This window comes from Seriola lalandi, unplaced genomic scaffold (genome assembly GCF_002814215.2).
Source record: "Seriola lalandi dorsalis isolate HSWRI2012SDOR001 ecotype SW California unplaced genomic scaffold, Sedor1 jcf7180002054352, whole genome shotgun sequence".
NCBI classification, from domain to species: Eukaryota; Metazoa; Chordata; class Actinopteri; order Carangiformes; family Carangidae; genus Seriola; species Seriola lalandi.
Window position 1 is genome coordinate 996,678 of NW_019524905.1, and position 72,089 is coordinate 1,068,766.

The 72,089-nt window shown below is 40.2% G+C and overlaps 3 protein-coding genes and 1 long non-coding RNA gene across 4 annotated transcripts in view; 1 reads left to right on the forward strand and 3 right to left on the reverse strand.

Annotated features, from left to right (window-relative positions):
* Positions 1-20,676: 20,676 nt before the first annotated feature.
* Positions 20,677-27,726, reverse strand: supt7l (SPT7 like, STAGA complex subunit gamma). Its single transcript, XM_023407946.2, has 5 exons — positions 27,620-27,726; positions 26,430-26,928; positions 25,906-26,230; positions 23,869-24,106; positions 20,677-22,888 (listed from the first exon to the last, which is right to left on the reverse strand). The coding sequence occupies exons 2-5, from the start codon at positions 26,864-26,866 to the stop codon at positions 22,593-22,595; spliced, it is 1,296 nt and encodes a 431-aa protein (XP_023263714.1). The 5' UTR covers positions 26,867-26,928; positions 27,620-27,726; the 3' UTR covers positions 20,677-22,592.
* A 187-nt stretch (positions 27,727-27,913) lies between these two features.
* On the forward strand, positions 27,914-36,554 carry slc4a1ap (solute carrier family 4 member 1 adaptor protein). The gene is made up of 14 exons (XM_023407972.2): positions 27,914-28,773; positions 30,104-30,326; positions 30,521-30,649; positions 30,741-30,801; positions 30,890-31,029; positions 31,138-31,298; positions 31,977-32,046; positions 32,135-32,324; positions 32,533-32,629; positions 33,311-33,569; positions 33,992-34,087; positions 34,660-34,739; positions 34,835-34,904; positions 35,530-36,554. Exons 1-14 carry the CDS (start codon positions 27,943-27,945, stop codon positions 35,577-35,579), a joined length of 2,457 nt encoding a protein of 818 aa, XP_023263740.1. The 5' UTR covers positions 27,914-27,942; the 3' UTR covers positions 35,580-36,554.
* A 1,441-nt stretch (positions 36,555-37,995) lies between these two features.
* On the reverse strand, positions 37,996-56,058 carry LOC111656292 (uncharacterized). The gene is made up of 5 exons (XM_023407957.2): positions 55,523-56,058; positions 48,397-48,478; positions 47,687-48,201; positions 43,292-43,345; positions 37,996-39,291 (listed from the first exon to the last, which is right to left on the reverse strand). The coding sequence occupies exons 1-5, from the start codon at positions 55,589-55,591 to the stop codon at positions 39,166-39,168; spliced, it is 846 nt and encodes a 281-aa protein (XP_023263725.1). The 5' UTR covers positions 55,592-56,058; the 3' UTR covers positions 37,996-39,165.
* Positions 56,059-64,115: 8,057 nt separating this feature from the next.
* Positions 64,116-72,089, reverse strand: part of LOC111656297 (uncharacterized) — a 15,396-nt gene continuing 7,422 nt past the window's right edge. The window contains exons 2-3 of the long non-coding RNA XR_002760854.2: positions 67,873-67,969; positions 64,116-65,643 (exon numbers count right to left, since the gene is read on the reverse strand). This is a non-coding gene — a long non-coding RNA (uncharacterized LOC111656297). The remainder of the gene's footprint in view (positions 65,644-67,872; positions 67,970-72,089) is intronic.

A 72,089-nucleotide genomic window follows, 5' to 3' on the forward strand; every position in this document is an offset into this window, starting at 1 on the left:
GCACTAAGACTGATGTTTTAAATGCATGTCACACTCCTGGAAGAAAAAAAAAAGCCACAGAGGAGGTTCAGGCCAGGTCAGTGTCTTTAGCTGCAGAGCACGCACCTCTCTTAGCAGCTCAGAAAAGCAAAATATCAGCGCAGCTGATTGCGAAATGATGCAGTGATGCAGCTTTAAAGAGGAGAAATTATTCTGCTAAATGCATTTTATATCTGTGGCTCTCATTCATCATCTTTTCTACATTTGTCAAGCAGAATGTAGCCTACAGTGGTGGCTTCAGGATCGGCCTTCCCTCCTTCTTTGGACTTGGGATGTCAGAAATCTGCTTATCACCATTTGGGAGCTATTGATACAGTTTAAAATAAAGCAAAGCTAAAGGCGTGAACATTTTTCAGGGTCCACGATTTTAAAGTAAAGTGACTAAATTGAAATGAACTCAACAGACTGAAAATAAATGACTGCATTTTCTGGCAGGTATAAATATGGAGATCTGTGCCACTTGAGATTGTATTTCAAATTCACACATTTTTATCCAAGATTCAATTCAAACACACTGGAGTGTGTACTGGCTCCATTACTAGTTTATATTTCCTAGTTGAAGGTATAGCATGATCATTTGTGCCAACTGAATATTGCTGTATTGAGATTAAAGCTGCAATAATCAATATATTTATATCTGCAGAAGGATCAAATTGATATTTATTATGTAAAAGAGCTCATTTTAGTGAACACAAGGGAATATTTAGCAGGTAAAAGCCAGATTTCCCTCAGGAGTTTGTTAGCCACCCAAAAGGGAGCAGAGAGGAGAGCGATTATTGGACTTACGCTCACCAGGCAGACAGAATTACAGTTGAAAAGAATACTAAACAGGTAATTGTAACAGCTTTACATGGTATGTCAGTATTGTGCATACAGCTTTTCTGGTTGCTGTCAAGTGGCCACAACAAAACAAATAATGCAGTTTTAAAATGATGAACGGGCTTCACTTATGTAGCACTGTTCTAGTCTTAGAGACCACTCAAAGTGCTTTACCCTACATGCCACATTCAGCCGTTCACACACACACATCAATACATAAAATGGAACAGCCATCAGGGGCATATTGCGATTCAGTATCTTGCCCAACGACACTTCGACACGCAGACTTGCGGAGCAGCGGATAAAACCATCGCCTTTCTGAGCAGTGGACGATCCGCTCTTCTTCCTGAGCCACAGCCAACTCAAAAATAGAACCAAAAAAATAAGTTGAGTTGTACTGTACGCAAGAAAAGGAATAGAAATCCCAGAGGCCCTGATTTCCTCTGGGGATTCAGGGAACATGTCCACATCTCTTTTCAAAATCCTTTTTTTTTTCAGCCCTCTCACACAGTGGCAATCCAAAGAAGCCAATCATACAACAACCTATCCATCCCCCCACCCACTTTCCAGATCATTTTCTTACTGAAGTCTTTCTGAACAGTGCCCTCCTCCTGATGTCCTGCCACCATAGATGTTGATACACTTAAACCTGCAGTTATTACCATGCACTCAAGGCAATGAGCTTTACAAGCAGCAGCGAGTTCACTGTAAAAAAATAAATAAATAAAAAGGGGGAAGTTGAGGAAATTTTCCAGGCAACTAAGTTAAGTAAAACTTTGATTGCACTATTGAACTTTTAAAGTTTGTCACACGCCTCCAGTTTATTCCATGAGTTTCTAGTATTTCCCCTTTCCCCTGTGCCTCCTGTGCTCATCTGTGTGTCTCTGTCTCTGTCTCTCTCTCTCTCCCATGCTCCCTGGTTTCTGCTGATCAACCTGCACACCTGCAATCTACTCATCAACTCAGCAGTATATCTATCCCGGTTCTTCATCCACTCATTACCACATTGTTGTTTGTGGCAGATCATGGTGTCTGGCCACTTTGCGTCTGTGTCTTCAAAGCTTTGACTATCATGTTGTTGTGATCACTAAAATAAAGCTAGTCTCTCTGTACGACAGGATCATTGCATGGCTGCATGTTTTCTCTCTGCCTGCCGATCAGTCAGGGAGCCAGGCTCACAGCCAGGCTCACAGCCCTGCCGGGGTCAGCCCTATGTTCCCACATTTCTTAGAACTTTTTTTTCCACAGAAATTTTTGAAAATTAGGGTTAGGGTTAGGGCTGTGGGAATATAGGGCTAGGGCTGTGGGAATATAGGGCTGTGGGAACATAGACACGCTCCCGCCCTGCCTTCATCCTTACTCTGCCCTGCTTCAGCAGCCACCAGCTTCCCTCAGCCCCTCCGCCTTCGTCTGCCGTAATCCTCAACTCCATCCACCTTCACTCTCTGGAAGCAGACAATCAACCTTTTGTCATTCATTCGAATTCTGACTTCATGTCCTGCATTTAGGTTTCCTCGCTGATCGGAACAAAGTTTTTAGTTTATCCAGCTTAGAATTTTTATTTCTGTTAGAGGAACATGTTCTTTTACATATCTCATGTCAGAATTTTCACTATTGTCAATTTACCCTAAATGAGTGTGACTCCAGTCTGTATGATGGACCCATGTGGAATTATCTGTTTATAAATGAAAATGGATTTTTAAAATGATTTATTGTGTTAAGCCTCATCCTTATCCCTTATGACGGCTGTTTATATACAGTCTCACCCATATGACTCAAGTGCCTTACACAAGAGGGGTTCAGGAAGTGTTTGAAGTAAAGACCTCCTGTCACAGCCTGCAATGCCTCTGTCTCACTCTCCACTCTGCCACACCTCCTAATCAGCCTCACTGTCCTCACCTGGTGACCCCAGCTGCACTCTATCTCCAATCAGGCCAGAATCTATATGCATCACCGGTTCACTCGCTCTTTGCCAGATTGTTCTAGTTTTATGCAAGACTTTCCAGCGGTCATCTCCGGACTGACTTTCCTGTATCGATTCTGCTCGTCTCTGACCATCCTGCCTCGTCTCTGCCCCGGTAAACACTTCGGCCTTCTGTCCCTGACCACGAGTTCTGCCTGTGCGCTTCCTGGTCCCCATCTGCCTGCACCCTCGACTACGTCTCCAGCCTGCTCCCTAATGGTACCGTTGCCTTCCTACCAACTCGTCCCTGTGTGTGTGTGTGTGTGTGTGTGTGTGTGTGTGTGTGTGTGTGTGTGTGTGTGTGTGTGTGTGTGTGTGTGTGTGTGAGCCTCCCCAACCCGCTCCACTCACCTGCTCCACAACATGGCATCTCCAGTCACCAATACCCACCTGTGTGCAATATCTCTGCTGGTTCTTTAATAAAAGTCATAACCAACTATTCACCTGTTTGGTTTTGCCGCAATTGGGTCTGACCACACCCTGTTACAACTCCTGTGTTTTCATCATGGTTCGCTTTGTTTCACTGTAGATCAGAGAGTAGATCATCTGACACTTTGAAGACACATAATTGCCTATATAAAGACTGTTATGGATTTATGTGTGTGTGTGTGTGTATATATATATATATATATATATATATATATATATATGCAATGATGGCTGAAGCTCTTGGCAAGTGACCATCACCACCACCCACTCCCAGCAAGATGCCATGCTCAGTGGCAGAGAAAATTTAGAAATAGCACATTTAATTATTACTTTTAGAGCTTATAATCACGAGTTGTTGACGAAATGTTTGATGGACTGTTTGTTTACATTGATTTAAGTTAATTAGAAACATTTTTAGCTTATTTGCTTGTCCAAGCACTCACTTACATGATGGAGGCTTTCTCTGTGTGTGTGTGTGTGTGTGTGTATGTGTGTGTGTGTATAACCCACTACGCCAGTATTTTGTATGCTGTGGATATCTACAGTGTTTTCCTCGTGCCCTTGACTTTCCTGTGTTCAGGATACCCAGTGTCCTCTTCCCATCGTTTTGCCTTGTCCGCCCACGCCACTTTACCCCGCCAGCCAGCTTCCTCATCCATCCGCCTGCCTGTCCTCTGCATCAGCCGGCCTCTCATCTCCACCATTTCCTTTACCCTTACAATAAATCCACCGTTCCCTTGATTCAGCTGTATGATCATTGTGGAGGCTGCAGTTTGTGGTGCTGTTGTGGAACTGTCATTATCCAAACTGATTTGAATGAGGTGGGCAGAATCATAGAAACACATGTCAGTTCAAAAGCACCACAGACTACATCGTCCCAACACGTTTGTTTCTTTGCAGATGAAAGGCCTTTTAATATTATTGGATAATACAAAAACTGGCTCTAATATGACGACAAAGAAGAAGTTACATACAAATTAAGTTTACAACTCAGTTATCTAGTTTCTGGTCTTCTCAAGCAGTGCAAGTCAATGTTGTTTCCAGAAGCCTCAGCACTGAACTCTGTGTGCACGCCGGTGTTGGCTGCTTCAGTTTAGTTGCTCAGACATTCAATGTCAGGCTGTCTGAGCCAAAAGAGGATGGAAAAGCATTTGCTGAGCGATTCTCCCACAGTAGATCCAAGAGGCGAGTTAAGATTCACATTTCCAAATGCCAAGACGTGATTATTTTTATTGCAAATGTCAGGAGGAAAAAAAAGTAGGCTGCAATTTTGTACAGTTTGATGCATTAGGGTTTCAAAATAGTTTCCGCACCTTGATAAATATTTAATTTCCGTATAAATATGAATGTGTATGCTAAGGAGTGATCTCTTCATGCTTGAATCACAGTACATCCATTAACTGGCCTGTTTCAGAGCAGAGAATGGGCACTTGATTTTAATTGAGTCCATAATGGTCATTTATATAAACTTCTCACATTCAATTTAGAACAAAAAAATGTAGCAAAGGAAATCTACAGATGTTTAATTACTTGTGATTTTCTCTATGAGAAGATACAGTATGTGACTTATCCCTGATTAGAGATGAAAAGTAGTTAATTAAGAACTAAGCCAACTTCTGAAATAACAGACTTGTTTACTTTTTTCTTTTCACCCTTGACTGCATTATCATAAAACTTGATTTTCCCTGTGTTGCAACTGTTTCTACACAATCACTACATTCATTCAGGGTTTTAATACCCAGCGCAGACTGAATATTGATGAGCCAAATGATTATTCTCCTATTTGTAGTGCGAATTTTGGCTCACTGCTACATTTCATAATTAATGTTGCTTGTCACTATGGATCTGCCAGGAAATAATAACCGCAAACACCCTGTAGAGGAAGTGCTTTGATTTTTATATTCTGCCTAAACAAGAGCTCACATTTAGAAGAGCATTGCACCAATTTTACCCATAAATGTCAGTTTACTTGTCACATGGAGAACATGTCAGCATGTGAACACAGTTGTATGTATTGTCCTCTGGTGCTCTAGAGGACAATTGTCATATCTGAAAAAATCAACTCAAATAATCAAGGTTAAACTAATCAAGTTCATCCAGGCTTGACAAAACCTGAATTGTTGTATTGATGTTGGTTCTTGTTTGAAACGAGTTTTAACAAACATATGATGCTAACATTAGCTAACTACAACTCAAAAAAGAGCTGTCACCCAGCCACCCTGGCTTCCTATAGCTACTTAGGAGCTGCAGGGAAGCGGATTTGTGCTTCCAATTCACTGAGTCTCGCCTCATAAATAAACTGCATTCATTACATGTACCCTTATCGCTAAAGGCGGCAGAGGAATAACTAAACATAGGGCACAAGGAGGACTTTTAATTTGAAATAGTTCATTGAAGTGTTAAGTATGTGTTAACACGCAATGCACTAACTTTAACGGGAGCAGATCAAAACAAGGCTTCGTACTAAAATAGAGCTGTGACCAATTATATACGTCACACAGAGGAAATTAGAAATAAAGACCTGTTATCTTCAGAAGTTGATGTAAATAAAGGCCAAAGCGTCTCTAAATCTAGCGACACATGCGCTGCAGGCTGCAAACGCCTGCCAATGGGAAACTCCTACTCAGTCCCATGATATTCAGCTAACCAATGGTGGATATATGATCACTCCACTATAATCGGTCAGTCAGTCAGTCAGTCAGTCAGTCAGTCAGTCAGTCAGTCACGGATATTCAAAAGCGACACTTTTCAATTCAGCCACCAAAATTGAGAGTTGCCACCTAGAAATGATCAGATGCTTTTGTCTACTTCTGTTTAAACAGCACTCATTAAAAAATTACTAAGAATTTCAAGTGGTAAAACTGTCCTCATTTGCAATGTAGACTGCATATGTTTACGGAGCAATATTATGCTTTTATGTTTACTGGTAATATACTAATATTCTCAGGGGTCTTGTATCACATGCTTGCCTTCCCAGCAGCTCTGTCGCATTTGAAGTGCTCCTGCCTCCTGTTTGAAGCAAACTGTAAGCAGCAGTTTGCTCAGGTAACTATCCCCTGGGTATTTACTGTGATACTCTTCTCTTCCACCCTATGTGTGTGTGTTTTTCTGTCTCTTCCATAGACCATCGAGCATTGGAGATGATTCTGCACCAGGATCAACATTTATTTTGGCGCCCACGTCTCTTCTTTCTCATTTGTGCATTCAAAGCATATCCCTTCCTCTTAAAAAGAGCACACAGAGGAGGAAGTGAGGGAAAGCAATGGTGCCCTGTAGGAGGGAGGGGGGTTGACTGATAACCCATCCCCGCTACACAGTTGGTTGTCAGTGTAAAAATGGCCTCAGACTCACATCCATTCAATCTAAAGTATAGCGAGCAGACAGGAGCCTGCTCCAGCCCTTAATGCCGTGCAGTTGCACATGTCTGGTTTCAGCGGAAGCCAAGTGACAGATGTCGACAGAGAGCGTGATGCATGTTTCCCATCGCCTCCACCGGGTGATATTGAACCTATATTATATTCCCCATTCTCTGCTTTGATGTAAATATGATGTTGATTATCCAGCATTATCCATAATGCAAAGGGTACCTACCTACCGCTCTGTGAAATGCTCTCTTTTGAAGGCTGAGACAAATAAAAGCTGTGTTTTACGTACAAGCGTCACTTGACTCACATGACCATCAATAAATCAAGACCCGTGCAACTGAAAATACACCTACAACAACTGAATCTTTTTTAACTAAGCGCCTAAAACTTCCATTTGTCATTACAGATGACACACATCCTATTGTCTCTATGGGCACCCACGTCTCCCAGTGCAGCAGAGTTACTGACATTCAGTTATACTGGCAGCCAGCGCCAATGACGTCACCGCTGTGCATGGCTCATTTATTGATGTTGAATCCCTCCTGATAGGCTCGGTGCTTGTCTACTGATAAGCAGGTTTGAAAGACAGCTTTGTGACAGGAGCGAGACGGGGGTGGGGAGTGAAACTGCATGAGAGGGGACAATAATGAAGTGGGGGGGTGCATAAGGCTCATTATAAGTACATGCAGAAATTGTCTGCATAGGCTTATGATGTATATGACAGCTCAGATCCAAGGAAAGCATGCAAGTGTCTCAGTTACAGCAGCTTATACACGGTACACACACAGAGAAAGCTCAGGAAATGCAATATATAGGCGTTCACGTGGAGTGTATGCCTGTATGTAGAACTGTGATCTCTGTTCATGTGTTGCTATGGATTCAAACGTGTGCAGCTGTACCAGCGTCTATTCCCGTCTGCTCACCATTTGCTTGTAAATACATGAAATGTACTTTAGCGTCAGCCTCTGCTGATGTTTCCCTCCACTTAGATGCCTGTTTGACAGCCATAGCAGTTCTCAAAGGAAGGAACAGTATAGATACCATCAGGTCGTGACACCCACTCTGGATTACCCATGGTGACTAGTGCCTTGTCTGCCTGTCACTTCCCGGGCCCTGCCAGATCAGACTTTCCGGCATTGCCGGCATCTAGAATGAGGTATCTTGATTCTGGGGAGAAATGGTGTAGGGGGGTTGCCATAGCAACAGCTCATTCCCCGTCTGTCTGTGCAATCTGATCTTGTTTATCGAGTTCTTCTTCTCGTCAGAGCAGCTGCATGGAAACAGGCCCTGATGCCTCGCAGCCAAAAGAACAGCGTCAGATCTGAAGAGAAATTGATCACTGAAAGAATAAAAATGCTTAAGGATCCCTGAGAAAGTCCTGGCAGAATGTTAATCAGCCATTCATTTGTCTGTGTGACCCCAGTCTATTGTGGGGCCACACAATAGACAGGGCTATTCACAACCCCCCCACTTCACTTTTTAAACATTTTTTACGCTGCAGCCTTTTGGTGTTATCGTTTGAATTCATTTTTCCTCTCATCACTCACCACTCAGTGCCCACAGTCACATGTGAAAACAGTATTTTAGAAATATTTGCAAATTTATTAAAACATTAAAACTGAAATATCACATTGACATAAGTAGCCTATTCAGAGCCTTTACTCAGTGCTTAAACAAAGTACCTTCACCTGACCAAAAATTTGAGGACACTTGAACATTACACCCACATGTGGTTGTTGAACATGTGCGTTCATAATCTCATGCTACAACAGCCTCCCCTCTTCTTAGAAGGCTTCTCACAAGATTTTGGAACCTAGCTGCACGATTGATGTCAGGCATGGGTGAGAATGTGGTTTGGTGCTGGTGTTTCATTTGAACCCGAAGGTGTTGCATGGATTTTAAGTCTGGGACAAGTGCAGGCCAGTCAAGTTCTGTCAAATTGGGTAAATCATTCCTCTGTACACAGAGTCATTGTCAGGTTGAAACAGCAAAGGGCCTTCCCCTAACTGTTGTTGGAAGCACACAAGCCTTAGAGCAACTGTAAGCAATATTTTTACAGTAACAATAAGGTCATCCACCTGGGACCCGAGGGGGACCAGGTCCCAGGTGGGGTCTCAGTTCCTCTCCAATCTGTGTGTCAATATCTCCAATACTGGAGTGGATCCAAATGGACCCAAGCGTATATGATGATCACATGGTGCATCCCAATCTATGTGTTTTCAGACGAGAGGAAGAGTGAGGACTGTGAACTTTGTCATGATGAGGAAACTGGAGTTGAAGTTATTTTCGAAAAATCAGTAGCCTGCAAGATCTATGCTGTTAAATGACAGTTTTGTGGAATTTGATTTACAAAAATATGTTAGAACATTGTTTTTTGTCCATCTATGGCCCAGCTGACTCATTCTTAAGACATTATTGTCATATTTCTGTCCTTTTTCACCATGGCTGCTGTTAGTTGATTGAATTAATTTTATAGCGCATTGTGCTGCTGGTGAGAACATCTTCTCTCTGTTAGGGTCTGGTTGGGTTGACTTTTAGATCAGGTCTAACTAACCTCTATTTGCTGCGGGTCCTGCCTTTATCTGAAGGGGACCTGAGTACAACAAGACCCAAACTCAGGTAGGTTTTATGCAGGTCCATTTCAGAGCAGTTCCAAAATTCTGGACTTTTGAAGACCACCACTGTAAATGTATCAAATGACAATGTGACAATGATGATGATTTCAAGCACACTTAACCCTACCAGCACGTCTAAAACTCAGTAACTGCCGCATTGAAGCTCACTGTTTGGTCTAATTGCCTCCCGGCTCCAGCTAAACACTGCACACTGATATGAGTGTGGTAACTGCCCTCTTCTCTAACTCTCAGCAAGAAAGCAATTAGTGTAAATTACTTTTAAATTCCCCCTAACTAGATCAAGGGGGCTTAAATTATGAAAAACAACCCAAGGGCAGAAGTACATACAAACTTTTGGCCATATACTGGACTTTATTTTGTAGCACCCCTAACAAATGCATGCTGATAGGCTCCAACCCAAAGCTCCAGAAAATGGAGGGATGGATAGATATATTGCATCATTTTCACCATCAGCAGCCTGGACTGTTGCCAAAAGGCCGGTTGGATCTATGGTTTCATGCTGCTGACGCCAAATTCTGACCCTACCATCTGCATGCTTCATCAGAAATCAACATTCATCAGAGCAGGCTCCATTTTTCCAGTCTTCAACTGTCCAGTTTTGTTGAGCCTGTGATCATGGCAGCCTCAGGTGTCTGTTCATGGCTGTCAGGAAATGGTCTTCTGCTGTTGTAGTCCATCCACCTCAAGGTTGTGCATTCTGAGATGTTTTTTTCTGCTGACCACAGCTGAACGTTTCTGTCCGCGGAGCTGCCGCTCACTGGACGTTTTTTGTTTCCTCTTTAGAGATTGTTGTGTGTGAAAATCTCCAGAGATCAGCAGAAATACTCAAACCAGCTGGTCTGACACCAACAATCATGCCACAGTCAAAGTCACTGAGATCATATTTTTTCCCCCATTCTGAGGTTTGATGTGAACATTAACTGAACCTTTTTTTCCAAAGTATATACAAAGAGCTCAGCACAAGATTGGTCTACACAATCAGCATTAATAATAATGACAGAAATATATACTGAAGAATAAAAATAGTAATGAAAAAATATTGATACATTGGAAGCTGAGAAAAGCCATACTCGCAAATATTTTCTTATCCCGTTATCTCAAGATAACAGAGCTTTGCTTTTGTGAAGTAACAAGATGATTATTCCATTATCTCGAGATAATGAGGATTTGTTATGCTGAGATAACGGAATAATCATCCTGTTAACTTGAGAAAACAAAGCTCCATTATCCGTTATCTCAAGATAAGGAGATAATTATTCAGTTATCTCAAGATAATGGAACTTTATTATGTTGAGATAATGGAATAATTATCCTGTTATCTCAAGAAAACAAAGCTCTGTTTTCTATTATCTCGAGATAATGAGATTATTATTCAGTTTTCTTGAGATAACGGGATAATTGTTCTGTGATCTCGACAATACAAAGCTCGGTTATCTTGAGATAACATCGCTAACGGGATTAAAAAATATTTGCGATTACGGCCTTTCTCGGCTTCCATATCATCAAACACTTTCGCCCCTCCCTTACATAAAGATAAAAGTCACGATTTTATTATGAAAGATCAGATGACAAAAGGACATCACGATTCAGTATTAAAAAGAAGGTACAACAAGTGGGGTCTCTAATTAGTCGAGGATAATACTTGAAAGTGTTGAGGCCATTGTACAGATCTTCGTAAACTGTGAAGTGAAGCAGACAGGTCAAGTGTAAAACACTTGATGATTATCTTATGCCAGTCTGCTCCAGTGGGAGGTTTGTCATTTATCCATGACATAAAGATATTCATCCTTGAAGCATATGTGAGGATATCAAACAGTTTGCCAGAGCCAGCACCAAGGAGCAAAGAGCGAGGGTTCAAATGTAACGCCATAATAAAATTATTGTCATGTTTTGCAGACTATCCATCCAGTATGCTTGTATTTTAGGACAGGACCAGACACGGTGACTGTAGGTTCCTACTGAGATTTTGGATTTTAGGCCCAAAGGTGGAAGCTGGTATCTGATTTTATCCTTTGCACTGCCACCACATGATTGGATGATTGGATAATTACACAAATAAGCAGGTGTACCGGTCTTCCTAATAAAGTGGAGATTGTCTATACCCATGTCATCAATAACTCATTACTTTCTAAGTTTGTTTATCCTTCTTGAAAAAAAGTTTCTCAATTGAACAGTAATTGCCATGTCGTTGCCTCACAGGATTGATCTAAAAATCTCTATTCTACTCCAATACACTACAAATATTTCAGTAGGTCTTTCACGGTATTCAGTCCCGCACTGTCAGCAGGTCTCTCATTTGAGAGTTCACCTGAACACAAACAAAAAATTAGTTTGTGCAAATGCTGGGACTCTTCTCTCGCAGAAGAGCTGAATTCATTATAGGAAAGATAGAGTTTTAATAGAAAATCATAATACAAGTGTCGAGGGCATTGGGAGTAAGCTGAGGTTAATTTCATTCTCTCTTCCTTCTCTGGCAGCAAAACGCTATCTCCGCTTGCACATTTAAAAGGAGGAGTAATTGAATCATTTGTATAGCAAAGGCATTTGAAGGCCATGTATTTTAAAACCAAAGAGCATACAGTAGGAACTTCTCCGCAACACATGGCTTCAATAAGCCACATTTTGAGTGGATGACAGGACTTAATTGAGCTCACATAAGTATGATTAGATTTTTCCAAAAGGTAGTGCAGGTTTGCATGAGCAAGATATTTGACCTTAATCATGATAAAAGTAGGTTCAGGTCGCAGAATCAAAGTATCAGGTCTCTTATTGATCTCAACTGGTCCTAAATGAGATAACACAAAGTTTATTCAGAGGTTAAATACGTACTTGGACAATGAAACAGCACAACTAAGATAATATCAGAGGATAAAAGAAAATCTCTCTGTGCCTTTTTTTTGCAGTCAGGACTAAAATATATCAAAATGGCACTGCAGTGAAGTTCAGAGCTGGTCGCTGCTGATCATCTTTTAGAGCTCCTGATAACTGAACAGAGATAATAAATGTCAATGTCACTCTCCCTATAGTTTTGTAGCCTTGTCTATTATTTGATGAACTTGCCTAACTTATTTTTCATTAATTTGATTACTTTTTAAAATTTGATCACCTTTTCTGTAATGAGTAGTTTTAGGGATTCGCATCAAACTTTACAGGGGTTTGATGGCTGGTTGAGTTTGGTCTCCCTGAGTTCACTGGAGAGAAACGTGTCGGCATACAGGCTGGAAGTGGTGTGACGTGGTTATCTTCTACTAAAAGAAGACCTTTGTAAAGTGCAGTTTTTACATGTTGTGTCTTGTTAGCTTGCCTGCTAACATCAGCCATTAGTAAACCTGCATTAAGAAATCAGTTCAGAGTTGCAGGACCTCCCTGCACCTTTGTTGTGAAGGCAGGACTCACAAAGTGCTGCTGTGTGAAGTCACTGGTGCCAGTGTTAACCTAGTTGTAGGTCAGTAAATACTTCTGAAACATGCAGCGTGTAGCATTTTCTTGTTTTCTATTTCTGCATGTCTTAAATACATACATATTTATACATTTATATTTATATAGATAAATGAAAATGGGTGGGTGTGGAGGCTTTAAAAGCAGCTTTGATGGAGTTGGGATGAGTTATATGTAAGGAGTAATGTACTTACATGTGCTCTTGAGTAAACTGACATAATTACTTTTTCAGTGGGTAAAATGTAATGGTGACGGATGGTTGGTGTTTCTGTCAGACAGCTCTTGGTGAGTAAAAGGAAAGAATTTTGATGCTGAATTTGCAATGTTTCTTCCAGACTGGTAAGTAAACAACTGTTAATGCTAATGTTACCTATGTAGCAATAGCAAAACTTACAAATAGCTCCTTTAAACAGTGTATGTTCTTTACCCTGGGTTTCTCAGAAGGTCAAGGACCTGCAGCAGCGTGTTTCCTGAAAGCACTCCTCATAGACAATGAACAATCAGTGAAGTGAAACAAGAGAAACTGCCAAAGTGTGATTTGAAAGGAGACAAAGGACAGCAAGGTTAACCAAATATTAATGAGATCTCAGGAAAAGATCAAGTTCAGGATGTGAAAACAAAGATGGCACACTATCAATGGCACACATGAAATAATGTGAAAGAGAAGAGTCTGCTTTAATTTAACTACAAAATACAAGAGATGGCTATGAAGTGTAACCATGTACTTCACTGCACCTGATAAAGGGCAGTCAAACAGCGCCGAGCACTCAGCATGAGCTTGTTCGATTCCTCCATCTCTGGTGTTAGCAGTGAATGCAAACATCTCAGAAAGTATGAAAAGTCAAACAAAGGGAAAATAACACATGTTCCAAAAAACCTGTGAGGTTGGACTCGAATTTATAGCTTTCAATATGGAAGGTAATTTAATGACTAAGTTTGAGTGGGAGACAAATAATCAGTAGCAGGAGTATGAGGAGGAAGAGTGTTGCTTTGCAGGTACATTGTTAAATTGGCACATTAAACATACTACATTTTCAAAAGAAGGTATTGTAGAAACTTTTCTCCACAGTATGTTACTCAGGCTGGATTTTTGCCCTTTTGATTAAAACTAAACCTGATTCTTTACCTCAAACGGCGCTCTAAGGGGATTTTACAGAAAGGTTAGGTCACCGTTTCATTCCCCTTTCACCATCACCTCAAGCAGGTAAACAAATCTCCTCTCCGCCAGCCATTCCTCTGCACATCTAAATTCATCACTTTTGGAGGGAATACCAACAAATAAACATCATGATTGAAAGGTGTCACGTAAATAAAATAAATAAATAAATAAACAAAACCGGCGCCTCCATTTCCGAGCCGCAGCATCTTGCTGTCAGCCGTCGCTGCTTCCACTCGGTTTTGCATGATCTCAAAAGTGTTTTGACAGTTTCGCAGAAAGTGCCAACGGATAGCGCAACGGGGATGGGATGGTGTCATATACTCAGTATCAACAAGCTGACACTGAGGACTCATCAAAGTGTCACAGCTTCACAACTGTGGTGTGACAAACTGATGCGGGCTCATGACAGTGTGTCTGACTTAACATAGCCACTTTCCAAGAACAGGCCTCGAGGCGGAAGAAGGTGAAACGACACAGTGACCCTTTTTTTTCGGGGGCTGCTCCTGTACCGCTGTGGTTTGTGGATACGAGGCCCATGAAAAAAATATCATTGCTGCGTTCCAGCATGTCAAAGTGAGGCCGTGGCATTTCATTAGCAATGATGAATGACATTTGATTGCACTCACAGTGCACATGTGTTAATGTGCTAATGACTAATGTCATGTTTAGAGCTGTAGTTTTCAGGTGCATGATGATCATTTTTTGAGACCAGTTTCAGTCCATGGATGTATTATAACCATTAGCAACCGATTGCTGCGGTCACACTCCTTTGCGTGAGTCATAACTCAAGTCAAGTCAAGTAAAATCTAAACACACTGACACAATACACATATCTTTACACTCAGTGTGACTTTACAAGAATATCATTAATTATTAAAGGTCCCATATTTTATATATATATATATATATATATATATATATATTTATATATTTTATATTTTAAGGTTTTGTACCAAAAACCATCTCAGTATAGTTTTACATTTCCTAGTAACAACAGGTTGGTCGAAGAGAGGAGGTTCTGAGCCTCTCTTCTGATTGGCTGACTGTTTTCTGAGTGGTTGAATAGAAATATAGAAGATTTCAGGTAAACACTAAGAGAAACCAAATCCTGCAAGGTTGGATGGTGGGTCCAGGTGGGCGGGGCTTGGGGCATGGCTGAGAGCGGTGACTACTTTGTTGTGACATCACAGAGTTACAGAAGTCCTGACGGCTGGTTTTAAGGCTCAGTTTCTGAATACAGGCTGTGTGCATTTCTCTGTGGACTGAGGCTTTGATACTTTCACAGTATTAATATAGAACTTAGACCTGATCTATAATCAAACAACACATGGAAATCTCACTTGATACAATATGGGACCTTTAAATTATTCATTGTCCACAATGCATAAATTTCTATAAATATGCCTAGAAATCATAGAAAAGATATGGTCCTTATAACGCCACTGCTAATAGCTAATTCAGCACACTTTTAATGTTGCCACTGAACAAATACAAGCTTAAAAAGGAATGTTGTAGCCCACAGGGTTCCAAAACTGAGATTATCGCCAAAATAGAAGTAATACAAAGAATTGTGTTAATTTTTATTTATTGGCTTATTTATTTACTATTCAAAGAGTCAGTAAAACCCCTAGTCTAGAGAATCTAAAGCCAAAAAAGAAGACTTTTTGTATAAGGATCAGTGCAAAAGCACACAAAAGTATTTTATCCCTGTTACCCGTGCAAAAGCAATTTCAGGCATGTTTAAATTTGAGCCAGTTTAATGAATATGAACACTAAGAGCTTGTACTGTACAGTAGGTGGTGCGGGAAGGGATTGAAGGCTTCTTTATGATATCGGTACCATCATCTAAAGTGCTTTCAGTGCCTGATGTGAATACATTACCCACAGTCATTGTGGTGGAATGGAATGAGAAAACGGTGGTGCTATTTTGGTACGTTTGCTGCCAGCTATATGCCGGCACAATACCGTAATTGGTTACTGTAGCCCTTGTGCTGTAATGGATGTGAGAAAACACCTAATCCAACTACTGGCTGCCATGACTGACAAGCAATTAGGGATAGAGAAGTGATTTTTAGGTAAAATGAAATGCATATTAAGATCAAAAAGTGGCATCACAGTGGGGAATATCCTGAAAAGTGACAGGCTTGCAGAAATTTTTCATGTGTATGAGGAACAAAGCCATCTGATCGCGCCCCTGTCACTTGGTATAACATATAACAGATTTGTTTTTTTTTTAGGTACATCCCAATCCAGACATTCAGGGACAATGCAGCAGTAACAACAAGCTAATTATTGCCATGTGTTGAGGAAATGTATTCGTTTGGTATCATCTCGACTGCACTACTCTGCAGTCTGAAGCTGTAAACCTGGGAGTGCCCGAGTCTCTGTGGTAACTGGGAGAATGCTAAACCCTGCATGTAAAGAGGAAGAGGAGGAGGAGGAGGAGGAGGAGGAGGAGGAGGAGGAGGAGGAGGCCACAGTCCAGCTGCAGTTTGAATGTGGCGCAAGACAGCCCTCCAATGGAGGAACGATGAACGGACGCAGAAGAGATCACAATTCTATAGCACAGAAATGTGTTGTTTCAAAAGACCAATACTGTTTCCAGTAAAATGGATTTGCTGTAGAGTGGCTCCATTTTCAGAGTCGACTTTATTCTATAAAGATGAAAGCTATCATATGAAAGCACATTACAGAGGGCTACACGGAAATGGATTATTTAGCCCTGGGCATCCCACACTGACGACTGCCTCCTCAGTGAGCTCTACCAGTCAAATGCTTTGGGGCATATACAGTGTAGTCAAGGTTATGGGCTGTGCCAGTTCTTGTGAAGGAGATGGGAGACGTGTTCACGTCCTGCCTGGGAGGCTGAACTTGGGGCAAACATGGCTTGCGGTTAGATGGTTCTGCATATCAAAATATTATGGTTTGCTTCCTCTCTAAATGCGACAATGAGAAGCTCAGTTAAGGCAGGTCGATATATTTGGTCTTTATGGGTAGGCTCTCGACCTTTAGCCTGTTTAACCCCAAGAGCAGCAGTTCTCACATCTTATGACCCACATCACGTGTTATAGTGTGTTTTTTCATTATGTGTATCATGTGAATACTATACTAAATTTGTTGAGGATTTCATATAAATAAACATCATTTTGTGTAGCAGAAATATGTTTCCTCTGCTTTGCTTCTCGCCTATCATCTTACGGCTCCTCAGATTTGTCCTGTCTGCCCCCAGGTCCAGGCTGTGTGGATTTATTGTTGTGTCACACACAGGTGGAAGAAATACTAAGATCCTTCATTGAAGTAAACGCACCAATGCAAGGATTTAAAATACTTCATTACAAGTGAAGAGTCCTGCAATCAAACTCCTTACAAGTACAGCAGCAAAAGTATTTGAAGTATAAATAGTAAAAGTGCTTATTGTACAGCGACTGATATGTTATTATGCATCACATTATTAGACTGTCAGTGATGAATCAAGCATTTTACTGTTGTAGCTGGTCAAGGTGAAGCTAGATTTCGCTTATGTTATAACTCAAAGGAGAGGTGAAAAGCTGGCCATCACAGAGAGCGTGGAGACATGCTAACTGTTTCAATAATAGTAATGGTGTACATCTTCACACAGCCTCTACTGGAAGGCATTCATAGAGTTGCACTCGGTTGTTCACACGGAAAGTGAGTGAAAAAGTTACAGGAAGAAGTGAAAAAACGAAGCTGCACAGACAAATTCAAACCCCTTCACCTCCACACCTGACCAGTCGTGCTTGAAGTAGGTGTGAACGTTGGATTTTCTCTTTCACAAAGTTACAGAAATAGTCGGAGTCAGCCTTAAAATCCCAGCTGTTGTAAAGACGTGTGAGGGGAGGGGGTTTTTCTGAAGCCGTTTGACCATCCGACATGGAGGATACTGCCGCTACACATGCATGTATTCATATTCAGTTTTGAGCTTCTCTCTAATCTTGGGGAAATATTGGAGAGTTTAACCTCATTGGAGCCTTGAACAGTTATTTAAATGAAACCATCTGAGAAGTTTAGAGGGGAACTGCTAATAACTGAGACATCTGAAATGTGACGAGGGTTCTCAAGTAGAGCTCAGCTTTTTTTTTTTTTTTTTTGTGTGTGGACTCAGATGTCAAACAGGTTGGAAACCACAGAGTTTCTTATTGTAAAGTATTGATGTATTGTATTTTATCTTATAAGCTTGTCATATTTTTTATGATTAAACCTCTTCAATGCTTTCTTAAGTATACAAACATATATTAAACACATAGAAGATCCACAAATATTAAATATAATGTAGTAAAAAATAAAGAATCAAAAATAAAACCATGTACATATATATATCAGCTATATCAGTTATCTTGGTGCTCATCTCTAACTATTACACCCAGATATGTTGCCCCATATCTTCCTGAATACATCCAGACTATTATTAACTCAGTGGATAACCTGTTCAGAAGATCTTATCCAGCTCGTCTCTCCATTCATTAAAACTGGCATGCTCTTTTGACTTCCAGTGCCTTACCTCAATTCTGCTTCCTGCTATCAAGCCTAGTTTCACCCAGGAACACATTTCTGTTCTGAGTTCTGAGGGCAGATTAACTTTTCGTTGGCAGAATAACCATTATGCATAATGGTTGGATTTGCACTGAAATCTGTCTCTAGTATGTTATTAATAAAATAATTTGAAGTAACCAGAAGTTATGCACCATTATAAACTTTTTTTGTGTATAATCTTAATCTGAAAAAATGTACTGCAGTAAAAAGTACAGAAGTATTAAGGGGCACTAAATGGAAACACTTAACCAATATACACATGTAATATATGTACATGTATTGAATTTCCATATATGACATATATGTACATATAAAATAAAAACATTACATACTTTATATGTAAAAATTATATATGAAAACTATTAGAAATTGCAATAATTTCATATAGTGACACATATGTCTAGGCCATACAAAATATGTATGTTTATGTATGTATGCTTATATTGTAGTACATAAATAAATAGGCCTATCCATCCCAAAGCCTGTCAATATACAGTATGTTGATATTATATATAAGGTCCAAAAACTCTGTGACACTTAGATAGGAATGTTAAAATTAATAAGAAAAAAACATATATAATTTTTATATGAATGTTGTTTAAATAAACTTGCACATAGTGTATAAATTAAATATATATGGTTAACATATATGCTCACAACATTTTATACCATATAAAGAATCATCATTTAGATATTTTTGATACATATACAAATTTGACTATGCATGGGTATTTCATATACGTTATAAACGTATATATCTTCATATATCCAGAGGATGTATATATGTGATAATAACATCTCTTGATCATCTTGATATAGGGACATACACTGTATGTCATATGTAACATTTCTGTAGGGGAAAGTACAAGTAACTCAAAGTTGCACCACAGTAAAGTATGAAGCATGAATTACTGTACTCAGTTACTTTCCTCAACTGGTGTAACGTTTCATGCATCACCAATGCAACAAAGTAGACTTTCACAGAGCCTCATCTTTCAGTGAGCAGCAGTTTACAGTTCACTCACACTTTCTGATGAACTCTTGTAGCTTTCATTTGTAACTCCTAATTATATCTATGGCCATTTTTCCCAAACAGAAAAATGAACCAGAGGATGAATGAATTCCAAGCCTGAAGAGATTGCATCAATTCTCGCTTCATTTTACATTTTTTAGTCAGATCACCCGAGAGAAAATATCCATTGATTGATTCAGACTGAGACTCTGAGGCTTTGCAATCAATCCTCTCATCTCTGGGGAGAGGTGAAATGGCTGTAGCAGTGGCATGTGTAGCATGGGACCCCTTGTTCCTGTCACATCCCATATGTCTGGCAATTCATCTCTCTCTTGATACCATCATCTCATCTCATAATTCATTATTTGTCTCCACGGCAGATATACAGTATCTCTCACGTGATAACAATAAACAGAATTCGAAGAAATCCTATGATGTCATTACTTTAGTTTGAGTGTCTCATTTCCACTTTCCTGTGATTCCTTCAAAAACAGACGAATGAAACGCCCTGAAGGACCATCCGGGCTCTTTGTGTAAAAATTAAACATATTCCTCATTCTGCTCACAAACTCACGTCACGGCCGGAGAGATTAAATTTCATTTTAGATTAATGACTTTGCACATCGGAAGGTAATTAATCATTTGTTGGGTCCTTTCTTTGGCTCTCAGCACGCTTTGGCCCCACTCAGAGCCCCCCGCTCAAAAAACATCTTGACATTTTTGTAATTACACCTTTTCTCCCCGGCGCTCAGCAACTCAGCAGCTGTTGACAAACTGAGAGGTCATATTGCCTCAGCACAAATATAATAAGGCTGTGTGTTAGTCCGGTTCAGCCCAGCAGTTGCAAGAGTGACCATTTTTCAGCCTATAAATTTACTGTAAAGTTTTTAAGTACAGTTTTTATGTATATTACATTATCATTTAACGTCTTGTGTAGAGATTTGAGCAGCGTCACCTGCTTCGTGTAAATGACCGCAGCTGTTACTGAAGTCTGATAAAAGAAAGGTTCTAGCATTGATATTTTATTTTGAAATAGTAAATGGTTTTTAACTTTTTGAGGTAAATGAGCGCCTTGAGTGAAACTTGACTTGAATGGTAATAGATTGGAAGTAACTATTTGAGTTCAATGCACTTTTTTCTCAACATTTGAGGTTAGAAAGACTTGATTTTCAATTTTCATTTAGTGCTCTTTACCATTTTCAGTCAAATATTTAAGTTGAGAAGACTCAAAGTTTGTCCAGTTCACTAACAAACACACAATGCAATACATTTGTTTATATTTTATTTACAAAAAAAAAACACTTTCTTTCTTATTAACCAAAATATACAACTAAACCATTTCCATCCTAGAAAAATATTTTTGTATTTTGGAAGTGCAGGCACTGCACTACACTGAGGTTAACATGTCTTCTTCTCATGTTCCTCCAGGACAACAATGCCCTCCATGATGAGAGATACACTGGACCTTCCTTTAGGAAAGGAAAGGAGCTGATGCCGTCCCACAATTCCTTGCTGCAGCAATATTTAAAACAACACAACATTGCAGTCCCCCTCCAGATTAGGGAATGAACTAAAAACAATTCTTTACTTATCAAATGGTGAAAAAAAAGGACAAAACTCTCACATATATAGAAGAATAGAATTTATCCAGGCCCTTTACTCAGTTCTTTATTTTTTTATTGAATTATTACTTTAATGCCTCAACTCTTTCTATTTGTATATTTCTTTCATGTTTCATGGAAATTAATATTTATTGTCCATGTGTTGTAAAGTTAGTTTAAAATAAATCCTAGTCTGATCGCTTTCGGATCCTGTCATTATGAATTCTCCTTCACATCTTTCCTTGACCTCATGACGTTTTCCATCGAGGTCCAGGAAATGTGGTTAGGAAAGGAGATCTGTTTGACATTTCGACCGCGGCCTGGGAGTGACGACGCCATTGCTGACGTTTGTTTTTCTGCTGCAACCGTGGAGTTTTACCCGCAGAATGTCAGAGCAGAAAATAATTCAGGACTCCCATTAGAAGCAGGTGACACTGCTTTACAGTCATTAGTTTTGAAAAGGCTCCCTGTGTCGATGCTAAGTCTGGAATACTGATTTTGTTTTCCAGCTGCTCCAACTCCCACCCGGGTCACACAGCGCTGCAGACCAGATACATTTTTTTTTTTCTTAAAGTTGTGCACCAAAAAAACAAAACACAAACCAACCACCAATGCAGCAAATTGAATATCAATGCATATGACCCCTATCAGCACTTCCCATAGGTGCAGACAATTATCTGACTAATTGTGAAAATGAACAGGCCCACACAAAAGAACATCACATGTATTCAAACAGACCTGCTCATTCAGCATGCAAAATTATGCATGCCGTAATTAATTTGCCATTAAGACTGGATTGATGTCGCCTTCATGATGCAGACTACCAAACCATAATTGCCTCTGGTGTTGCATTCACAGCTTTGCCTCATTACTGAAACAGATGCTAATTTGGCGGAGTGGCTTCAGGTTGACAGGTGTGTGAAGTGTGTGTGTCTCTGTGTGGTTGGCTCCGCTTGTGTTGCTGGGCGACATGTGAAGAGTTACTGCGGCAAGGAGACGACGGGTTGAAAAACACATCATATAATGAAACGACATGTTCATGAGGGAAAAAAAAAAAGTTGTTTTCCCTTTTTGGTGGAGGGTCTTTTAATCGTAATGAATGGTACAGAAAGTAATTGGTATGGGGGGGAAAGGGAGTTAATAGCTTGGGAAAACAAACCATTCTGATGAATTATTAAGCTGTTTAACTAAATGATTTGCTTTTGGACCTCTTAGTTTTTCCTGTTCTTCAATTCATTAGGTTGAAACTCTTTTTTTTGTGTGCATTTTTTTTATAATTCAAATGAAAAAGGATCATCCAAATGATTTAGAAGATATTCTTTTGACAATAAACCCCATTAATATATTTAGTGGCAACATCTTCAGCTATTTGAGAGAAACTAGACTCATAAAAACAAACATGAAAAACTACAAAATATATTTTTTTCTCCATCAGTTCAGTTCTTTCATGACACTAAAGTCTTTGTCTCTGTTTATGCAGTGGCCATGATCTCGACAGCTGGTGTATTTCACCACCTGTCCAGGATTGGCCGGTGAGTTTAGAGTCCACTGTCTCTCCACCGACACTCACAGCTTCTCTTTCACATCTTCTTCGCCCGTTTCTTGGGTCTCTGGTTGAAGACGGGCGACGTGCCCATCAGGGAGTCAGGCGAATGCGAGGCGTAGCTGCCGTCTGACGCAGCGCCTCCCGGTGAAGGTGCCATGGCTCCTCCCGATTCGCTCATGGTGGACATGGGCCCCCCCTCCTCGAAGACATCTCCGCCCAGGACACCGTGGTGATGGTGGTGGTGGTGGCCCGAGCCCTGGCCCTCCTCGCCGTCCTGCGGCTCCATTTTCACCTGCGGCCACAGAGGGGAGTTGTTGGCCCCGCCCCCACCTTAAAAGAAGAGAACAAATTGAGCAAAGATGATTTTCAACCACAAAAACAAATTCCCTGCATTAAAAAGTAAGGAAAGAAGGTAATTAAAAAATGCTAACGAGACGTGACAGATGCCATCTGGAATATTGTGTGGTTTTTATTCCAACTATATTTCACATAAAACCTGCTGCTTCATTCTGCAAAAAATGGTATTGGTTTAGAGGAAGGAGAAATATAACAGCTAGGAAAACTTTGACATCAATCCTTACGCATTCTTATCATGTGAATTAATTAAGGTGAGAGGTAGACAGTCGCAATTTCCAGGCTGTGTGGCTCATTCAAATATGACATGTAAGAGGCCTATGAAGGTGCCTTGTTTTGACTGATTTTGATAGATGCAGACAGTTGTGCCTGAGGTTTCATGACCTTGCAAGATCTGCTAAGAGTAAAAACTACGAGAGTAACATGCATCTAAAATATGGAGAGAGATGGAATGGTTTCATAGGGGTAAGAAAAGCAGTAAACAACACATTATCTATTTTATTTAAAGTGTTTTAAAGAGGTTTGTGGTCAGATGTCACTGTGGCAGGACGTGCTGAGTCAAGCTCAGTTTAATGGTCCGCAGACGACTGACTGCACCTATAGACTTGATGTAGATAATGTCTTAATAGCAAACAAGTATTGACTAAGTTATTTTTTATGATATCATTTACTCTCCTGCAGAAAAGTGAGCTGATAAAAACTAGGTCATGTTAACAACCTTATTGGAAACACTTTCTGAGGAGAAATCTTATTAGGAAGTGTCCTAGTAGGAAGCTGCTTACTGATTAAAATACACACAGCAATTTACTGAAGCCACGATGCTAAAAACAGAAGCTTTACCTGCTCCACTTGGTCACACAACATCCAACACTCAAGGTGTTACTCACACCAGACACCTCAGTAGGGAACTCTTCATGAAGGCAGAATATAAATGTGGACAGGAGTGCTGCTCTCACCTGAGGTGTGAGGAGAATGGTCACCATCCAGGCCTGAAGCCAGCCTTTCACCGTGGGCCCCGAGGACCCCCATAGGCAGAGCCTGGTCCCCAGAGGCCAGGTCGGCCTCAGGCTCCTCGCTAACAGGGAAGGAGATGTCACTCATGGGCTCCTCCTTAATCCTCGGGGGCTTGGAGTCCTCCAGAGCCTTCTCTGGGTTCACCAGCCGCTCGTATTCCTCCGACAGATCCTTACTGACCTAAAAAGGAAAAACTATTAGTCCTGTTTTTCTGGTGTAGGATAAAATGAGAACTGAGCCTGGATGACCCAGCCTTCAATATTAGTCTCCTCTGACCTAAAAAATATAGGTCAGTGGCTTCAGCTAAGAGACTTGTCAATATTCAAAATTTTTCTACGGAGTCTAAATAATGAGGTATAAAAGCGACATTGATCATCAACAGATCAGTTTCCTCACTTTCTGCTCTCCGCAGCTCTGATCACTTGTGTTTCTTTAAAAGTCCTGTTGGCATTGAGGACAGTGAATCTCTCACTTTGGCGTCTGTCTCACTTCCGAGCAGCTTGCACACAAGTTACCATACGGTCGATTGTTCTCACTCGTACAAAGTGCTTTATGCTTCCTGAGATGATTCAGCATGTTGTCCTGAAGCCATGACACTTTTTTACACTGCACTGTGCCAAAGATTATTATTTTCAGTACTGTTTAATTTGCAGATTATTTTAAAGGTCTAATTGTTTAGTCAATAAAATCTCAAAATATAGTAAAAATTATGATCAAATCCTCGTATTGGAGAAGCTTGGTTTGGTGTTTTTGGTTGATAAATTACATAAAATTGATACATTATTAAAATTGCACTTAACCAATGATAGTAATAGCACGAAACAACCTGCTGCTGGTATATGTCGTAGCTCCTCCTCTGCCATTTATACAATATTAACCAAATTGCCAAAAATGATCTTGAACACCACAAACAAACGAGGATAAAATATCATGGTAAATATAATTTTATGCCATGATTTCTACTGATGGGACAGATTAAAAGGAAAAACATGAATAAATGAGTGGAGAACATAACGAATGTAGATGCTTCCACACAGGTGCACTGCATTGTATAATTAAGCAGTTAACATCCCATCATGCTCTGTGGCAGGTATAAAAATGCCGAGCAGACCCAGCTGATTCTGTGTCTGTATCAAGATGACAAGAGGAAAAGATCTGAGTGACTTTGAAAGAGGGTTCATTGTCAGGGCACAGATGGCAGGAGCACAAGGGGAGAACAGTGCAGGTCTGAATGTGTGACCCCTACAGTGAGGGGATCATGTGGCTCTGTTATGCTATGAGGGGCATTTTGCTGGGATTGTTTGGGTCCACTGGTCCCCTTAGAGGGAGGGGTCACTGCAAATCAATCCAAAGTTGTTCTTCGTCCGATGATGAAACATTTCTATCGTGATGGGAGTGGTCTCTTCCAGGATGACAGTGTTCACTGAATGGTTTGATGAGTATGAACATGATGTGAATCATATGCTATGGCCTTCATAGTTGCCAGATCACAACCCAAGAAAACCTATAGGAAATGTAGGACTGACATGTTAGACAGCGCTCTCGACCACCATCATCAAATCACCAAAAGAGTGAATATCTTTGGGAAGAAAGGTGTTCATCCCCCTGAGTTCAGACAGCTGTAGAATCAATGCCAAGGAGCACTGAAGCTGTTCTGGTGGCACCAACAGACAATTTGTCACCTATCTGTACTTTTACTGACATATAATATATTTTCTGGAAATTCAAATGAGAAACAGTTAATGAAAAATGTAAACAGGCAGAAATGTCTATTTTGTCTAATTCGGTGGATTGTGTACACAACAAGTAAAGGTACTCCTTACTTAAATGCATAAATCTTGAAAAAATGTAATACTACTAGTCCCACTTACTGATTTGCAACATTGACAGTGACTCAATACATACACAGATATTAAAAGTGACAGATATACAGTATCAACAGTATGGCAAAATCTTGAACAGTTATGATTCAACCTCACCTGCAGCATGTAGCTGTGATAGTCTTTGATCCTCACTTGCCAGAAGCGCTGCAGGGCCAGCACGCTGCCGATGCCCACCTCATGGAACACTTGCTCCACCACGTCCGGGAAGGGACTTGCCCCTAACCGCGCCTCCCGATCCACCGCCACCCGCAGCAGGCGGGTGAGGCGCAGGTAATGCTCATGGACCAGGTCGGTCAGAGTCTCCAGCACACTCTCCTGAGCAGATTCAAAGCCAGCATGAGCCAGGACGGTGGCCACTGACTGATAGAGGAGCTGCCTGCAGGAGGGCCAACTCAGCTCTGTGACAGGCTCGCCTTTACCCCTTAAGATGGAAGAACCAGACAGGATAGAAGGAGATAAATGATACCTGCTTGCTAAATTAACTGAGATTATATCTGTGAAATTATAAACAAATTATAATATCTAAATTAAAACTCTGATGCCCTCAATAGATATGGATGGTATTTAATTACAAAAAAGGGCTCCAATCTTATCTCAGCCACACAGCCAGAGTAACTTACTTATAAAAGTCACTTTCAGGGTCACTGTGGCGGAGCTGGAAGGGTTGCCGTGGGGCTTTGCTGTCCACAGGTAACAGATCATCTGGCATGACAGGTGGGGTGGGAGGACGTAGTGGGAAGTTGGTATCAGCCTCCTCCATCCTGCTGCCCCCTTCAGACGACGCTGAGCTCTGACCCTGAGCTTGAGCCTGGGCCGCTGCCAAGAGGCCACGGAGGCGGCGAGCATGCTGACACAGCTGCACAGTGTGGATGGTGAGGCTGCAGGGTTCTGAGGGGATGTCTAACATTGTGGTGGGCCGCGGACGCTGGGCTGAGGGCTGGTGCAGGGGAGGGTCCTGCATCTCCACAGAGCGAAACTCACGTTGGAGCAAGTCAAAGGAGCTGCGGCTGGGAGGCGCCCCTGCAGGTCCAGGGATCTCTCCCCAGTAACGCATCATGATGAGCGATCAAAGACACAAGGCTGATTCAAACCGGCATCAAGTCTGATCAAGTCTGAAAACTGTAAAGAGGGAGAGGTGAGAAAAGTCAGTGATCATCGCAGATATTAACATTTTCAGTGGAGTATTGATTCAGATTTTTACACACACACCTTCAATTAACTTTAAAATACTTAATAGTTCTTTTTGCTTATAAGATAGTTTAAAATGTGAAGTTTTAGCTGTTTCAGGTTGGCAGCTTTGCCCCAACTGCCAAAGTAATGACGGCCAAATACTAATAGCTGCGCAATTTAATACCATTTGTATATGGCAAACATACACAAACCATGGATCGTGCTTTAAATGTTGTCTCATGATCACCTCGGCATAAATAAATAAAAATATTAGCAATAATAATCAGGTGACACTACTTTTAACAAGAAGGAAGACAGCAGGAAGAGTATTTTGAACGTATAGGAACGGCTGTTAGGTGTATCCCGAATTGAAGATTGCATTATTTGATTGAGTTACACTCTGAAATCAAAGTTTAACAGGAATTTCTATTTGGCGAATAGCAAGACAACATAAAAAGTCAGGTGTCTGACTGGAGTTTTGCACTACGGGAACACACAAGAGAAAACGCATTAGCATTAACTCTGACTCATGAGGGAGCAACGACAACAAGCCAGCTAGCTAACGATAAGTACCTTGCATGCATGCTTAGGCAGTTAAACTGTACAATATTTAAGTTAAAAAAAGACTACTGTAACTTACATTAAACAGAGATGGCTGAAACGTCTGTTGATAATTGCAGCCAATTGCCCTTGTATTTTTGGAGGAAGTTGCACAGGATGTAAACTTTCTCGTCCGTTTTGCAAAAAACTCGGGTAAATAGCTGAGGAAGATGTTTTGTTCCGCACCAAACTACTCATTTTGAGTAGAATAAAATTAATTAATACGCTGTGCGGTTTTATTATAAATAGCTTTTCGCCACATTTCTCTGGAACATATCCTTTATTAAATTATTATTAACTGCTTTAAAAGTTTTGCTGAGGCTCAAAAGACCCGGGCACATTTTATAGTCGCACCAAATAAACATGGACGCCTCCCAGCCGTTAGACGTGAGCGTGAAAAATACAGATGAAGAAATGAGCTCTTCACTGGAAACGGACGGATGCTCCGCCACCGATAATGGTGGCGAACTCGAAAAGAAAGACTCGTCTAGAACCGAACCAGAAACAGAGGACCCGTTTAAGAAACCGGCTCTTATCGCTGCGCCTTCTCTCGCCAACAAACGCGGTAACGTCGCTGCTTCTTCTAAACCAACAGCAGCTGAAACTAAAAGTGTGAAAGAAAATAACAAAGATGAAATTATAGACACTACCAGCGACTCGTCCTCGGGTCCTCTTAATGAAAATGAAACCCAGGGTGAACGTCAAGAACAGGACAAAAAAGGCGAAAAAGATAGGGATGTTCCTCCTGTCAAAATCAAACCAGATACCAAACCCCGGGTGCTTCCTACGAAAGGGCCCCCAGCTGGCAAATTTCCCCCTCTACCATACACAGAGCCACCGTGGGGTGGCAGGGCCTCAGATATTCCGTATGCTCTTGAAATCCTCAAAAACGGGGCCATAGTGGACAAGTTACCCCTCACTCACAGGAGTTTCTTCGTGGTTGGACGTTTACCTGTGTGTGACGTGTCTCTAGAGCATCCCTCCATCTCCAGGTACCACGCAGTGATTCAGTTTCGCGGACAGGCCGGAGAGGGGGAGTCTGTTGGAGAAGAGAGGGGCTTTTACATCCACGACCTGGGCAGCACGCACGGCACCGTGGTGAACAAGAATAAGATCCCCCCGAAGACCTACATCAGACTCCGCGTGGGGCACGTGTTAAAGTTTGGGGGGAGCACAAGACTTTTCATCCTGCAGGTAAGTCATGATGTGGACACCCATCACACCTGCACTTCAAATACTGACGGTATTACTTCATGATCACACACAGCTATAATTTAACTCGTATGTTAAAGCAAGAATGGCTTTTAAACTCCATTCAGCTAGTAAAATAGAATTCACAAATTATATTTGAGACTGATTTTGGCATTACAGATATTTACTCAGATACTATCTTTCCCATTATTTATTTTTATTTTATTTATATTTGTTTATTTTTAAATCTGCTTGGATTACAATAATTATTTAAATTGCCATTTAATCAGATTATTATTTTCTTGATTAATGGATTTATTGTTTAATCTTTAGTGTCCAAAATGAGTGAAAATGGCCATCACAATTTTCTGAAGCCAATGCTGACATGTTCAATCTGGAAGTAGTGATGCATGCTCTGACTTTTTCTTTGCCAAGGCCAATTCCAATTCCTAAACTGAGGGTATATACACTGCCAATACACAGTACAGAATGTACCTGGCATGCAGGGATAGATAACGCCAATATGTGCACAACGGATTGCTTTGGCACTAAAAGAATATGTAAATATATATAGATATGAATGAATGTGTCCAGCAGTGGAACGACAGGATTTCATAATCACATTAATGAAGAACCTGTTTTTATCTGCTTTGTCACATCTGGCCAATATTCAACTGGTGTAGGTCTGTGTCAGTGCCAATACCAACCCGGTGGATCTGCTTCTCTAACAGGAAGCTTAGAGCAAAGTCAGACAGGTCTAAACTGAAAGTTCTGATGATTTTAGGGAGAAACCATGGCAGGATTTTTAATTTCTGTGTCTGTTCCAACCACTGCATTGAGCAAATGTTATAATGTTATTTAAATCAAATAGAATTAATTGATTAAAACACTTTTTTAATCAGTAAACTACATTTTATAAGTTTTTGTTTAGAAAGTATGATTCATCACTTTGTATGAAGGCATGCATGATTGAACTATTGTATCATGTATAAGCCCGATAGGAAGCTGCAGCAGAGGAGTCAAAACTTAATTTTTTTTTCTGCCTGCTTATGCCAAAATGGCAGATTACTTCATGGGTGTATCTGTCAGTTGACAGAAAATTAATTATTTCAGTCATTTATCAAGCGAATTTGTCAGTGAAACCACTTAGTATGGAATTTGGAACTGCCTACTAATTTATATATATATATAATATATATTCTTATACATACAATTTTTTCCTATAAATTTAACATGAAATGAATAATCATTCTTCCATAAAACACTATTCAATAATGTTAATTCAAAAAAGAAAGAAAAACCCAAAGTCTTCATCTTCACTCTCCTTTCACAGGGTCCAGAGTTTGATGAGGAAGAGGAGTCTGAACTAACAGTGACAGAGCTGAGGGAGCGTGCCCAGAAACAGAAAGCAGAGCTGGAGAAGAGGATGATGGGAGATGGTTCTGATGATGACGACGATGATGAGAAGGAGGAAAAGGAGGAGGGCGGGGAAGGCGAAAGCAACAAGTGCCAGAGCAAACAGTCAAACGAAGATTCAGGCTGCTCGTGGGGAATGGGTGAGCTTTTCTGCTGGTTCTAGGATTACACTACAGTGTGTTACGTGTCAGCTGTGTCGACATACTGCTGTGTTGTCGTCTCAAGTGAGCTGGTATAAAACGTTCTCGCAGGGCGAGTAACTGAGGAAGCAAGTTAATCCCTTAGTTCTCTCCTTTCCTTTCACTCCATCTGTCCCTGTAAATTCGCCCTGCAGCCGAGGAGGTTGTTCCAGAGGAAGACGAGAACGAGGAAAACCCTTTCTCAACAGAGTTCCACGAGGATCAGGAGGCTGCATACCTGAAAGACCCCAAGAAAGCTTTGCAGGGCTTCTATGACAGGGAAGGTGAGGAGACATCAGGTTTTATGAGATGCAGAAGAAAAACTGGATGTGTATCTTGAATTGCCTGACTGACTTTTGACATCCTTTGTCTTAGGGGAGGAACTGGAGTTTGAGTATGAAGACAAAAACCACGGCAGCTGGTTGTGCAGAATAAAGTAAGAGACACGTGTTTGACATCAAAAAGGTTAAATAGTGTGTGGATGTGGTGCAGAGTGTCAGAGTCTGTGATGATTTATCCGTCAGGCTGCCGGTGGATGACGCCATGGGCCGACAGCTGGTTGCCGAGGTGACGCACACAGGGAAGAAGAAAGAAGCGGCCATCCAGTGCTGTCTGGAAGCCTGTCGAATGCTGGAGGCCAGAGGGCTGCTGCGCCAGGAAGCAGGTGGGAACTCAGCCCCACTGGGAATGTCTGAAATTGGAATCTGGAGAAGAGGTTACAGCATGTTGTCATAAGGATAAGAGTTTTCCCTGTTTTACATCCTATTTCCAGTGTCCCGTAAACGCAAGAAGAAGAACTGGGAAGATGAGGACTACTACGACAGCGATGACGACACCTTCCTGGATCGAACTGGCACTGTGGAGAGGAAGAGGCAAGAGCGAATGAAAAAGGCTGGAAAGATTGAGGAGCAGCCAGAGACCTATGAATCTTTGGTAAACATCTGCCGGCACTTTTAAACACAATTGGGGAATATTGCAATATTTTGATTCAGTTCCATGACATGAACAGGAGAAATAGGACGCAGTGACTGTAGAACAGCCTCCTTTTTATTTGTCACTTTAGAATCTTCACTACTGCCTTTTTTTTTTTACACTTGTTGCTGTGGTCAGCATCAATATTGTGCTGAGAATTCACAAAGGGTGTGTAATTTGCTGAACAGAAACTAAACACATATCATCATATCTAATGATAAAAATGCTGACACACTCACGTGTAGCAGATCTAATACTTACCACGTTCACCAGCTTCGCATGTTAGCATTAGCACCTTCTATAGACCAGAATATGTAGCAACATCAACAGATGGAGTTTTTCCTCCTGTTACAACTGTAAATGTTAATATGGTGAAATACCACACACTCCTCCACCTTATAAAACCACACACTGTGAAAACCACACACCAGGTGTTTGTTGCTCCGCTCCAAAGTAATGAATAACATATATAAATGCAGGTGTTCTCTGTAAGGTGAGAGGAGCTGCTGTTTCTACTGAATGTGACAGAAAAATCTATTATCCCTTTTATCTATTATTTCTATTTCATCTTTTATACTCAACAAGTCTTTAATGTAAGGTGTGTTGATTTAAATGTTTATGTATTCTATTTTACTGTAGGTGGCCAAACTGTCAGAGGTGGAGAAGGAGCTGGAGGACACTCAGAAAAAGCTCAGTGCTGGTAGAGGAGGTGAGTCACCATCACCTGTGTCACATGCCTCTTCACCTATAAATATATGTTCTCCCCGTGTTATTCTATGTTTCATTCCTCCTTTTAGACTCCTCTGGCTCTTCCACGGAGGACCCACTGGACGCTTTTATGACTGCAGTAAAAAGCGAGGCAGCGATGGACGCTGTGGAGCGCAGGAAGCTTCACGTTCACGTAGCAGACTTACGCAGAGACGCCCAGCGACTTCGCAAACTGGTCGAACTCACAAAGCCTGCACAGATGCCGTCGCTGCTGCCGAGGTTAGACACACATACTACAGCTCCAAAACCCAGAAATCCTCCTGAAATATCAGCGACTTTTACATGTAGGTTATGTGAAGGAAAAAAAGTCTGAGACTGTGTTTAACATCTTCTTTGAAACATTCTCTGGAGTTAAATTTTTATTCCAATATATATTGGACCACATTTAAATGCTTAAAAGATGTCTTGATGTGCGTTGATGATGTAGCGGCGGCACAGAGACAGAGAAGCTTAAGAAGACCTTACCGCTCTTTGGAGCCATGAAGGGAGGAAGCAAATTCAAACTGAAGACTGGCACCATTGGGGTAGGTGTTGTTTCTTATGGTTTTAACTTACGTTTAATCATTTGAGACTTAAATGTTGCATTTGTACTAGAGTTGTTCTGCTTCAGATACAAAAATCAAAAATGACCCCAACACTGCTTAAAATTTGGTATCGGGAATCGGCAAATAAGCAGGTCTATGCACCGATTCAGTAATGCGTAATGTATTAATAAATTTCACACCCAGATAAAATCAATTCCTCTTTGCCGTTCTTAAACAGTAGCCTACACAGGAAGTTGCACTGCGACAACGACTGTTTGAGCAATTTGGCAACATGATACACTGGAAAGTCCCACCAGCAAAAAGGCAAAGTGTTCTGAATGCAAGGCTTTAATTTCAACATGTTACAACGACTAGTGTAGGAAGTATTATTTATTTATTTCAGGATTTGTTTTAATGGCTTACAGTCAAATTAGATAATAAAAGAAAGACTATGATATTCATGTATCTGTTCATGTTTTATAAAGGATTTAATCTGAGCAGTCATATTACATCCATACAGGGTCACTAGAAAAGTTGTCACATTTTTTTTTTAATACGTTGGTATCGGCTGATGCAACAAGTTCAGGTGTCGGGAAGGAAAAAACGGTATCAGAGCATCACTAATTTTTTTTTTACTAAGCCTCTTTCTCTCTGCCGTTGATGTTTTTGTTCTCTCTCTAGAAGTTGCCTCCGAAGAGGCCGAATTTGCCTGCAGAGCTCTTCAATATGAAAGAACTTCCACCTGGTGAAGAGGAGGAAGAAGAAGAAGAAGAGGAAGAAGAGGAAGAGGCAGGGAAAAATGAGGATAATGATGATGAACAGTGTACCAGTATTGCTGAGTCTAATGATGACTCTGAAGAGTCCAGTGCATCCATGAGTCAAGAGAGCGCTCCCTCGGGCCAGCGAAGACGGAAGCCAGTACAGTCCCATGAGCTGAAAGGTAAAAGAACTGTTACTGTCGGAGGAAGCAGGGGATAAGGAGGAATCATGCATTTTGGTTTTCTGACTTCTTTGTAGTATGTTCACAAGTTTTGATGATGATGATGATGATGATGATGATGATGATGATGATGATGATGGTGCCTTATAATGCCACTGGGTGGCAGTAGATCTTTTATACATACAAACAGCATACTGTCTACTTTGTGTGCTTCCATATGCAGACATAGATCATAAAATTCAATTATGAAGCAGTGGCCGGCTTAGATCAACTCTTATATTTTATTTTTGTATTTTTGGTACAAAGTCAGGTAACATCTGTCCTTATGACCCACATCTGTACCATCACAGGATCTATTTTAACCTTAAAGATTAGAATCCATATGGCACTTTATATTTCTTGTTTGTGTGTTTTCATGTCAGAGCAAAGCAGCAAACAGAGGGGAGGTGGGGAGTGTGCTGAAGCGGTGGAGCAGGTAGCCGAGCACAAGAGCAACAAGGCCGCGGCACTGAGTCCAAGTGGGTGATGTGTCTTATTGTTTCCATATTAATCTGCGCTCTCTCAAGTGTTGGTTACTGTGCATCAGTGGTGAGGGGAGTATTCAGATCATTTATTTAAGGAGCAGTACTGCAATGTAAAAATAATCCTCAAGTCCCATATTCAAAATTTGAATTTTCAGCCACAAAATTACTCAAAAGTAGTCGTTTCCAAATGACATGTGCCAGTGTTTTATTGTTGTATGATTGCATCATTAATAATGACACATTAACATGTAAGCAGAAATTTGTAGTTGTAGTTGTAGCTGTTCAAGGTGTAGCTAATTTTCATGTTTTAAAATTGGTAATTTAATCTATTATATTACAAATATTCACCATATGTTTTGTATGTAAACTCTTAATTTGAAAAGTTACAAAGCTGTCAGAAGGTATAGTGGATCAAAATACGATATTTCCCAAAGAGTGAAAGTATCTCAAAATTGTTGTATAAAAAAATATTAGTGTTGTACGTATTATTATATATATATTATTATTGTCTCTCAGTGGCATTGGTGCACTGTAATCTTTAATGTACTGTACCTCCGTTTCCACAGAGTCCAAAGCAGAAGGTGACAGAGAGGCAGCAGCTGAGCCCAGTTCCAGAAAGAAGAAGAAAGTGATGGGCCCCAGCAGGGTAGGTCCTCACACACACACAGGAGTAAACATTCAGATGTATCATACAGAAAAAGTGTGACATAAATTGAATCTCCTCATGGTGTGTCTTCATAGCCCCCAGTGCAGCTCTCAGGACAGTATCCAGAGGACGACCCTGATTATTCAGTGTGGATGCCTCCTGCAGGTAAACAACTGGACAGTATAACCTTAACCCTGTTGCTCTTTGTTCTGATTAGTAGAATAGACGTTCTTTCTCCGAATCTTAAGACTTTTTGCCAGAGTGAGCTAGAATCCAAACATGTATCAAGTCTATGCAGAATGAAAAGCAGGGACTTAGGACAGCTGGTCACAGCAGCAGCGCTACTCTCATACTTTTACAACAAAGTAATTGCCTTCTAGTGCGTCTTGACAAACACTCATTGACGCTGATAGACGTGCGTGTTCCTGGGCTACGGAGCTCAGGAATGAAAGGAAGGGGGGAGGCAAATATTTTTTAAGGATACTGTGAGAGGAAGAAAACACGGTCTCATGGTCCATTTGTGCAGCCAAAATTGCAGGGACATTTTCATTGTTCACTAAGGAATGCAGATCAAAGTCACTTAAAAATGATAAGATAAGCTGGAGTAAAATAAACTTTGAAATGGCTGCCAGACTGAGTTTGGATTCAGAGTCAAGACTAATTGCACTGTATAATTTAAGCATTACAATTGGTTTGATCAGGAGCTAGCAGAAAACTTTAACGTAATCCCAAAATGTGTGCGTGTGTGCGTGTCCTTTTGATGCTCAAACTTTCTTTTCTTCACTCGTAGGTCAGACTGGAGATGGCCGCACACACCTTAATGACAAGTATGGCTACTGAGGGAAAACATAAGAGAGCTCTTCAGCTTCCACTCCACCAGCTTTTATACTTCAGATAATACCTGCAACACAAAGGCCTCTGGTCTCCTCAGCTCTGACCATTAACCCCCTCCACCCATCCCAGTCCCTCTGTGTGTGGTTCAGCTTAGAAAAACGAGGAGCTTGGAACCGACCAGGGACGGGCAGCGAGGATGCTGCTGCACCCTCTGATTCATCTCTTGAAGATTTTTGAATTTGCGGACTGATAAACAAAGAGCACACCATTCCAATTCACATTAAATGGGCAGGCTTGGGGAATTGCCCCCTCAGAGCAGACACTGGGCAGTCAGCCTGCTGGCACTTTTCCCTGCGATCAAGACGGGTGGCACCTGAACTTTTTATTTGAATTCTATACAATCATGCAGAAAACGGAAAGTGAGAGCGAAGGAGCAGTAACTGATCTCAACTCAGTTTTTCTGGTCTTTGGCTGCTCCTCTTGCAGTTAAATCCACCTGACATCCAATCTGTGTCCCTCCTCTGTTTGGCTTCAGTCGATCTCGCTGGCATAACCTTTTTTTTTTTTTTTTTTTTCCAAAGGAGAGTGTGTAACAGGGAGGGAGAAAGAGGGAGAGCATTGAAGCAGCTTTTCTGACCATCTGGACACTTGGATGGCTTACTGGATGAAACACAAGCTGATAATGACTCAACCTAAGTGGAGTGTGTGTCTTGTGTCTACACCGACACACAGACACACACACACATGCATAGCCCAACCTCCTCAAAGTTCTCTTTTTAACATGATTGTCTTTATGAGCGAGTCAGCTACTGGGGTGTTTGCCTAGAGCAGGATTCCTCGCTCTGTGAAATCCCACTCAGTGCTGTTCTCTTGGTTTACTGCCATACGTTCCATCCTCTTTCCTGTTGTCTATTCTCGAAACACAAAGTAAAGAAGCTGTATTTTGTTATATAAATGTATAATAAAAGTGTCTGTACATAACCTCTGAGTTGTTTACTCTTACTCCCTTAACTTTGACCTGATTATACCCTCTTACAGCCACTCTCCTCTAAATTTTCCAGCCATCCTTCCTCTGCTGTTCTTCTTCACACGCAACCTCGTTCTGACGTCAGACTGTCTTTTTCCTCTCTTTCAAGCTCTCTCTCTCACACAGGATTTCTCAGGGTATGATCTGGCACAAAGAGGCTTGTGGTCTTGGCTGTGGCTCTTTGCTGTGATGTTCTGTGCTGTGACCTACTAATCACAAATGGAAAACATGGTCCCCTCTGCCTCAAACGCAACTACAAATGGTATTGACATATTATCACCACATAAAGTTGTCGTGGGGCACAGGTTAGCAGGATAACAGTTGCCTACTTACACATCCAGAGACAGGCATTCAATTGAAAGTCCAAAGAGTCCAGTTCAACAAACTTTCCTCAAGCAAAGAGTTTAGGGAGGGATTATAAATGAGACCTTTCTCTATATAACAATATAATAACTATGTTCTTATATCATTTCAAGGAAAATAACAGCTGTAATAAGTAATAACTACATAGCAGAGGGCTTTTGATAGAATATAATAAAGTGCTTCATTTTACAAAATGAACAGCTTTAACTCCTTTTCTCTTTTTCTCTCTTTCTTTCCTTCTTCTATCCCACTTTCCTCACTTATTTCACTGATGACGTCGCTCGCATGTTTGTGTCTCACTCAGTGACTTGATTTGTAGTAATTGGCTGAGTAGCATCATGACCAGTGCTGTAGAAGCCAGAAAAGCTGTGCTGGTCAAAATGGACACGTTCTGGTAAAATTGAATAATTCTCAATAATTTATAGGCTATACATCCGGGTCTGGATAGGATAGCGTCTGGACCAGGGTCCACCTATTACTGACCTCTGATGTACAGTAACTGTATGTCTGTGTGTGTACAGTGGGTTTATCAGCGCTTTTCTCATGAAAACTGCTGAGAGGTGAGAATGAACCAAAACAATGAGCTAAAAGATACTAAAACCTTTTACATTACATACTGTCATTTGAAGCATCGTTAGTATAAAAATATAAATTAGTGCAGCTTTAAAGGTTTAGTGTCAGATGTGGATTTCACTTAATGTTTCACTAATAAAATCTGTGGGAGTTCATGCCTCTGTTAAATACAGGACAGGTACATACTGAGCTTCAAGCAGAGAAAAAAATTCAGTATTGTACCTTGTGACATAATGGATGAGTGACAAATTAAAGGAAAATCCCAGATATATTATCTAAGTAAGGACCAAAAGAACAGCTTCAGTGTAACCTAGCAAAGAAAAGCGTCTTAAAGTGTCAGTTATGTTGTTCGTTCCCTCAGTTATTCCGGTTTTCTCTTTTATATTGTCACCTGTCTGTATCATAAGTTACATTATATAAATCTATATATTAGATTGATCCAAAGAAAAAAACATTACCTAAACAAGAGGCCACAGGGCATTTATTGATTCATTTTGTGCAACAGTGGACGAAAACATGTCAATGTTACATTCACTTCAATTTTAGTTACAGTGGTGACGTTGTGTTTAATCAATGAATCATCTCATGTCAAGCTGAGCTGAGAACTACCTCAAGTTTCATTCAATACAACAGGAATGTGATTTCAAGGCATTAAGAGATCTTTAGAAAACACTGGGATGTCTTGGATACACCAGTGGTCCTCTTCTACCTAGAAAGTAATGAGGTAAAATATTTGAAAAAAAAATAATGGCACACTACAAGTAGGCTATGCATAACACAGCACCAGTTACACTTGCCAAATGTGCAGCAAACTATTCTCATACTTCCTTATTTCCATATACCTCTCTCTCTGCAAAACAGTGGAATTCATGCAAGAAAAGAGGATACAAGTAGTTAACTCTGACCCTGGACTAAAAGTGACAAATTCATTAAGAAACGTACATCATCAAAGGTCTACTATTCAAACTACATTCATACATGTTTGTTATAGCTCGTTCGTCATGACCTGCATATTCAATAACACATCCAAAGTAGTTTTTCAGACAGACAAACGTGACCACTGTCTATGTTCATCGCAACAATAACATATCAGATGACTCATCTCACCATGTTTAGTATATGAAGTTACCAAGTTACCTTACAAGTTGTCCAGTAATCAAATAAAAGGAGGAAACCTTGGGAACCATTTGATTGTCTTACATGCTTTTATTTCCAACCAAAACTAAAGTCAAGTTTCACAACGGTCGGCCTTGTCCCTTTGTACCACACCTCTACTCCACCGTCCATGTTTGTTTCTTCATCATTCTTCCTCCAATCACAGGATCTTTTCAGAAACAACTATACATTTGCAATACCTGAAGAATCCTTAGAAACGTTGTGTTTAGGCCACTTCATTCTCCAAATGTCCCTGCTGATTTCACGTGGAGAACAACGATCATGGTGACAGCGTTACAGGGTGGGATTACCTGAGTGTGCAATAGTTCGCTCATCAAACAAATGTCTTTCTAGTGGTCAGTTTCACATCAGTCCTTCCTTGGTCTTGCTGCAGAAGCCACACAAAAGCAGCCATCTAGGAATGAAGAGTTGGGGGCGGGAAGGGAAGTATTATCTGGCGTTGGATGAATTTCCTTATGAGCAGGGAGGATCCTCGCACGGGGTCAGGGGGCTGCAGGGCGGCACTGTGCTCAAGGAGCGAAAGGCAAAGATAGAGGGATCATAGGTGTACCTGGGTGGAGGACGAGTGCCTGTCAGATTCTGAGGACACAGAAGGAGAGAGAGAGAACGGTGGTCATGGATCTGTCAGAAGTAGGTGTTTGGGTTAATCCAGCTTTTGAGCTTTACTGGATGTAAAAGGTGAGGATTACCTGCTGTCCCTGAGTTATGCTATTATGGCTCAGTTAGTATACGTCACTGGTGTCACTGGGTGCGGCTGTGTCATAACACATGTAACTGTGAGAACAGTGGCTGATAACCACACAGGCAGTGGTGGGAAAGTCACTGCACCTCATTGGAACATTTTCACAGTGACTTTTTCTAATCACACTGCAGGTTCAGAGACATAAATGCTTTTCCACTCAGAGACATCCCCCTCTGAGCAGAACCATGCTTCTTGTAGCTCTACAAGCCCTCTGTCTAAAATTAGCCCTGGTCATTCTCCTCCCTACAGGAAACGACAGGAAATGACTTTGTTGGATTTGGCAGTGAGGCAGCACTTTCTCCAGAGCCTGCTGAGGGGGAATGAAGTTTTTGAGAAGGTGGACTGAGAAAGTTTAGGACCTTGAGACAGATTAACTGTAGTAAGGAGCCGATCCCATGGAAAAACGTGTGTTATGGATAAGGATAGCTTTATATTGTCAGTGTCAACCTACAGTGTTACTGAGAAAAGAGGCATCCCTACAACTGACTGATTCCATTCAGATGCCCATTGCTACTGGAAAAGTACCAAGTGACATTAGTGCCTATGAAAAAAGCCCCATGAACAGTGCGTGTGAAGCTACAGGTGTTGCTATGACTTCATTCAACAGGGACTCAGCACTGACAACTGAGCCACAGTAACGCAGCAACAATTCCCAAAACCACTTGGAGCTGTTTTATCTACCAATGTTAATATAAACAGGCAAAAAGTGAGATGTGGAAAAACAAATCGCAGCCCAAGAACAAGTTACAGTAAACTTGATAAATGTCAGCTGTGTTCAGATGTTCTCCATATGGTGGATGTGAGTCTGTCCGACTGCAAGGAAGAGTCAAACATCTGGATGGCTACCTATCCACGTTAGCAGTCCCTGCAGAGTAGTTCTGTGGTCACATCTGCAGTATAACAGACATTTAAGGCCCAGAAGGGTCAAGCAAAGTACAAGTCCCAAAAGTACAAGGCCCTCAGTTTGTGCAGACATCAAAAGCAGTGGTTGGAAAGCTGAGTTAAGACATCGGGTTAAAAAATGTTTCTCTCTGGAGATTTGATGTAGTTTTAAGTTTGTTCTGCTTAGAATTAGGTTTGCCATGATGCTTCTCTCCTTTAATATTTTATCTATGGTGTTTTGTATATTTGTGGTGAGGCAGGTCATGTGGATCTGCTGTTCTAGGAGTTAGACAGCTTCTCATAATCTCCACTGTGAACAAAATATGTTTGTCCGGTAGGAAGTGGGTGCTTTTACATGTCGGTGCCGAGGGGCCCATTGTTTCATAATCCATTCATGGCTTCATATTTTTTTTGCAGAATTAGATACATTTAATACCACGCTCATGTCTGTACAGTAAATATGAAGCTACTGCCAGCAGCAAATTAGCTTATGTTAGCATAGCAAGACTGAACACAAGGGAAAACAGCTAACATTGCTATGTCCAAAGGTAACAAAAACACACCTAGCAGCAACTCTAGAAGTTGTAACCCCATTTCAAGTCTTTGTGCTAAGCTAAGCTAACCAGCTATTAGTTGTAGCTTCATCTTTTCATCTGCCTCTTGGAAAGAAAGCGAATTTCCCAAATAGTCAAACTGTTCCTTTAACATCTGCTTGTTCTCATGCTAGAACCAAAACATCTTTCAGTTACATCCAGGCCATGTAGTTTACCCAAAATCAAAACTCAAAAATCAAAAGGGGTATGCAGCACATTTTCCCTTTCCAATCTCTCCATATCTGCACCATTTCCCTCACCTCAATCAATCTTTGCCATCCTCTTCACCCATCCTTTACGTTGGCTGAAACCAGACACCATCACTCTTGCCTGCTTCAGCCTCGGAACCTCTCACCACTCTCCTATTCACCTCCAACCCCTGGAGGGGGAAGGCGTAAGCAGCAGCAGCAACAGCAGCCAAAGCTATGTTTTGCTACACTTAATACACAAACACAACCACCATCATCAACCTCCCCAACCCTCTTAACAACTCCCATGCTTGAATGCTTGAATCAAGTCTCAAAGCAGGGGCCCCATCCAGATCCAGTGTCACTTCTGGATCCTGGCCAGGAAACTGGAGGCTGACAGATAAAAGGAGAAAGAGACAGAGGGAAAGAGGTAACAGCAGAGAAAAGATGTAACAGAGAAAGAGAGATGGGTACAGAGTGGCACAAAGGGTAGAAAAAGTCAACACAAGCCTCTAAATGGCTCATCAGTCCACTGTGCCTCACTGTGTACTCGCTTCAAGAAAAATCCATGAAGTGGAATGTAACCAGTGCCCACAGACGTCACTGACAGGGACAACAACACGACCAACTGCATCAGCGAGAACAGAGAATAATGAGCAATATCTCTATGTATCAGTGGAGCTAAACAGATAGAAGCCAGCCAGGCTATAAATGGAAAATGACTTCATCCCTGGAAACACTCCACCTCTTCTTCCTCCTCCTCGGCTCCATCTCTCATCTCCACTCAATCGTTCTTCATAACAGACTCTCAAAGATTATCCTGAGTTTATGTACATATTTGTACTGATCACACATACCTACGTGGAAGACTGGAGCAAACTAGATGCCTGCTACCGTTGATGTACGTGTGTGCAACCATAAACAAGTGTGTGATAAGCTTCCATTGACACTAGCCCACACAACGTGATAATAACGTCACTTTTCTCACCACACTGTGCATCCTTCTGGAGTACCCTGCTCTGTGCCAAGATGCCCAGGCTTGTTCCAATCCACTCTCCAGCATGTTGTCCTTACCCACTACAAACAAGATCAGCCCATACACAGTTGCAGTGCTGAGTTGGTGGATGATTATTGGACATAGTGTCTGGGAAAACCACTTTACAGGAAGATCAGAAGGACACAATCTTGGGAAAATACCTTAATGTTACAAAGCTATTTAGGCGAGTAAATGTGCACTTCTAAGAACACTAATGGTACAAGTGGAAAGCTGGGTTGTTGAGTGAGATCAAGAGAGATCAAAAGATCAAGCAAACCTGGAAAAAAGAGCACATTGCTTTCCATGATTCTTTGTCTTAGGTATCACTGCAGTAAACACTTCAGCTTGGTTTGCTGTTTGCAGAAGGAATCTGACAGTGCTATCAGATTTTCAGACGTCTCAGGCTCGGCTCTGGGCATGAGAACAAACGCTGTGGCCAGATGCTGTCCCAGTATGCACTTGGATGGACATCAAGGTGCTTGCAACAAGACGGGCCAGGCTGTTTCACAGAGGCTGGGCAACCTCGCAACCTTATCATTGCTGTAATGGACAACCTGATCTGGACTGCCTATTATTGGTCTGCATAAAAGGAAAGGCTGAGTGTGCATATATTCAGATTAATGACTCGTGTAACAAAGTATTTATCTGTATGACGGCAATCACAACTGGGTTTTGACATACCAGTGTTTCCCATATATTGATTTGTCTGTGGCAGCCAGCCACAATATCAACATTGACTACCACATGTTGATTTTTTTTACTATTTCCAATGGGTAAAATCTTATTTCATTGTTTCATTGATTTGCCATCCTTGCTCTCTGTTTTTCTCTCTACCATCTGTCACAGTCGGACTGGCAATCGAGATATCATGCTGCAAAAAATCCATAAGGCTTTCATCACCTCTCTGTCTCTTTACTCTGTGTGTGCCTGATATTCAGGGTGCGCAGTGCATACTGCATGTGTGTGCTGGGACTGGAGCTGTATGTATTGTTCAGTTATTTATTTGTCACAATTAAAATATTTGCTGAGGAGCACTTTATCTGATTCTGTGGGAAACATTGTACCATAAATTGTTTGGATTCATCATGAAAAATTACCACAAAAGGTTTTGTTCATTTGCTGTGGGAAACTAACTCACCCGAATCTTTATGGTCCGCGTTTTCCCTCCGCAGTTCTTTTTCAGCAGCATTTTCTGTGGAGTACAAGAATAGAGTTCACTTCCTTTCTCTCAACATTAAGTGAAACTTCTGCAGCTTCTATTTATTTAACAATCCCAAAACTATATAAAAGTTCCTTGCTTGTATAATTTGTAACACACTGTCTTGTACACTTCAACAAAAATGTAAACCCAAAGAACTAACTGCAGTACAGTTGCCTGAGTAAAGCTCATGCCAGGCTTATATATATTTGAATATTGATTCTAAATTGAGCGTATTACCAAAATTCAACCATTTCTAAACCTTCATTTAAACAGTAATCTTTACAGTAAAACAGCAACGTACTGTGTGATGTGACAAAAAGTGAACACTGGCAGTCAATAAACATTGAATCAGGATGATTAAGAAAGTGAGGCAAATCCAGCTGTCTCACTAAAATAAACATTCGGTCAATGAAGCTTATGCAATATCCTGTCTCCCACTCCCCTCCATGTCCACGCAGCTTCACTATTCTCAAAAACACAGTGGGGGTGGTGGGACCACACAATCATCGAATTGTCTCGCGTTGGGGAGGTAGCTTCTAAGGGGGAAGGGAGCTTAGGAAAGAATGGAAACACAAGACTCCTGCTGTTGTGATGAGAGAGCTGGTGTGCACTTGCCCTCATGCTCACCTCCTGCCAGCCCTTATCTCTTTTCATCAATGGGACTACAGTCACTTTGGGTGCAAGCTGCTCCCACAGCAATTCAAAATGGAAATTTCTACTTTGTATTTAATTCAGCTTCTCAAAAAAAGCTGACAAAGATACATTTTTAATACTGCATGTGATTAAGTGAGTCAACTATGTTTATCAAACATGTGAGTACTTTGAAAAAAGGGGGCAACCAACTTTAAATAACATCAGCCAAACATTTGTCCTTCATCAATTTCATTCCACACATACAGCACCCTGACTGCAGCAGAATCACTGTTATTCACCACCAGCCCACACCACGCTCCTCTTAAACCCCACACACACACACACACACACACACACACACACACACACACACACACACACACACACACGTCTAACAGGTCGTGACTCGCCAACTAGCAAACTGTTGTGGCTGGCTGTTTGAGTGTTGTGGTTATTCATGAAGAATACAAAAAGTGGAATATTTTCATTTTCCAATTTTGAAGATTTTGGAGAATTCTGTTTTGGTTTATCTTTATGATTGTTTTAGAGGAAGTGAATTTCTGAACTGATGAATTTTAAACATTTAGTCTATGTGTGATGTTTGGAGGGTTAAGAATTACCTGTGTTACCTGTATATGAATTCTGCGATACACAACTGTTGCTTTGAGTTGCCTTATCTTAGCTGATCCCTGGTGAGAGCTATAATGTAACCAGTGTTTATGTCTATATATTTACACTCGTCTCTGATGTTGAAGCGGAAACATCAGCACACCAGCTGATCTTTTTTTATCTGCACTTTTAAATGTGTTGACTCACAACTGTAATCTTATTTTAAAAATGTATAATGTTCAATATGAGACATTACTCATTGCAATTATGTTTACATTTGATATTCAATGAATTCAATTAATATAAATAGTATGTAGGAAATAGAAATAATGGGTAGGAATATTATAAAAAGAAATGACTGCAAGTAAGGTAAACTAGCGAAATGGCTACAATATGTAAAATACGGCTGTGGTTATTTCAGTGAAGTGTTTATTTTTATTATATTTTGTACAGTTGTACCATTTACATACAGAGGTCTGACCAGCATCTTCCACATAAACAGTTGTTCTTTCATGATAATCAAGCTAACCAACAGCGGCAGTGTCACATCTGAGCAATTGGTCATGGATTAGCATGCATGAGGGATTATCAGAGACTAAAGGAAAACAGCCTGCTGACCCTTTAACCCCACCCCTTTAATAAAATTATGAGATAAATAAATGTATGGCTAAGGTCGCAGCTCATGGTCACACTGGGGTATGGCAGCCTTCCAAACTTTGGCTTTAGATAGTACCGGATCAGCAGCGTCAACTGAGGGTTTTGGGGAACACAAGTGGACTTCAACATCCGTTGAACAAAATCATTAATTTAATAGCGTAATATGAAAAATATTGCTCTGCTTATTCCTTAGAACAAGGAGACGATGTGTAACAACTTTGGTCACAGGCTGTGCTCCTCATCAACATCATACAAGCTTTGGTAAATCTTTATCAATTAATAGATATAACAGAAAGCTTCTCATATGGGGTTCCAGTAAGAAACTAAAAGAATGGGAGTCTGGAATCTAAAATAATTTTTTAGGAGGATGGAAAATGTTTGACCTGATCAGACAGAATCCTCCAGATTTTAACACCTTTAAATGCTACCTGCTTTTCTTTTTTTCTTTTTTTTTTTTAAAAAGACCCAGCTCAGTCATCTTTCTTTCTTCTGTCTAACTCTAGAAGTGCATCTGTGAAAGAAATGACATGGTGTGTAAGTTGAGGCAGACTTTGTGCGTGGAAGTTGTCCAGCTAAAGGGTTAATGGGAGACTGGAGCTGTGTCTGCTAGCTACCTCTGTAGGCCCCCTATTGTATTCCCTGCAGCACCTCCCATTCCACTTGACCGAGTGTGCACACACTCTCTCACACACACACACACACACACACTGTGGCAACACGCACGCATGCACAGACACAGCAACAAACTCGCAGACAGAAGGATGTACACATGCAGACACAAAAAGACAGGCAGGATGATAGACGCGTACCCCCCCCCTACACACACACACACACACTCTCTCTCTCTCTCTCTCTCCTCTCTCTCTCTCTCTCTCTCTTCTTTTTTTTATCTTAACCCTTCTCATTGCTGCCCGCTGTCTCTCATCATCTGTTCTTTCCCTCTAAAAACCCCATGGACATATGGACCCCTGAAACCTGCAGTTTCTCTCTGTGCAAACATACACACACACTCACTGAGACACACACCCTTTCCCATCCATGGTGTGGGCCAACAAGTCTATTGGATTTTAATGATTAGTGGACCAGCTTCTCCGTGACTCATTAGTGGCTGTCGTTTTTCTGTTGTTTGTTTAATCCTCTCCTTCTGCCTCCACCCCTCCATCGTTTCCCCTCGCTCGCCAGCCTTTGTGAGAAACGAGGGCGGACATCTGCCGTCCGTGCCTTCCTCTCCTTCATCCCTCTCCAGCCAGACCACCGTGGTGGCAAGCGTCCGGCCATGGAAAGGGAAGACTTTGTTTGCTTGTGCGAGTGTGCACATTTGTGTGGCCATGTGTGTGTGGAGGGTAGCCGGGTAGACTGCAGGGACATCATTGTATTTTTGGACAGAATCATCAGCCTGACTTTACAGTCTGAGCTGTTCAGGGGGGTAGTGCAAATCATCTGCTATTTTGTACTTTTAACATTTTCAGTGGACTGCACATGTTGCCACAGAGGCTAATTGTATCACTATGCTAAGAAAAATACTTCAGCATGAGGCATCCTATGAATGCTCTCAAGTGCTGCTAGGAAGACATCACCACCTCACCTTGTCAGGTAGTGTATCATCATATGCGAGAAAAGAAAATACATAACGAGCAATTCTCAACAAAATGACTGAAGTGTTGCAAAGTGCACAGTGTTCATTCATTATGGAGCCTGCTAATTGAGTATTAAGGTGTCTCCAAGCTAAATATCCAATTGAGGGTAACAGACAATTTGTCTGGGTTATCTGAGAGACAATTAGTGCTGTGTGACAATTAAGCTGATAATAATTCATCATTTAAGTGCTCTGAGAACTTAACTACATTTTCATTTTGCAGTGATGGAAGGTCATTACTTACCTTTACTTAAGAACTGTACATCAGTACACACTTGAGATACTTGTACTTTACTTGAATATTTCTATTATCTTTATACTTTATACTCCACTACAGTTTAGATGGAAATATTCTTCTTCCTAATCTGCAACATTTATTTGACTGCTGGAGTTATTTTAACTACCAAACAGTCCAGCTACAACATTAAAATGTTACTTACACATAAATGCATTTGTAATAATAATGCTTTAAATTTTGACAGTATTGTATTGTTACTTTTACTTACATGAAGCATCTGAACAATACCTCTATTGTCATGTTGTTAAGTCAATAATGTTACCAAATAATATGTTAATAATACAAATTGACCACATTTCTTAGGCCATGCTAGTAGCCCCATAACACAGTACATGACCCCTGATCTAAAGTGTTAAACAGTACAAACCTTTTGTGATTATTATTTATTATTGCTTAGTAGTTTTAATGTAATTGAAATCTGTTCAATATGTATATATATATTGAGGTTGGTGCTCGTAAAAAAGTCATGAGGTATGTAACCACACCTTGGACTACTAACCTGTTGCATTTTCTCGAGGTCCAGACTGGGTCTCCCCGGCTCCCCGCTGTAGCTGTGCCGATACTTTCTATAAGGTGCTGCCTGGTCAAAGTGGGTCAAAATAATGGGCCGTGCCACTGGCTGCACCACCTGCAGCTGAAAGCGCATAGGTGGTGGCTTGAGGCTACGTGGTGGGCTGGAGCTGAAGAGCACAGGGCTGGGGGAAGCAGCCAGGCAAGCGCCTGGCTCAACAAGTGGCCTGGCAGAGGCAGCCGGCGACCTGCAGCCACAGAGATCCCGCACCTCCTCATCACTGGAGGCGCTGCTGTGGTGATCACTGTGGCGCTGGGGAAGTGCAGACACCCACTTCCTGTTGTCACCACAGCTGATTCGCTCAAGCTCTTCCTCTGAAGAGTGACGATCCAGATTGGCATCTAGAAGGAGGCGCAGGCGCCGTAACCGAGCTGGAGAGAGGGGGCCCTGGTTGTGCTGCTGGCTGGTGGCCAATGGGGTGAGGGCGCAATTTCTCCGCCTCTCTAGGAGTTGATAAACAGGAAATGTCAAAGGAGAAGGTGGAGACATGGTTGCAAAAAGAGTGCAAATGCTCTTATCAACAAGCAATTATCTGTTGACTTGAAACATTTAATCATAATGTGTGAGAGTAAATGAATGACGGAGAAGGTCATCATCTATTTACAATGAAAATCATTTGTTTGGCAGAGAGCACTTACCTCTGTCAATCTGTGCAAGTTCCTGGTTCTCCCCCTCTGAGTCGTCACTCTCTCCTCCCTCTCCACTGCCATGGTAAGAGATCTGGAAAAAGGATTGAGCTTATACTGTAGGTCAAATATGTCATGCAGTGATGTCTGGTAAATTAACCCCTTACATTTTCTGCAGTGGTTAATATCTCTCCCAAAATGCTTCTCTTTTTTCTTTTTTAAAATCAACATTTAATTTGGCCAATGATCAATTGTGAAGGCTGTTTTCAATGTCATTGAATCAATAAAGGATCAGAGTCTCAGATACACAGAGCAACTTAAATACACACTCAAAATAAAAAGCAAAACCTTAACAATTGCAATGATGGAGTACAAAACAGGGTGACCCAATTCCTAATTATGAGTTATGTACAATGTTTTCTTAGTTTGCTGCAAAAACAACAAGAAGTCATCTGCAACAAATACAAGATCTATAATGAGCTTCCAACAGAAACATTCATTTCAATGTAAATTATGCACGGTAATTTCTACAACATAGGCAGGCACAAAGTTGAGTTGTATTGTTGTCTAAGTGTAGACTATTGTTTCTCCTAAGGGGAGGTTTCAACCTAAACCAGCCAGTCTTTTTAAAATGAATTCCTTGTCTATAGCAGTAGCAACAATACAGATACCCTGCAGACTGCAACGCTAAGAGTTAAGTAATGCGCCTCACACTCAGTAATTACCACTCCAAGGCCTCGCTGAGCAGCTGCCATCTGTGCTTGTACGTGCGTGTGTATGCTTACACACATACATTCACACAAACGTACAGTGTCCTCCCTTCCACCCTCTAACACACACACACACACACACACACACACACACACACACACACACACACACACACTCTTCCTTTTTCTGTAGCTCTCCAAAAAGACGGAGAGAGGAGCCAGGGCCTCAAAGCCCAATAAGGACAGACAGTATTCAATTCTTATTAAGTGTGAATTCCAGTGTAGTTTCTCACACTCTTCAGTTATATATTATTATGAAAAACCAGAGGGTTGCATCACATACTGTGTCCCCCCTTTTCCACCTGCTTCTGTCACATTGCTACATATTAAACATTTCCTATCATCATGAACTATCACAACATAACCAACCTAAAATGCATATTTTCATAGATTCATATGAAGCATTAGATAGAAATTCGGAATAAATATATTTAAAAAAAACAAAGTGTGATGGTAAAATATTTTCCCATATAGTAAATAAATACATTTGAAGGAATTAAATATGACAGTAAAGGATGTAGCCTAATATTTCTCCATATTGACACTGTTGATGTCATTTGGATAAGGCGTGAGTGCAGCTTGCTCTTCAATGGTACACGAGTTGTGGGACAGATTCTCAATGAACAGGCCCGGAGCCAGCGTACAAGACAAAAAAACCTTGGCTCTCTCAAGTAAAACTGCATCACTTCATGAACTCCATAGGAAAAATTACACTGAGGAATAACTGTGGGAAGGAAATGTATTTTGGCAAGTGGCTGACTCAGGGCTTCGGCTACACTATACACTCCAGTGAATTATTGTTGGACAGCATCCATGAAACAGCTGAAATCCTATTAAAAGTTACTGCTGCAGGACACTAAGAATGAAGTGACGCTGGTGGTTCATAAACTACATGTCTTAATTGTACTCTGCAGACATGAGTTCAGTCCAGACGAGAAACCAACAGGATGAAGAAGTTACATAGAGACTCTGACAGAGTTAGCAGCTTTAATTTCTGTGTTCTTCTGGTCTGGAAGTCTGATGTTTCTCCACAGAGCAATCATTGTCTGTGCAACAAGAGGCAAATATAAGCTGACAGTAACGAATCAGCCTTTCCTTCCCCTCAGGGAACGCCTCAGAGGTTGTTGTTGATGAATTAGAGAACAACAGAAATGTATTGTACCAAATATGCAGCTCATTTGTAAGACATGGGTTGATGTCTAATAATATAGGACAACACTTGTTCATGTGTTTCAGGTTCTGTTACAATCTGCTGTAATAAATGCATGTCTCAGATTTACACACTGACACACACATAAAAATGTGTTGAACCACAACACATAACCTTTACAAGTTTGGTGCATGACACAACAGCTTTCTACTTTCAGTGACTTCCTTACTTTCACTGGCACACATATTATCACTGTAACACTGACCACCATTCCAACAGCACACCATCTGAGAAATTACTATTTATGCAAAGCAGTTCTGTGTCAACAGACCATAAAAACATCCAACCATGCAAATCTCATCTGGGGGTTATGCATGTAAGTATTTGAATAAGTTTCACTCCCAACACTCTTTTAGACACTCATGCAGCAGAATCATGATGGATGTCCTGACATTTGTTTTCTCACGGTTATCTTGTATCAGAATTTAAGTAACTGTTGTTACAAATGGTATCTGTATGTGAGTCTGTGTGAGAGAGAGAGAGAGAGAGAGAGAGAGAGAGAGAGAGAGAGAGAGAGAGAGAGATAGATCCACGTTTTTCAGTGAACCACGTATATGGTAAGTGCTTTGGTGTATAGTATCTAGCTTTAATAAACACCCAACTCTGCCTGCTGACTGACATTCAGTTTACAGTGAGACAGGATGGCAGGGCTTTCCTAACAGAAACTGAATAACAGGGTTTCACCATTGCCACTGTGCCATTGTGGCACCATCATTCCGGCTGCAGAATATGGTGTTGAATTGATGCTTTCATACAATTTTACTGACTAAATTTAGAGTCACCAGCTACATTGATCCACAATAATTTACTTGTAGTCTGCATATGATCATCAAAAATTACAGACAGGTTTAGCAGCTGGATTTGATTTCATCTAATTTATTTGCTTGATGCATTGATGAGAATCTATTTATACAACTTCAAAGGACAGACATTTCTTCTTGCAATGTTTCATGGCCCTTTCAGTTCATTCTTTTTTCAGCTCTTGTATAATGCTGTGGTTAAGCCTGGATTGCACCACTCCAACCTGGATAGGTCGCCTCATACTATAATCCTTGCTACTAAGCATCGACATCTCCATTCGTGAAGTGTCAGTTTTGGATAAAGAGCAGTACGCTGCATCTGCAGTTGTACTGCACTGAAGTTCATAGCTGGCTAGAAAATATCACAGCTGAGGCTGTTCGGTTGAACAGACATTTTGGCCTTGACTGTACAGTCAGGTTCAAAATACCAAGTACAAATCAGTAATGTTTTGATTTTCTACAAAGCCTGATCATTACAGCACAGGTTAAAAGTATGAAAACACAATGTTAGCATAGGTGGAGCAGCATTTGTCAGGATGGTGGAATTCATTAGTAAAATTCACAGTTGAATGCTGATGTATTTCTGCTCTAAGAAGATACTTATATCTACATATATACATATTTATAGATATAAGATAAGGAACTACTTGCAAAACAGAAAATACATTATCTACACGTTAAGAACAGACACCCAATCAAATGTTCAATCAGGACCACCCACAGTCACAACCTTTCCCACGTGCTTATTAGTCATTTGCATCATTCACATTCACAGCGAAAACAAACCGTGGTGAAGGAGATTTGTTAACATGAAAACAAGTGTGAAAATGACATTTAAAAGATAAATGACCTTCTACTGCTGCTTCCACATTAGTGCACCCTGTAATAGCTTTGAAAAAAAAAAAAAAAGGGTCCTGCACTTACATCACTCAGATATTATCTTCAAGTAAATCACTGATGGTGGTTTTCATCAACTTGTCCGACTACTAAATTTGGATCCACTACTACTTTGCATGACAAATATTCAAATTATGTTTGAGGTAAGGATTTGGTCTGCTAGCAGCCATGACAGTAGCATTGTCCTGCAGTGTACCAAATTACCCTGGAGACTATTTTTCTCGAACGTGTCAACTGTCCACAAGTTTAGCAGTGGGTCTGAGAACTGATCACAAAAAGGCGGATATCCATGTATTCATATAATCTTCTAAATGTACAAGTTAATAAAATCTACAGTGATGTAATGGAGTATACAGTGCAATTTTTAACATATTAATACAGTTCTACATTCATTAAAGAATATCAACTGTGATATGATATACTGTGCAAAACCTTTAGAGATAATATGTTTATGAGGTGTCAGGGAGAAAAATACATAAATCACAGCCTCATGATTTATAGATAGCAATGTTAAACTTTATTACTTATATTACAGTCCTACACCAGTGGTGTATAAGGCAAGTAATTGCAGACTACATGACAGCTGGGACACATAAGCAAAGTGAAAGTGAGACTCTATGAAACTCCCAAAGCATAAAAACTGCTTTTGTGCATGCATGCAGAGACAGACAAAGAGTTGTGTGTTTGTGTGTCAAGAACAGTTGAATGAAATCCTTGTCAGTCCCTTGCAACGCTGAGCAGCTTGCTAAGCTGGATCAATGGCAATGTCACAGCGTACACACACCACCCAGTTCACACACATATCAGCTTTGCTCTATCCTTCCACACAGACATGGACACTGTCCCACTCAATTCTTCCTCTCATGAAAACACACGACACAGGGTCAGAAATGGTTGATCCACTTTCCCTCACACTCCAGTGAATCTTCCCCACAGTGCAGAAAAGTAGTCTTGATTAGTGTAAGCTCATAGGATAGGTACTGTAGCATTGCCTAAGAGACCTTTAGTCCCTTGTCAATTATCCTGTAATGGTCACTCAGTCCTCAATCACCCAGTGACCACTGCCACAAACCTCTAACTCAAATACTATCCGAGTTACTAATGAAAAACTGCACAGTCTCTATAGCAAAGCCCCAAACTAAATCAGATAAAAATAATAGCTAATAATAATTCATCTTTAATCAAAACACTTGATGTAAATAATTAGCTATAATCGATATGTGGACTGAAAAAGGGTTCACACGAGACTGCTAACTGAGGAATACTGCCAAACTGAACCTTGGTCTGCTGTCATTAATAACAGTAGGAAACCAGCTAATAACTAACCATATGTAAAAGTGCACGCTACCAAATTACAAATGGGTTGAGGAGTTTGTAAAACATTGAATTTGTAATGCAGGGAGGGTCGAAAAACTCTCTACACCAGTTTCTTTGTCACAACAAAAAGATTCTAGGGGAGGATAGTTTGTTTATGTTATTTGTATCAGTTTAAAAAGTTACTATCAGCCGATGTATCATTATCTGTTTTTTTTACATTTCATATATCAATATCAGTATAGGCCTAAAAATGTTGTATCACTCAGGCTATAAAGTGAAATACTAAATCAATGAAGTGCCCCTTTAAAGGTTAGTTTCATTTTATTACAAAAGGTTTCTTATATTTTTAGCCTTATCATTTCTATAACTAATAATAGTCTTGTGCTTACCAAAGTCATTTCAGAGATTTGGGAGATTTGGAGCACTGATAAGAAGTCAATGTGAGGTGACGTGTGTGAAGAACTATGAGTTATCAGATAATCAGACATGTTTTAAACAAACCTGCAAGTGAGACAGCTTATTTGGCAGAAAAAACAACGGCAAACATTCATCATCTTTTACAGACTTCCTGAATGCTTGTTTAGCGATGTTGCTATGTTCCTTGGTATAAGCAAAGGAACAATGCTATTGTTACTGGTATGAATGTTGGCCAAAACTGTGAAAGTTTCTGTCTCTATCATTAAAAAGTGACACACTGGTTGGTGCTGGCTGACATATCTCAAACCAAGTTTCCTGCTAGTTTTGATATTATAATACACTTTTATACTACGACAGTTCAACACTACTTCAACCGATAACACTGGTTTAAAAGTTGCACATCAGTCCAGTTTTTGCGCACTTTTAAGTGAGAGCTGATACTGAAATGTGCAGTAACTTTTTTTTAAAGCCTTGATTTAACGATGAGGATTTTTTCCAATGGCAATTCCTTTGTTTGAACCCTGTGTATCAGTTTCAATAATATGAGGTGTAGCCTGAAGAGATCTTGTACCAGGGGTAGGATATAGGCACCAGACCTACTCACTACTCACTTTTCCCATCACACTAACCACTTTCAGCAGAAAGAATCCCCCAACTGAGCAGAGCAACAAACACAAACAAAAGCAGACAATGAGGATGGCACACTTTCCCCTGTATCCGTGGCCAGGCCTTTGAACAGGAGCGCTTTGGCACAAAATGGCTGCCATGCGACTATACAGTTGGTTGACGCACAATAGTGTTGTGGATGGAGCAAGTTAGTGACCCATGCAGGATACAATTCACCCTCCTACTCACCAAAAAGAGGCATTATGCAAACTGAGCAGGCAGCAACAATTGAGGAGCACTTACATGGATTCTGTTGTGGAAAATTGGAGGGCACAGATGTAGATGTTGACACTAAGGTTTTTACTGAAATGTTTTGTTTTTTATAGCCTTTGTATGTGTCTAAATGACGCCCAAACACACACCGACCTGGACTCTTCTTTTACATGCAAAGGGAACTCTGACCATTAAGTGTGGACACAGATTTACTTTCTCAAATGACAAACAGTTTATGAGTCAATGAGTGTCCATATGAGAGTGGGAGAGTTTGTTGACATGCCACATGTTTGCTAATGTGTTTGTGTAGCAATGTGGATCTCCGGTTTCTTCTTGTAAACATCTGGCTCGGTCCTGTGAGCCACGAAGAGCACATTCCTTCTTACATGGTAATGAATGGGTTGAGGTGCTTAGAAGCAGAAAATACCTCCAAACAACACATGCTTGAATATCAGAACACACAGGCTGTCAATGTCCAAAGAGACTCACTGCAGTTTGTTATTTGTCTGTATAAGAGTGAGTGAGTGAGTGAGTGAGTGAGTGAGTGAGTGAGTGAGTGAGTGAGTGAGTGAGTGAGTAAGAAAGAGAAAGAGAAAGGAGGAGAGTGTTAATGAACTCACTATAACCCCGTTCAAGCAAGGTTACAAGCTGAGCTCATAGTGTTCAAGCTGCTCAGTCAACTGGCCTACAAATGAACAAGTCACAAGACAAAAGTAAAGCACAAAAAAAAAGCTTCTCAGCTGTACTGCTATGTGTTCTAGCCCAAGTGTACTGACAACTACAAGCTATGACTTTAAATGGTATTAAAACAGCAGTATTATGGAGATAAGTACCTCTGTCAAACTTACCTTCAGTTGGAAAGGATGAATCTCATTGAGTGAATGTCTTCTTAGTTTCTTCGTCAACGTCTTTAGCATGTTTTTTTTTTTCTGAGTAGCTTATGGCTTATCCTCTACAATTACTACTGTTTCTGATGTGACGGTTACAACTTCATTAGCTAACATGAGCGGCTTTACACATTTAAAAGAAGGCACACGGGATTATCACTTGACTTCAAACCGCCGAGCAGCTGCACAGTCTTAGCTCCAGGTTAGCTAGTGTCAAAAAACATGATACACCGAAATTCGTTAAACTGCGTAGATGTGGCTTCTTTTCAACGGCTGTGCGTAGCAAACTTGTTATTATCGAGTTCATTAGTCTACGTTGTAGTGTCGGGTCTTTTTTTCTTTTCCTCACCCACCGCAGCCTCGACTCACTTCCACAGCTTAATTCAAAGATGTGAGCAAAAAAAATAATTAAAAAACAATATCAACTTGCTCGCATTCAGACACTCACACACGCACACTCACACACATACACACAACCAAATGCACACCAGCTCCACGAACACACACAGTACTCCTCCAGCCTGAGCGTACTACCTTCTGATTGGCTGCACCTCTGAGTGATGTCATGTTTCTCTCTCGAGGAGGAGGGCTGAGAGTTAAAGCCACATTATCGTGTCTGTTTACTTCCTCTTTTTCTATCAGGATAATAAATTATATGCACTTAAACACACAGGTGTTTGTATTCTGTCTGCCTTCTGCAGAAAAATTTCTAGTTTAATCAATTTGAATACGTGAGTTTGCGGCCATCACAACCTTAATGTTACTGAATTTTCTGTTAAATTGGTAGAAGTTAGTACAAGTAAACAAAAAGTCGCAGAAATGTCATTGCATCTAAATTATGTTGTCTTTTTAATAGCTCTAAATTACTTTAAATCAATGCAAAAACTCAGTTAATTGACATTTCACATGATAAAAAAGCACACTACTAATATGAGTATGATGGCTCTGCTTCATATACTGTAAGAGGTACTGTGCCCACTCAATAACATGACTTAGGCTACTGGGACAACCAAATGAATTAGGGCTATCATTGATTAGTTAATCAGTAACATCTGTGCTTTTCCTGCTATGAATATGGCCACACTTACATAGGTCCATACCTCTGACAAGGTGAAATTGAAGCCATGTCATTCAATCTGTCTACTTTCTCTCTGCCAACACTTTACTTTAACCCCCTTATTTAGTATTTATTAGCACTATATCAACATTTTATATATTGTTATAATGTGGTTGTACACAGATAAGCGTTTATTAATGTACAGTATTTGTTGACAGTTACAACCTCTACTATGAAGCCATATTATAGATTATTAGAGGTGTGTTTTACAGTAGTGACATTTATCAGCTGCTTATTCACAAGCCTCTACTGATGGATGTCTCACAGGAGGAGTTACAGTTATTGACAAATACATTAATAAACACGAACCTGCTTACAACTACATTATAGTGTCTTTTAAACCACTTGATAAATATTTATATTCTGCCTATAAATGCTAAATAGGGGGACTTAAAGTAACGTGTTACCCTATCCTTTATAATGTGGTGCAGAAGTATACAGAACCACAAAGAAAAAATATTCCACTAACAGTCCTGCATTGACGATCTTTAAGTGTTTGAAATTTACAAAAGTAAAAGCACTTAAAAATGGCCCATACACATGATATATTATTATTTTGCTGCATTATCCTTATAACTGATGCACTGCTGTGTAAGTAGCACGTGATGTATTTGGTTGATGTGCATCTGATTTTAAATTTGTAAAGTCACTAGAAAATAATGGAGTCAAAAGTATTGTACAACATTTCCCTTTAAGCTGCAGGAGAAGCAGCATTGCATGCTGGAAATACTCAAATAAAGTATATCTATACTAACACTTTACTTTCCACCACTACAGTTTACCACATATTAAGCTCTTAGTTTGACATGATATGAATTTGATCAGCATAGCGAGATATGTTTCATTTGAGTCATCATTAAAGCAATGATGAAGTATTAGACCCTGTATTAAAAGATGAGGTAAACCTTTATTGCCTTAGTCGCCTTGTCATCCGTGAAATCTCACTTTTTTCTCACATATGTTTACATCTAAGATACGTTTGCCTTTTCTGCCACACAAAGCAAACTCCTACAGCTGCTGCATGCAAGAGTTTTGGAACACTGTATAGCTTCGGCAGCTTCAGTAGACTTGAAGCCGACAGAAGTCTTTGAATTGCAACGTCACCATAATTTAATTCACAAGTTATTATCCCAGCGTGAACGCATGAGGATGACTATTATACCCTAAGGATTAACTCTTTCCAATGTGCAGTGCAGACAGTTACACAACTCAAACACTGAGGAGTGTCATTCAGAGCAAATAACATTAGGCTCAGTGTGTGTCCATTTTGGAGCCTGCACTGTGACATGAAAACATTAAATATGTACTTGTGATCTTTTTGGATTAATTTTACTATGATAAACAATGTACTGAAGCTTATTAAAATGATTTTTTTTTTAAAAAACAATTAAAATAAAAGACACAGCAGAAGAAGTGGATCATTATGTTTACTGAAGTATGTAAACACTGGCTTGTGTTTCAAGGAAAGAAAAATCTTTCCCAATCTGAATAAAAGCCATCACTTCCATTCGTGAGGCCTTCCATCTGTCTTCTCGCTACAGCTGTTATTCCTTGCGGTATCCCTTTTCAAGAGATAGAGAGAGAGAGAGAGAGAGAGAGAGAAAGAGAGAGAGAGAGAGAGAGAGAGAGAGAGAGAGAAACAGAGAGAAGGAGGACATGTCAGGTGTAATTGGTGTAAGTGGAGCATCCAGTTTCAGTGATGTCATTCTTAGCAACCAGTCTTATCTAAGACGTCGTTGCATGCCTGCATACATGTCCTGTCACTGCAGCAGCATTTGTTTTTGTCTCTGTTTTCTTTCTATGATGCTCTAAAATCCTATTACAATGATTAAATGTATCCAAAAGCTAATCAAGCACTTAACAGCCAGAACTAAGGTAAGACAATTTCAAATCATTTAACACACTCCAAACATAACCTATTTGCATAACAGTGCTGAGCATCAACATTAACACCTCGCTGTGCTGTTAAACGCTTGTGGCTCACTTGTTTGTGTGTGAGATGCTTTCTCACTTAACACCTCCGGTCAATGACCTGGTAAACTTTCCAGGAACCTGTGACTTGGCTCCAGGTCAAGCTCAATGCAAATCCAATTTGCAGCTGAATATAGCCAACGAGTCAGCAATACCCAAGATCTGCGTAACCTCTGAGAGTATAAGTATAAACTGCTCAAAAATAATGAGAAGAGAAACAGTTCATTATGATTATGATTATGTTTAGCCCTTGTCAAAAACTGAGAAGACTGTACAGGGTCATTATTTTTATGGGGGTTGTTGTTCTTACATTTTTGGCCACATGAGGGCAGCATTTGTATTCTTTTAGAGGAAAGGAATAAATGGATTACATCAAAGAAAAGATCCTGGATTGCAAGGGTGGTCACAAATCCTTTGAACAGCAGTGTGTGGCTGTGGTGAAGGTGGGTGGTGTAGTTCAAAGTTAAAGTTACTAATATAACCGCTGACCTTTGGACAATGATCATCCTGGTTTATTCTGTTCAAAATAATAAATCCAATTGGAAATATGTCAATTTTATAAAAAATATATTCAATATATTATATATATATATATATATATATATATATATATATTTATATTATATTTCCCATATTCATACCTGGAAGAATCTTGTGACACCCCTACATTGGACCGTAACATTTGGTCTTCCTGCTTCATTACCTTATATAGCTTTTTTAATACACTTTACTTTCTTACCTTCAGAGATTCTGAATTAGATTGTATCAAGTATCTTTGGGTGAAAGCTAATGTTAGCTTGTTTCTCACATTAGCCATAAGTTGCAGTTGAGCTAACTAATGTTGGCTAGCTGATAGTGTACACTTTCATTTCCAATATTAGCTTGTCATTTCATTACTAATATAAAATGTCATATAAGATCTTATCTTAAGCAACACTGGTGCTAAGTCATGAGCAGTGAAACAATAGACGATTAGTTGTTGTAGAGATATGTTTTTACATCCATATAGAGTTATTATTTTATTTGGTGTGGTGGTTAATTAGTCTTTTACTTTGAACATTAGTTTTTATACTAGGCACCCTCTTTGTTTTCAAGAGGCAGTTGTCTGTTTTTCTGTGCTGGTAATCCAACCATGTGATGATCTACAGTTTATTCACCTCTTACATTGACTCTCATGTGGATATAAGAGGGCAGGCTGACAGCACACTCATTTCCAGCACATCACTGCAGTATGAAGTGGTGTATTTGCGTGGACTTTGTTTACTGACTGACTGATCGTAAATGTGACTAGTTCATTTTCACCCAGTGGCAGATCATGTTTGCAGTGTCTGCCACAGCAAACACGGCTCCAGAGTAAGCAGCAGTCTTGTTTGCTCTCTGCTGGCAGCTCAGTGATACTGCACAGATCATGTGCGTCAGTGTGGGCTGAAATGGTCCAGTGTGTTACAGTAAGTGTTTTGGAGAGCAGGGGTGTGAGAGGTGTTTGCTCATTCTTCTGTGACACTAAAAGCCAAAAGTACATAATTTATCCTAACATTGCATTGTGGTTCAATCATTTCCTGTTAAAGGGCAAAAGTTGCAGATGTTTCTCTCTTCCTGATTTGAAGTTTAGTCATTTACCGCACATTTGTGTCTAAATAATTTCACTGAACACAGGGGGATGTAACTGTAAGAGTTCAGTGTAACATTCATGAATGTTTCATCATTGCAAGTTTACTAAAGGATTTTTGAGGTTTGAATGGACACTGTACTGTGATTCAGAGGTTAGTGAAGAGAAGAGAAGAGAAGAGAAGAGAAGAGGAGAGAAGAGAAGAGAAGAGAAGAGAAGAGAAGAGAAGAGAAGAGAAGAGAAGAGAAGAGAAGTGAAGAGGAGATACATACACCCTGTCCAGCAGCAGGACCAGACACCACCTAAAGGTGATGCTGTGACACCACTCATCAGCCACTTTGACCCTGGTATTGTCCTGTTTACCAAATATGGCATAATCTTATACCCAGGAAACAGTGTTTGATTTCTCTGCCCAGATGATTGCACAAACGGAAGAATGTGTGGGCAAGAAATGATGTGAGCACGTACTGATGATGTCAACAGTTTTCCTTCTCGCTCATCAGTTGTTTAACATTGCTGAAATAGCTGATGACAAATCAGCCGGCTGACCTCTGAGCGTCATCATGTCTGTTTTTAGCAGTGTGCTCTGCAAACCTCGGCCCACTTGGCCTTAGAAGTCCTTGTCTTTCTCTTTCCTGCTGCCCGCGTCGCCCACACTCTCCCCTGGATAGCGGCGTACGGGCACAGCCTCTCCTCTCGCCTCCACTCCCCCTCCACTCTTCCCTCACCCACTGACCCACTGGCGGAAAGCGTGGGGGCCATCTGTGGTGGAGAGGCTACTTTTAGTCTCCCAGGCTGCTATTTTCTCTCCACTGTTTTGTTTAAAAAACACAAAGCGCAGGCTGAATTACGCAATACTTGTCTCACTCGCTGGTTCTCTCTTCCATTGCTTCACAGGTCCTGTTTACACAACCCTCCACTTGGCCTGTGGCAATACCCTTACAGGAAGAATGACTGTCAAGTTTAGACTTCAGATGAATTATTCTTTTTACCAAATGAATGGAGGAATAAATGGTTCAAGACAGCAGTCTCTCCGCTGGGGCTGGATATTTATATTCACATTTAAGGTATAGCTGCTTGTATCAAGAGGGAAACTCATTCTGTCCATTTGCAAGACATTCAAAATATGACATTACTCTGTATTTTCAATAATATATAGTTTAAATGTATGGCAAAGAATAGACTGTACATTTAATGTGTTTTAACAGGCAAACCCGCAGTACTGTGTTGTATCCAAATAAGATTCTCCAACTTTGTAAAATTTTTATTCAGCTTTAAAGTTATGCGCTTAGCTACAACAATTCTCTAAACATTAGTGACTCGAGATAAAATGTAATGATCTTAGTCTGTCTCTCTCTCTCTCTAAAATTGTTATCGAATCCAGCTAGTTTAAAAAAAAAGATATCATTGCAGATTTGAGACAAAAATTTGGATAATATTATTGGAATTACAATTTGGGGTTTTCCAAACACATGACATGAAATATACTGTAGATCTGCTGACACACACACACACACACACACACACACACACACACACACACACACGTAAGCTAAACTGAACTTGGAAATGTACACAAGTGCCCTCATACATATTTTAAAGACCTGAAGATCTGTGTTAAGGCACAGCAGTGCTTTGAGCTAAATGCTAATGTCAGTATGCTAACATGCTCACAATGACTATTCTGCATGCTGATGTTTAGCAGGTATAATGTTTATAATGTTCCATATCTTATTTTAACATGCCAAAATTTAACAAAGAGTACAGATGGGGCTGATGGAATCACATTACGTCTGTAGAAAGGCCTATTGGGTCATATTGAAATTCTAAATTACAATTTCTGACTGATGATAGTAGCAGATTAAAACTCAGAGGACCATGAGGGGGATATGAATGTGTGTACCAAAATTCAGGGTAATCCGTTCAATAGTTATAAAAATTTCATTCAAGAGCACAAATGTCAACCTCATGGTGGCGCTAGAGGAAAATTGAGACAGGATTACCTAAGTCATTAGGATACGTTGGCTGTGAACCATGAGTGTGTGTGCAACATTGAGCACCAGTCCATCTCGTAGCTGTTAGATATTTCATTGAATAAGCGGCACTAGATGAAGAGTCAGGGGGTGGACACAGTCATCGGGGTTCTTTTGATGGGCACCATGAATCAATACCAACCTTCGTGACAATCCATCCAGCAACTGTCCACACATTTCACTAAAACCAAATAATGTCAACTTAATGGTGCCACCAGAATTCGTAGGATTCATCCTCTGCACAAATTTCATGGCACTGTATCTTACAGATGTCCAGCTATTTCAGTCTGGACCAAAATGGTGGACGGATCAACCAGCCGACATACAGCCAGGCTTCTGCTGGCTCGTGAAAATATTGATTATAGCCACTTTAGATTTGGGGAATCCTCACAGAAGAGGTTTTTTTGCAACAATTTACATGATACTATTGTTCTGCATTATCTAAACAGAAGTGAGAAATGCAAACAAAGTCCCTCAAGATATTTTAAAAATAGAAAAGAGGTGACATTTCAAAGAGGTTAACATTTAAAAGGTTAACATACAGTATAGGTTTAGCCACTCCTTCATCATGTGTATGTAGGTGTACTGTATATTGAAGTTGTTCAAAGGTTTTTGTACAATGTATAGCATATATTCTTTGTCCTTAGGCTCATAATTTTATCTTGATTTTGGAAAATACTTTTGATGAATTATAACTCCCCCTAAAACCACAAATTACTGATTAAATAAACAAGTAACAAGATGTTAATTAATGGATTTTTTAGATGTTGATGGGCGTATAGATACGAGAGTGATATTGGTCCTCTCATCTAACTATCAGAAAGAGAGACGTGCTTCAATACAAAATCCTCCCATTTTAAAACCCAGCATATGTTGTCATAGGTGTGGTACCTAAGAAGCAACACTATGTATTGACCCTGTGATGCCATAGATAATGGTAACACAAAAGGTATGTATGTGCCATATGAAAGTATGAAGTCATGGTTTCAGACAGAGTGACTGAGATTTTTGCTGACAGCAACGGAAAAAAGAGAAATGATCTAAGTTGCAAGTTAAACAGCTGATAGACACTGATGCTAAAGATAGCTACTTTGACCACAAGTCAATCTTGTGCTCAAAACCATGGTGATCTTTAACACATGACATCGACATCCATTTATCTTTCTTTTCATTCAGCAAAATCAAGCTGAACAATTCAGCTGTAGTCCACAGTCCAGTCGGATTTTAGCCATAGCAGTGAGTGTTTACCTACAGTCACACTTTGCTAAAAATATCTCTCCAGGGGCGGGAAGTTAAATATACATGTGCAACCTTTTCCATAAGATGTTAGCCACACCATGCTGGCCTTTAAGAGAATTTTCCTCTGCAGCGTGTTTCTATTTGAGTATTATTCCAGTCATATTCATTCTTGTGGAACAAAACGTGGTGAAACTCTGAGTGGAAATTATGGCATCTCTTTCTGGGAACACAACCTTGATTTATGACCTGCAGTCACTCTCAAAAGTCAAATTAATGCGCAATTGCCATCTGACTTTGTCCAGTGACAGATCATTATGTGTTTGTTTGTGTGTGTGTGTGTGTGTGTGTGTGTGTGTGTGTGTGCGTGTGCGTGTGTGTGTGTGTGTGTGTACAACCAGGTCATGATGACCTGAAAGAGTGCTGTTTTTTGATTGTTACTGGATTTAAAAAGACATTTTCAAATACAACGTCTGTAGTGCAAAATAAATATTGAAAATAAATATTGATCCTCTGCCTATGCATTGATTAAATTGTGAAAAATATTGAGACAATTAAAGACAAAAAGTTACATAGAATTTATTCAGTGAAAAGATCTGGGCAATAAAATGAAAAACTATGATTTCTTTAGAATATAAAACTCTGTCTATCACTGTCTGGCAGTTCTACTAAGTATTTAATTTGTCAGTTTTATGCTACTTCATATTTTTATTCTCATACACTACATATGAGAGGGAAATATTGTATTTTTTCTCCACCACATTTACCTGTCAGCTAAGCTATAGTCTCTAATTACTTGGCATATCAGGATTTACATTTACATTTACTCATTTCATCACTGCCAATAATAGAACATGTATAATAAAAATATTCTTTCATTTTGCATAATGAGTACATTTACTTTTGATACCTTGTAACTGATAAGGTTTATGTACTTTTACTTGAGCAAAGGGACTTTTTACTTGTAATACAGTATCGTTATAGTGTGTAACATGCTACCTAAATGAAGTATGTGAACACCTCTTTCACCACTGCTGACAGTATCACACAGTGTATATTTTGTTTCAGCATGTATTAGCTCATTGAAGCTTTATGCTGTGAAATGTTCGAACCCAACAGCTCACAGTTATCCCAGGATAGTGTGTTTGTACACAGTTTTGAGATTGTCATGACTGGAACACACCAGCAGTCTGTTGAAGAGTTAAAGCAAGAAGAATGATTGTAGATGAGAAGTTTCTAATAATTACCGATAAATACTCATACATAAGCATATGCTAAAGCTGCCAGGCTTTTTACCTCAAGGAGGAGTTGTGACAGCATCGACCCAGTTTTAATCTCCTTACACTGGCTCCCAGTACTGATTACCTTTAAGATTCCCATGGCCGTCCTGCTTGCTGTATTTCTTTTATAGCAATGACACGAATCTGAATCTAGTTTAAGATGGGCAAAGGTTTGATCTAAAGCCCTGCTGGTAATTCTTGTGTTTCAGAAGAGTTGGGCTTTACATGTACAGTGTAATTAAAATAGCAAATAAGCAGACAAACAGACAAACAAAACAATTAACAATACAATAAAATTGGCTAGAAATGGGCACAGTTCTGGTTTGCTGGTGGCCAGCACTTAATCTTTGTTGTGAAAGAATTCATATCTAGAATTAATCTGATTTCAGTTGGTAATATATTCCAAAAGGTTGACAGCCCTTTATATTTTATAAACTGATCATGTGTTTTTATGTAAAATCTTAATCTGGCAGGTTAATGTGCTGGAGTAACAAGTGCAATGGACAGAGGTTTTACAGTCAGTATAATAAACTTAACAGTAGAGAACAACAGGGGGCAGCAGAGTGTTTTAGTTCAACCAATGACATGTCCTGACCAGACTACTGTATCTTGATAACACAGGGAAGAGAGCTGATTCAATGAGAGCAGTAGGAATCACAGCATGCTCCAGCGGCTCTCGTCACTGGCTTCGTATGGAAGCACTACACTTAGATGAAGGATGAAACCGGACCAGCCGCGGCCAAGATGAACAGAGGCAGGGGGCCCCGGGGTGCTACTTCCTCTCTTCCCTCTCTTGGCAGTGGCATAATTGCTGAGGTTGCCTAGCGACCGGAAGCCTGGAAACAGAAGGTGTCACTTGTTACCTCAGAGCTAGATTTAGCCAAATTGTAAAATAGCCACTGGTGGATCATGAGCAGGGGTCATGTTACTAAAGATAAGAAGCAGAAGGCAGGAGGAGAGGGAGAGATCAGAAAATAGACAGAGGTCACTGTGATGGCCATTGATTCATGTCGCTATATTGTTTTTCTGGGAATGTCTAAATTAGCCATCTAATACAATAATGTAAAACAATCTGATTTTATGACAATAATGTGGAGTAATAATAAATGGTATTTTTATGCATATTGGGCTAAAATGACAAAACACATTTGTAAGTTAATAGGGTTTTTGGTTACAGGTAATTACAGATACACAACAGTATACAACTTACATTTACAGCTCTATGACTACACCCATATTTAAAGACTCATTCCCCACCCTTTACACTGTTTGGGATCAAACCACAGGTGTGTGTTGCAATAAGCATGAATAAGTGACCACTGTCAAAAAAAGCAAATGACAAAGTAGTTTTATTACAAGTGCTTTACATCATAATATTTCTTCACCACCCATTTTGTGTCTGTTCTAACAGTGAGCTCGCTGGGGTCAATTACAGGCCACTAAAAGTGGGAGTGAAGAGCTATAGTTCCAATATGTAGGAGGAGATCAGTTCTATCAGTGTTGATGCACTTTGAAACACTCATCCACAGAGCCTGACAGAGGTAAATTAATTTATTACACAATTCATGTAATTACTTTCTAGTAATGATTTAGCAGATATATTCATAAAAACTGCAGATAACAATATTTGTACATTAACAATAAAACAAAAGGCTGCTCTTTGTGATGAGCCCACAGTTCCTCTCAACCCAGCAACAAACGTCAAAGTTAGCAGTTGGCTTTTGTAATATAGCTGAGCATTTAGCAGCTGCAGAGCCACACATTTTTCTCTGGAGGTGGTGGAGAACAAAACAGAGCTAAAAGTTGAATGAAAGTTAGACTGTATTTATTCATCATTTGCCCAGGAACATCACAGACCACAACTCAGTGGCCATGTTGCTCTGTGTCATGGATTTTTAAATAGGCAATTGTTTGCTAACATGTACACCATATTAAATTTATAAGGTGATGATATGTTAATGTTGTGTTATTGTTGTGACCCCACCAAAAATGAATGAATGCAGGTTTAATAACATAAAAGTTATGTTTGTTTTAGGTTTTTATGGAGAGGAACTAACGTTTAGCTAACTTTGTACATTTCTCTTTCAGCTAGCTACTTTATCTGAAATGATGAAAACATAATGGAAAATCATGCTAGGCTAGTGTTATTAATGTACAAGTGAAGGATTATTACTACATTTGACCAAGCTAAAATGCAAACAAGCTGAACTGTAATCCCACTGTGAAAAAACCCTTTTCTTTACATGTATGCCATAACTTATCATTATGTAGGCTATACATGCTCTTGAGTATTTGTGTCACAAATATTATTAATAATAATAATAATAATAATAATAATAATAGTATTCTTTATTTATAGATCACTTTTCTAAACCAACTCTAAAAAGCACTTTACACAAAGCATCAGAATAAGACACGCATGTCACATGTGCCTAACCCAGATAATTAGCCTGAGTCAAGTCTTTTTTAATTATATATCCCAGATTTATTTATATGCCTCAGACGGCTTTAAAATTCACACAATATACCACATCCTCTATTTTTACCATCTACTGTTGTCTTAAGTACTGGCAACATGTGCATTGTGTTATGATTAAGCCTTTGACTGGACATCACGCCCAATGGCACCAATTAGATCCTTGTAAACAATCAGTTCATTTCTAAAAGTCTTTATTCTCAGAATCATTTCCCAGCAAGATCGAGTCATTCAAGGCCTGTCAATCTAGTTCCTGACATTTTTCTGTCCTTTCCTCATTGTCTGTGTCGTCATCCTGCTTCCGCTCTTCTGTCCTTAGCTCCCCGTTATTAGACTCTCATCCCCTCATCTCCTCCTCCTCCCCGCTCCTTCTATTTCTCTCTGCATTTTCTCACCCATCCATGTCTCCTTCCCTCCAACAAGCCCAGCCTACCATCCTACAATCTGTACTATAGCTCGCTCTTCTTCTTTCCTGTCCCCATTCATCCCCATTATTTACTTTTTCTGCATCTCCCACTGTCACCTTCTCTCAGGCTTCCACTCACTGTTGTTTAAATGCCCCCCCCCCCCAGCCCCCTCCACCATATACCTCCATCTCTGCCTCCATCTCTGGTGCGCACACAGCGGATGGCGGCAGCCCACTCAGTCCTCTCAGGGAGCAGAAGGTTTGTCCACTCCCACTCAGGCTTTGCGTCATGGAACACAGCGAAATAGAGACAGAGGAGAGAGAACAGATGGGAGGAGGACACACTGGCTGCCTGTTTTATAACATTACTCCTAACAATGCTGTGGTCATCAGTACGACTATGTAAAATAGCAAGCTATTGTAGACTCATCAAGCAGGCCTATATATAGGCCTGTGCTCAATATAGAGGAGCAGGAACTCACACTTTTGACGTGAAGAGGAAAATTTGTCCCACACTTTGAGAAAAGGTTAAAAAATGTGTTCATGACTCTGAAAAGATTATGCAGGTAAGGTAACGCAGTGCTTTGTAAGAATTCTAACCTTAAAGGATTATTCCATGTACATAATGATTTAAACAAGTATCAAAAAGATTTTTTTATTCTTAAGTTACTTATTTTTTTAAAAACTGGAACCAACTTTTCAGGCCATAAGCTCACTCTCACAGACCTTCTGCCTATGTGGAAATCTAATCTGAGGGCTTCACAATCACAAGCCTGGTGTAACCATAGCGACCTGATGCACATCAGTGCATGACATCATAACCGACACAATCACTCCCATTTACGCAAGTGGAACAACAATTCAGTCTATTCTGCTGGGCTATTATTATTTCTCCCTGTACCAGCTCCTACCTATGACTTTAAACAAGCATTGCATAAGATTCTGGTTGCAAATGATGACAATAAAAAAAAAGAGGTGCTATATTCTATAAACGGCACTGGGGATAGTGATAATACAGCACGTTCAAATGCAAATGCTGTTTACTGGATTTACACAAGAACAAAACAAAAATGAGATTTGTGGCAACACGTAAACAAGAGATTACATCTTTTCGCTGCAAAAGCTGAACACGAACAGTCAAATCTGGGTCATGCTGAAAGCAAAAATCCACCCTGGGAGAGAATCCCCATGTTTTTTCCCAATGATCTTAGACAGCTGGATTAAGACACACAGACATAGACAAGTTGCTTCAAAAGCTCCAGAGAGAGAAAAGACCAGTTTGTGATGTGATCAAGCAGCATTTTCTGGAACAGCCTCACTGATAATGAATTAAAGTCTGAATGTGAGGACATCCTGACGGTACCCAGGGTGTTTTTCTGGGTATGTGCGAATGTCTTTTGGATCAGTGCTGCGATGTAAGTAAAGATGTGGGTGTAAGAGCATAATGAAATGTTCTGAAAGTCCACAAAATCAGCCACCTCCAAATTGTCAGAGGTGTAGATCCACAGTTTAGCTCGATTTCAGCATTTCAGCGTGAGAGCTGCTGAGTTAATTATGATCTTGAGCATAAAATGTGTTATTTTATTCAACTGTGGCTTTTACCCTTGAAACAGCAGTTGTCAGGCAACCAAGACAAAGTCCAGTACATAACTCCCTGTAAAAAACACAACTTTTTTTCTGTAGATTCAACAAACAAGACATTAACTTAACATAGCATGAAATCATAGCATCTGTAAACAGAGGGAACAGCTAACCTGAATCTATATATAAGTTATCGAATCTACCCTCTAAAGCACATTAACACGTTTTATCTTGTTTGTTTAATCTGAACAAATTCAAAGTAAAAAGCTGCATCTGGTTTAGTTTCCTTGCACATAGCAAGGTTGTTTCCCCTGGTTTCCAAACAGTCTTTGTGATAAGCTAACTGCCTGCTGTAGCTTCATATTTAAAGGTCCCATATAATATAAAGCTAGATGTCAATTTCTTTTTTGATTATAAATCAGGTTTTATATTAATACTGTGAAAGTATCAAAGCGCTCAGTCCATGGAGAAATGCACACAGCCCATATTCAGAAGCTGAGCCTTAAAACCAGCCGTCATGTCACAACAAAGCAGTCACCACTCTCAGCCATGCCCCAAGCCCCACCCACCTGGACCCACCATCCAACCTTGCATGATTTGGTTTTATCAGTGTTTACCTGAATCTGCTATATTTTTATTTTATCACTCAGAAAACAGTCAGCAAATCAGAAGAGAGGCTCAGAGCCTCCTCTCTTCTGATTGGCTCACCGACCTGTCGTTTCTAGTGCTCCAGAGGGAAGCCTGAGAGAGGAGATGTAAAACTAAATTACTTAAAACCAGAAATAAATCTTTTTATGGATCAAAACTTCATATAAAACACTGAAAAAGTGTAACATATGGGACCTTTAATGTACATATATGAGTGATATCAGTCTTCTCATGAAACACTTGGTGAGGGAGCAAATACATATATTTCCCAAACTGTCAAAAAAAACTATTTAAAACAATTTCGGTTGACTGGCACGTTGGCCCATACCAGGAAAAACCATGGGCCAAGGCACCATTAAATTTGTAGAAAATATTTTTTCCCACTGAGGATGAATTCTGTTCTGGTTATACCATGCTTCTTTGCTATTTAGTGCCATTTTTAAATCAAAATGTCCTCCTGTACTGACTCTTAAGTCCATGAAAGGGTATGTCAAAAACTACTGACCAAAAACATAAAACACTGTGGTATGTTACAGAACTAATGACATGCCAAGGTTCCCAAAACCCCAACTCAAATCCAAATGTACTACCCTACATTCTGAATAGATGAGTTGTTTTCCAAAGCCAGATCAGCATTTTTTTCCCCTGAGATTTTTTCCTGCAGGAGATGAAGTTAATGTGACTTCATCAGTCTCAAGGCTTATGAGTCACAAACTCAACTGAACTGAGCAGTTAAATCAGTCACAACATTCAGCACTAAGGTGCGTCATGACTGATGTCCGAGGTGCTGATCCTGGGACCACCAGGGATGAGGGAGCTGTCTATGGTACTAACCGTCACAGATCTGCTGACAGGCAGGATTCCTGCTGCTAACAAATTAAATATTCTCTGGGCGGATTTTCAGTTCGTAACACAGATTTTACTGCAATGCAATTATTATCATTTATTTATTTATATCCATTTATAGTGCTCCTGTCATTAGAGACATTGGAAAGGCTTGTGCTGGAATTGAACAAAGCCCACTACAGTCAGGACTCAATCTTGACATGTGGTGACCCTTCCTTTGGCATCTCTTTTGTCACCTACAACAACACTTATCATGGACATTTTTGCCCTCATATGCATCAAATTTGCTGTGAATATGAATCTTTATATTTTTATTGACCCCCTGACCTTTCTTCCAGCACAACTGTCCACTTATAGATAAGACATTATGGAATATAATTAAAATTGTAGCCATTTCATGTTATAAATTGACCCCTCTAGATTTTTGTTTATTTCTATTTTGTTTATTATAACTAGTTCTTCATTATGTTGCAACCAACTCCAGGTGCTCCCACTGTACATTAATGATTAAAAGTGAACACTTTCATATGGCAGATGAGTATTTCTCTGATGTAGAGCTGCAGGCAGGGTTAGGCAGGGTGTGGGATAGCCTGCCTATCACACACTCGAAAGGACACTAACTACAGATAGTTTGTTGTAGATGGTTCAGAGTCAGACGTGGTGAGGTGACGTGATGAAAACACTTCACGAGTACACCTTTTGTTATTCATTTCTTCCCTTTATAAAATAGTTAATAGGGTGCTGTGCTGACGCAAAACGAGGAGTTGTGAACCAGTGTGTGGTGCTCGCTGCCTCTGAGTCTGTGTGTGTGTGTGTGTGTGTGTGTGTGTGTGAGTCATCGTGTCACCTACTGTGCTCGGGTTGGTAGGTCAAAAGAACAGCAAACTGTTGTTGTGACAGTTAATAATACGCAGGTTGGTGCTTGTTCGGTGGAGGAGGCCTGTGTGTATGTCCAGGTGTGCTCAGGAGTGTGCTGCTTAAAAACATTAACAATCAGCCAGTGGAGGCAATCATCATCATTTAACATGCGCTTCGTCAGCCTGTGCTATGATTGTTAATTTGATTAGACTTAATAATTATGGTAAATGGACTGCACTCATATAGTGCTTTTCTAGTCTTATCGACCACTCAAAGCACTTTACACTCAAGTTACATTCATATATATATATATATATATATATACATGTAGTACATAGCATTTGTTCTACCACACACACACACACACTCACACACAAATGATAAACCAAGGACAATTTGGGGTTCACTATCTTGCCCAAGGACACTTCAACATGCAGACTGGACGAGCTGGGAATCAAACCAATGAT

Excerpts from the sequence above, each read along its gene's own strand:
- supt7l (XM_023407946.2), bottom strand. The coding sequence starts at position 26,866 with ATGATGCGTTACTGGGGAGAGATCCCTGGACCTGCAGGGGCGCCTCCC. Across the intron at positions 26,231-26,429 it reads CCTGAAAGTGACTTTTATAA|GGGTAAAGGCGAGCCTGTCA; the intron begins GTAAGTTACTCT and ends TTCCATCTTAAG. Across the intron at positions 24,107-25,905 it reads ATCACAGCTACATGCTGCAG|GTCAGTAAGGATCTGTCGGA; the intron begins GTGAGGTTGAAT and ends TTTCCTTTTTAG.
- slc4a1ap (XM_023407972.2), top strand. The coding sequence starts at position 27,943 with ATGGACGCCTCCCAGCCGTTAGACGTGAGCGTGAAAAATACAGATGAA. Across the intron at positions 34,740-34,834 it reads AAGTGATGGGCCCCAGCAGG|CCCCCAGTGCAGCTCTCAGG; the intron begins GTAGGTCCTCAC and ends GTGTCTTCATAG. Across the intron at positions 34,905-35,529 it reads AGTGTGGATGCCTCCTGCAG|GTCAGACTGGAGATGGCCGC; the intron begins GTAAACAACTGG and ends CTTCACTCGTAG.
- LOC111656292 (XM_023407957.2), bottom strand. The coding sequence starts at position 55,591 with ATGCTAAAGACGTTGACGAAGAAACTAAGAAGACATTCACTCAATGAG. Across the intron at positions 48,202-48,396 it reads ACTTGCACAGATTGACAGAG|AGAGGCGGAGAAATTGCGCC; the intron begins GTAAGTGCTCTC and ends ATCAACTCCTAG. Across the intron at positions 39,292-43,291 it reads CGCGGACCATAAAGATTCGG|AATCTGACAGGCACTCGTCC; the intron begins GTGAGTTAGTTT and ends CTGTGTCCTCAG.